Below are 70,121 nucleotides of genomic sequence, written 5' to 3'. Positions count from 1 at the left end.
TCAGACTCCTTTCAGTGGTGCCCAACAATAGGATGAGGGGCAACAGGTGCAGACTGAAGCACAGGAAGTTCCATCTGAATATGAGGAGAAGCTTTTTTACTTTGAGGTGCCAGAGCACTGGAACAGGCTGCCCAGAGAGGCTGTGGAGTCTCCTTTTCTGGAGACATTCAAACTCACCTGGACACATTCCTGTGGGATCTGCTCTGGTGAACCTGCTTTAGCAGGTGGGTTGGACTAGATGATCTCCAGAGGTCCCTTCCAACCCCAGCCATTCTGTGATTCTAATTCTCCAGACTACTCCTAACGCTGCCGTTGCTTTAGTGTCCAGAGGGGCGTTCAGCTTCTCTTTCTCACCGTTAGGAACGTCTCGACAAGCTCTAGCTGGCTCCCTGGCCCCTGCAGTGGCTGCTGCCCTGGGGCAGCTGCTGTTCTGCGCCGACACCTTCCCAATCGCTGGGCTTGTGTCAGCGTGCCCAGGGCTCTGTGGGGAGCGGTGTGGGAGGCAGACAATTTGGAGCATGAAAAAGGCAGGTAGAGCTTTTTATCTATTTATTTCTAGTTCAAGTATGGGCTGCACTGGCTGAGTTTATGTCCCAGATGTAGGAAGATGCTGCAGGACGTCACTGGGCAAGCCCTGAGGTGCCCTGGGTGATGCCAAAGTGACGGGGTATGCAGAGTGTCATCTCCACTCAAGCTAGTGCCCACTGAAAGGCCAAGTGGGGTTTAGCCCCTGTGCAGGTGTTTATAGGGCGGTGGCCAGCTCACCGACCTCAGCGTGTGGATGGACCTGTGGCAGGGCCAGCAAGGAGCTGGCAGCGCTGCTGCTGCCTCTTTGGGCACCTGGTGCCTTCCCAAACCCTTACCCAGTGTGTGTGTGCCTGCGCCATGCCTCCTGCCGCCCCCTCGGCCCCTCTCTGTTCATAGTGAACTTAAAGTGTCTTTTTGAGCAGCTCTTATCTGCAGCAGAGCGTCAGTGGGTGGAAGGTGAACTCCAAAGACGCAGCTTTGAACTCCCCAGCCAGGCAGCCTTACAGGGAGACCCATGCTTCTTCCCTGGGGCGTGACTCAGGGCTCTGACATCGCAAATGTTTAGTGAAGCTTTTAAGATCTTTTTTGTTCTTAATATGGGAAAGCTGATTTCTGCAGCTTGTTCAAGGATCTTTTGTCTATACAAATTAGTTGGGGGGGGTTTGGTGCATCTTGCAGTTGCTTGTTTGCAGAGGGCAATGCTCCATCACCCCATCGATCTATTTGCCTGCACACACAGCTGGTGGGTGGATGTAATTTCTGCTGGCTTAAGCATTATTTATTTTGCCATCTCTCCAGCATGGCCACCCTGCAGGCTGCATGTGCAAATACCAGCTGGTGACCAGTGTCAATGGCATTGAACTTAGAATCACAGAATCATAGAATAGTTTGGGTTGAAAGGCACATTCAAAGGTTATCTAGTCCAAACACCTGCCATAAGCAGGGATGTCTTCAACTAGATCAGGTCGCTCAGAGCCCCGTCCAGCCTGGCCTTGAGTGTCTCCAGGGATGGGGCATCGACCACCTCTCTGGGCAACCTGGGCCAGTGTCTCACCACCCTCATTGTAAAAAATTTCATGTCTAGCCTGAGTCTCCCCTCTTTTAGTTTAAAACCATCACCTCCTGTCCTGTCGTAACAGGCCCTGCTAAGAAGTCTGTCCCCATCTTTCTTGTAGTCCCCTTTTAAGTACTGAAAGGCTGCAACAAGGTCTCCCTGGAACCTTTTCTTCTCCAGGCTGAACAACCCCAACTCTCTCAGCCTGTCCTCACAGCAGAGCTGTTCCAGCCCTCTGACCATCTTGGTGGCCTCCTCTGGCCTCTCTCCAACAGGTCCGTGTCTTTCCTGGGCTGAGGGCTCCAGAGCTGGATGCAGCACTCGCGTGCTCCCCTGCAGCGCTGGTCACCTTGAGCAGCATCCCGAGCCTGGTGCTGGCCTGCAGGCCCACCACCTCCTCCGTGGTTTGATGGGTGGGAAGCTCGCCCTGGGCAGAGGAAAGGTGCTGCCCGAGCCTGGCAGCAGCTCCGACGAGTGGGAACACGGTGGAAAAGTGTTTGTAGCTCTTGGTGGTTTGATTCCTGGAGGTGGGGACAGCTCCTGGCTCAGGGATCGATGGCAGCAAGGATGACGTAACGTGGCGTGTGGGTGGCTGCTGCCACCGGGCTGGAAAAGGTGGTGTAAACTGGAGTGAAATCTGGAGCGGGGGTGAAGCGATGTGGGGAAAAGCAAGCAAATTGAATCCTGTGGTTCCCCAACACCAGGAAAATTGCGTCCTGTGGTTCCACAGTGGCAGGGAAATCAACTCCCAGGGTTCCCTAGTGCCCAGTGGGCGAGGAGAGCTGGATGGAGGCCTGGCCCTGCCAACCTGCCAAAGCTGCACCCGCAGCTCCTGGCTGGTGGTGTGGGGCGAAGGGGCCACAGCGCTGTCCCCACTGCCAGCAGCCCAGCTAGAAACAACTCGGCCGGTCTGCTGCCTGGAGAGACGCGTTGGCCGGAGTGGCTGCCGTTGGTGGGGACCGTGCCGTGGGGTGATGCTCAGCCCGGCTCGGAGGGGTGATGAGAGTCCGGGGACAAGGGCACGGGAGTGCAGAGATCGGCACCAGCTCTGCCGGGCAGCTGTGCCGGCGGCACCAGGGTTGTTGCCGGCGCTTGCTTTGATGCTGCTTTTAATCCTGCTGTGACGAGGTTTGCCTTTTTTTATTTTTTTTTCCTTAAAGTAAATAATTACATGAGCTTTGCAAACATGAATAGGTAAATAAAATAAAAATGATCACTTGCTGGTCAGCTCTGCAGGTCGCGTCTCCCAGGCTCTGCTCTGCGACTCTTCTCACTGGAAACACTCTGCTCTGAGCCCGCCAGCCAGCGCTGGCCAAGGGCTTTCAGGGGGTGGCAGTGCTGGGTCCCCCATCCTGTGGGTGTCGGGGCCCCAAACCAGCCCTTGCTCCCCCGCTTGTTCCTGCTCTGTGTGATTAAAAAAGAGCTCAGGCTGCAGGTGAGAAGCTGTCGAGACTTGCTGAATACAAAGCCCCAGGTCAACGAGCGAGGCAAAAAGAGACACTTGTATTGCTGCTGAAATCACCCCTTGCCGTGCCGTGCGGCCGTTCCCAAATGAGCTGGCACCCCATGGCAGTCCCGACTGGAGCTTTGCCTGTGAGCGATCCCCGGCCTGGCCCGGGCAGAGGCCGAGCTGTGCCCCTGGGCTTCCCGGGGCTCGGCGGGGCGATGGTTTTGGTGGCTGAGGGCCCAGATACACCCGATCTCTGCAGAAGCACAGCTTGTTCGCGCTCGTCCGTACGTGCTGCGGGGCCAGGGACCACCGTGCTGCCCATCTGTGGCCAGCAGCTCCCTTGGGACCCCGTGCTGACTTTTTTTGCTTTTCCAAGGAAAATTTTGAGCCCTCCTGAGGGAGCACAGAGGAAATTTTGAAGATGAGGAGCAGCTGAGGGAACTGGAGTTGTTTGGCCTGGAGAAAAGGAGGCTGAAAGGAGACCTTATCGCTGTCTGCAACTACCTGAAATAGTAGCATGGAGGGTGTTGGTCTCTACTCCTGAGTAGCAAGTGATAGGACAAGAGGAACTGGCCTCAAGTTTTGCCAGGGGAGGTTCAGATTGGATATTAGGAAAAAAATTCTTCATGGAAAGGGTTGCCAGGCACTGGAACAGGCTGCCCAGGGAAGTGGTGGAGTCACCATCCCTGGAGGGGTTTAAAAGATGTTTAGACCAGGTTCTTAGGGACATGGTTTAGTGCTAGAGTTAGGTTAGGTTATGTTTGGATTTGATGATCTTGAGGGTCTCTTCCAACTGAAATGATTCTATGATTCTGTGCCTCAAGAGGAAGCTAAATTGAGATAATTATGACCCTAAATCACTCTCTACTTTTTTTTTTTTTTCATTTTCCTTCAGGTCCACCTTCCAGTTCCTAAATGCTTGGGGTTAATGATGCTGTTTAACACCATCAAATTTTTCAACATGTAATTTCTTGGCAGAATTTTCCCCCATTGCCCTGCTTTGAAAGCCCTGTCTCTCTGATCCTCAAGGTTTTCTTCACGCTGCATTACACATATCCATTACCCCGCTGATATTTTGCTCCAAAGGTACATCTTGAGGCTTTTATGAAGCATACTCGAGCTCCCTGACGACAGCGCTCAGGCGGGTGTAATACAGCGTGGCAGAGCGTGTGAATGCCGTGAAGTGCAGAGATAGCAGGTGGTGGGGACCTGGCTGGCTGCAGCGGCGCTGGGATTTCATGCCCAGGTGAAGGCAGAAGGAGGACCTGGCCTGAGACTGATAGAGCTGGGGGGAGAAATAAGCTCTGAACCAGCCAAGTCTGTTTGTGGCTCTGAAATGGAAGCACGAACCTTCAGGTTCAGGGCAGGGGATTCACAGCTCAGCTTATTTCGGTCAATCACTTGGCTTGGGAGGAAAGGAGAGGTGGTGCTTGTGGAGAAGTTGCTGCAGGCAAGGGCTCGGTTTGACCGTGAGGTTGGGAATTACTGGGTGTGTAGGGAAGATCTGGGGGTGAAAGCAGTGTTTCTACCCAGTTCGTGGCCTTTCCCATCCAGCAGAACTGTGAATATTCACCCTCAGGCTGTTCTTCACAAGGTTGGAAGGGACCTCGGGAGGTCATCTGGTCCATCCCCCCTGCTCAAGCAAGGCCACCCAGAACCAGTTGCCCAGGTCCACGTCCTGATGTTTTTTTAATATCTCTAAGCATGGAAATTCCACAACTTTCTTGGGCAGCCTGTGCCAGTGCTCAGTCACCCTCCCAGTGAAAAAGTGTTTCCTCTTGTTCAGAAACTCCTCCTGTGTTTCAGTTTGTGCCTCTTGTCTTGTGAAGGTAAACAGTGGAAACAGTGCTAAGAGATCAGAGAGATGAAGTGGTGATTTTTTTATAAATATGGAAATAAAATGTTACCTCCTGGTATCGGGGTATCTCGGAGACCCAGAGAATGAGGTGGTGAGAGCAGCTGGGACTGAGGCTTGAGCCTGCGCAGGAGCTCAGATGAGGAAGGGGTGCAACCTAAGCAACTGTTTTGGGCAGAATAAGCCATCAGAAGTTAAATGGCTTGTTTCGTTACTGGGAACTCAATCAAAGCCAGTGCACTCCTTCCTGGGCAGCATTTCAGCAGCATGGGACACTCACTGAGCAGCGAGGAGGTTTCACTGTGCCCAGGAGCTGTAGGTTACTTCTAATGGAAAGCGTAATCAAATATTACAGGAAAGGACACATACTGTGCGAAAGCTGAGGAGACAGGAAATCTGTAGTGGGAAGAAGGTGTTTCAGGAGGTTCCACCTGAATATGAGGGGAAACTTTTTTACTTTGAGGTGCCAGAGCCCTGGAACAGGCTGCCAGAGAGGCTGTGGAGTCTCCTTCTCTGGAGACATTCAAACCCACCTGGACACCTTCCTGTGGGATCTGCTCTGGTGAACCTGCTTTAGCAGGTGGGCTGCACTAGATGATCTCCAGAGGTGCCTTCCAACCCCAGCCATTCTGTGATTCTGTGAAGGTGGCTGAAGCTTTTCCAGCTTGAAAGCCCTGGGAAAATGTTGACTAGCAAAGCCCTGCAGTAGTCCAGCAAGGCAGGAAAGCGTCCAGCATTTCACCTACTCAGCAGGGGAGGAAAGTCAGACCCTTGGGGATATTGGAGATGACAACTGGTGTATGAAATGTGTGGATTTTTGGCATTAGAAAGTCCCCTGCGCCTCTCCCCGTCAGGTGTGTTGTGGGGACCTAAACAGCCTCAATACTGCTGGAGGGTCAGTTGTGGATGCTGGATGTAAGACTTGGGTGAAGCGATGCAGCGCCCAGGCCAGCTCTGCTGGTTTGTAGCCCGGTACCCGCAGCCTGTGCCTGGCCGCTGCACCTCGCTCCCCGTGGCTGCAGCTCACCCCAAGCAGCCCAAAGCGGGGTGTGCAGGTGGGGACATCCCTGGACAACACCCATGCCCTGAAAAAGCTCCACAATGCACAACGTCAGCTCATTTCTCTGCTCTGTTGGCACCACGGAAGGATGCCCAAGGGGAAAGAAATTCAGCGTAAACAGTGTTGTCTGTACTTGGGAAGGGGAAATAGCACAGCTATGACCCAGAAGAGCCACGGCCCAGAATTAGAGCCTGAGTTTATTTTGCATTACTTGTCTCATTGCATCTTCTTGACATCCTGAAGCGCTGCAGTAGTGGAGAGGAAGTGCACACCCAAGGCTGACGTAAGGATTTACCCATGCTCTGAAAAAAAATGGAGACTCCTTGCCCTTTGTATGTAAACAGGGTAAAACTAAGTGGGAAAGTGCCTTTGAAGGAAGGCATTAGGATCTCTGCTGTGCAAGGGGAGTGTAACAGCAAGTCCAAGCAAGCACTAGTTATGAGAAAAAGCATCAAGTCATATTCAGCAGCCCAGCCTGGTGGGATACATTGCCCAAGCAGTCTGCGTCTGAGCAAGTGGGTGGAGGAGACTGAGTCATCTGTGACCAGCAATACTGCTGGGGAAGTATTGCAGGAGCAGGAATTTCAGTTTTCCAGCTCCTTAGCTGGGGCAGTACGCTGGTTTGACTGAAAATCAGTTAATTTTCTTCATGCAGTTAGAAACCTTTCTTTTTCATAGCTAGCACAGTTATTACTTGGACTTAGTTTGGGAACAAGCAGATAACAACCCAGCACAGAGTTAATTGCTCTGGTCTGAGAGCCAAGGACATTCTGAGCTCTGCCCACAGGTGTGAGGCATCGAGGAAGGGGGGCATGGATGGGGCAGAGCTCGACTGACATCCAGACTAATAAATAAGAGTATTCCATCCCATTAGCATCATGCTTCATATTTAAGGAGAGTCAGGATCTGTCAGTCTCTCTCGCTTGTTTGTTCTCTTTGTCAGAGCCGCGACTGTTTGGGGGAGTTCTGCTCGAGACGTTTAGTTTGGCGTTTTGCCATCCTGCCATTTTGCAGAGGCCTCCCGGCCTTTCTGCCTTTTTCCTCTTTTTCTCTCTCTGGGATCGGCTGTTGGGACCAGGTGCTGTTTCCTGGGACTGGCTGCTCAGTGTAGACAGAGTCTGTGAGGAATTGCATTGAGTATCTTTTATTTTATATTCTATTTCTATGTTATAGATATATTTATTAGTACTGTATTAGTATTTTGTTATTTTATTAAAATGTGTTTATCTCAATCCAAGTTTCTCGCTTCCCTTTCAATTCTCTCCCTTATTTGGGGGATACCGCAGCCAGAAACCACACTGGTGATGAGTTTATTTATATGTATAATGAGTTAACAATCATATCTCCTTTGGGATGTCAGTGTAGCGTGACAGCTAGCTGTCATGGGGAGAATTTTATACAGTGAGATTCATGGTGGCACTCATTCAGACCTTACTTCAGGCATTTATATTATGTCATACAAAGCAGCAAGCAAAGGTGAGTGTGCAGAGCATGGGCAGCAAAGCTTTTGCCTCTTGCCCATCTGCTCCTGCAGACCCTGTGCACCCACGAGTGGTGAGGTGGGGAGGACCATGCTCCTGCTGTGCTGGTGGCCCCACAGCCAGGTTCTCCAGCCCTGGCCAGGAACACATCAGCGGGAAGCAGGGCTGAGCCTTGGTGTCTGCGAGGATGTCCATGTGTAGGAGGACAGCAGTTGAGTGTGTTTAGTGCCAAGGTTCAGGTGTCGATCTCATCTGTCCCTTTCTCCTCCACAGAAGTTCTTGTGCCTACTTCAGTCCAAGGATGCCCTGGCTGGTCTCCCACCGCTCCTCAGCCCCCTTCTCGGTGACTTTCAGTGGTGGTCATTAACTGCAACCCAAAGTACTTATTTTTTTATGTGGATCTTTCTTATTTTTATCATTTTGACAGGGGAGGGCCAAGAAGGTAGAGGGAGAGGCTTTTGCTGCAGAGCTGGGGAAGGGAAAGGTGGGAGATGCCACTCCAGAGGAGGCTGCAGGACGGAGGATGGGCACCAGGATGCGCGAATTATTAATTCCTCGGGATGCGCAGAGTCAGGAGTCACTGTGCGGTGGAGGGAAAAAACACAGATAAGGCACTAGCCCAGAAGAAAAACGGACAATTATTTTAAGATCTGCTTAGAGACATGATCCAAGAGGCAGTAACTTTTCATCAGGTAACCAGGTCTGGGATGTCATGGCCCTTCCCAGGCACGTAAGAAGAGCCCAGTCCCAGAAAGAGGTGTTGGGAGAAGCCTTTGACTGAGAGCTAGTGAAGAAATAACTAAAGACATTTGATGAGACAGCTGGACGCTGATCAGGGCGTCGGGGAGATCAGCAGATCCCTCCACCCACAGAACCCCCCGGGCTTGGCACCCTGCTGTGCTCGGTGCTGTACAAGTGCTCAGGAGCGTATGGACAAGGTCCTGGAGGAGATGGCAGTGTTGGTACCAGAGGACCTTCTCTCTGCCCGCGTGGACACCATCGCTGACCCCTCGTACAAGGCCACTCCTGCCCGGTGGCAGTCTGTGGTACCAGTCACCCACAGCTGTGAGCCTGAACCATGTCCCACGGTCCAGAAGTCGGTCTCTGGTCACACACCACATCTTCCCAGTGTCTGAGTGCTGCATGAAAACACTTCAGATTTAATAAAATGTGAAAAATGGTTCAGGATGAGGCATGTGTTTGCACATAGGCTTGATACCTGCCCAAGCAAGCAGTGAGATGACCAAAGGAGGGGAATGTATGTCAGCATTGCTAATACTTTAATGTTCTGTGTGTCAGAAAATACACGTGGGTTTAGCTAACAGTAATATCGAGCGCCAGAGAATGGTGAAAAGGATGAAGACATCCACTTAAGCAGAACAATAAATAAATAACTTGTCATTTTTATTTTTGCTGGTATTTGAATCCATCTTCTGGTGCCACTAAAATAAGATCAGGGCACAAATAGCACCACTAGAAAAAACAGATGGTGCATTCAAGCAAGCAGATGGTGCACTAGTGTGTCATACTTATTAATGTCACTTACTTTATTATTTCTATTACGGTGAATCTCTGGACAGTCCTCACCTGTAATCAATATTTGTGGATTGGGTTATTTTAATTCAGTAAACCTTGTGTTTCACATACTTGGAAAAAATCTGGTGGAGCAGTGATTTCTCTCTGTAGTGCTGCCAAGCCTCGGGGAACGTTTCATGCAGTCAGTATTTTTTCAGGTAGAAACGTGTTTTTGAGAGCAGAGAGGAAAAAAATGACAGTGTGTGTTTATTCTGTAAGCACCCAGGGTCCAAAATAAAGTGGGGAACAGTCTGTGTGGCTCTTCTCTTAAGCCCTTTCCTTTCACTGTAACCTGGCTATGCTTTCTTGTGTTCCACTGGCTGCTTACCCACTCCTCAGATGCTTATCCATGTCCTGAAAGCTCAATCTGTTTCTGAAAGTGAGTACAAAAGATGCAGGCGAGGAAGAGGTCGACTTTTGACTCACACCAGCTGGGGATGGCACACAATGACCGTGTTTTCGTCCTCCCTTTGGGCAAGGGCTGCTGTCTCGCAGCCCGTCCCTGCTCGCAGACACGTACGCGGTTTGCCGGGGAGGGCTGGGGCTCCTGCCCAGCAGTCGGGGGATTTGCTGGGTGATTCGGTAGCTGTCAGCAATAAATGAGATCTGCCCTTCAGCTGCTGGCCCACACGCAGCATCACAGTGCGGACAGACCGTATGTCTGCGCTCTCAGGAGATGCCCAGCACCACGCTGGCCTCTCGGCACACCGGGAGCATGTCCTGGCAGCTCCGCGATGCTGCCGGGCACGGCGACAGACGTGACAGCAGCCAAAGGCTGAGCCGTCTGTACGGCTGCTAGGAAAGAGGCAATCCGTCAAAACATCGCTCACGCAGACCCTCACTGTCAGCCAGGGCCAAAGTCTGCATAAAAGCCCCTGGATTTATCATCACTTTTGTATTCAGAAATTATTCTAGTGAAAAATATTCCTTCTTGGCCTGTCTGCTTTTTTTCTATTATCTTTTTCTTCCTTTCCACCCATCTATTCTTAATGGTTGTCCCTTATATCCCTTTCCCTCCTCTATTCTTCACAGATATCCCATATATAACCCTCTGACTATAAATCCCCTCTATAACTCAGCTATTCCCACTGAGGTCAGTACATTCATCCCCTGAGTGAATCTCTCTTGTCCTTCTGCCCAGGGGCTGCTGTGGCCATTTCCATCAGCTGGTGATGGGCACCACCTGGCTCCGTTTGCTCCACGCTGGGGTGTTGCTCCTCTGGCTGCTGCTGTCAGCCCAGCACGTGTGTTTTGGGGCAATCTGGGGCTGCAGCCGCTCTGACTGCCCTGTCTTTCAAGTGCACAACAGAGGAGGGAGAGGGGATGGAAAGACGCATCCTGCATGTGCATTGCAGTCTTTTATTTCTTCCAATATGTACTATCTTCTTAGGTCTCCTGCGTGGGAACTCTGATTGCACAGGGTGTTTCAAAAACATGGACCAAATTTCAAAGGAGTAGTGATTTCAAATGGGGTCCATATTTTTGAAACACCCTGTCATTATCTATATTTATTTAATCCTGCCCCATTTGCTAGGCTATATGCGTTTGCTACAGTAGGCTGCTGCTGTATTCAGCCAGACCAGATGTCGCTGCCAAATTGCACTAACTGTAAAGCTGCACCCCAAACAACTGCTTTGGTCTATTTTTAACTGCTGGTAGACATTAGGAAAACTGAGACAGTAATATTCTTCCTCTAGTCTCTTTTGAACTGTTTATCTTATAATTATCTGCAAAAAGGGAATGGGGGAGAGCTGTCTGTGTGCCCTTTGGTTGCTTTCAGCCTACAGTATTAAATATTTTCCCTCCTACTCGCATGCAGTGCTGATTCTTTTCTTGTCTTCCCAGCCAAAAGGATAAGATAATCAGAGCCGAGCCTTCTCGACCCTCCGCTGAAGCAATTCACATTGGCTCGTTCCTACATCGGAACAAAGACATTGTCTATCTTTGACAAAGAAAGCTTTTCTCTGAAGTGTTTGCCAGCAGTCTGAGTTAAACAGGCCTTTATAAAACCACATGGCACCCGGAGAGCCAGATCCGGAGGACACGGGAGCAGCAGCACTGCAGGGCACGCTGGTGGAGGACGGGGCTGGGGGCTGCGCTGCCACGGCCAGCCAGGGCAGGGCCACCTACACCCACGGCCACCGATGGGGGCAGCTCCTCTGAGCTATTCCAAAAGGAGTACTGGGGTATTTGGGTGCTTGTTCCACATTATGAGCTTCAGGAGAGAGAGCACAGCCAGCGAGGGTCATCCCGATGGGCGCGCTGGTACCTTGCTCGGGAAGCCGTGCCGCTGGGTGAAGCCCAGAAAGTCAGTGGGTGCAAGCGCAAGTACAAAGAAGCAAGATAATATTAACTGAATTAAGGGTCACCTCAGTGCAGCCTCGTGAAAGGAAAGAGACACGGGAGAAGTGAGAGGGGGGAGAGGAGGAGAAGCTCTGGGCTGTTAGGGCTGGGGGCTCGGGCCCTTGGGGGCTCAGAGCCGTGCTCTGCCTCTGACACCTGATGCGAAGACGAAGAAGGTGTCCTTCCTGGCAGCAGCAGAACAAGGCAGACCAGGTGATTTTGGTAAGAGCTCTGAGGATTTATATTAAAAACCTTTGTTGTCAGTTTTAGCTCAGCAGAGGGAACACAATCAAACACGTTTTCCCTCTGGCACAGGTGGGCGTACAGATGTGTAACATCACTTCTTTTAACTGGTCTTGCACCCGTGAGCTGTAGTGAGGACCTGCGGTCCAGCAGTTGCCACCGGGGGACTCAGAACCCGTAGGCAGAGTCTGTGGGACGTGACATGGGAAAACATCCCGCTGGGAGTCGGGAGAAGGGATCCGCTCTGCTGCCGGCCACGGCTTCTTCACCAGCGAGCTGCTGTGCTGCCTTCAGATGCCATTGCTCAATTTAAAAATCTGAGCTGTAAATGACTAAGGCTGTGTGTGCAAGTGCTTTAAGCAGAAACTGCATGTGTTCCAACAAGCAGCAAAGAGACGAATGCAATCATTTCTCAACTACGGCAGAACTGGAGAAAATGCAAAATAGAACAGCATAGTATTTTCCTAGTTTTACAATTCTCTAAGGGTTTGCCTCGAAATGGGACCATGCGAGTGGCTTTGGTCTTACAAGGAACAGCTAGTGATATACAGAAGAGGGACATAGCCTGTGCACACTGAGGGGGAGGCCTGGCAATGGGAGAAAAAAAGGTTAAATACAGGAGGCACTGGGGGAAGATGCAAAGAGGCAAAGGAATGCCTGGATTGGTGGGCCAGGAAGATAATTTTAATTTGGTGTTCGATGGGCTGGGGGAGCTGAAGTACGTGAGATGTGCGGTAATGGACACGGGAGATGAGCACAATACGGTGAAGCTTTAGAAAATATGTGGACGGCAGGGAAGGACCAAGATTCAGAAGAGCTGTAACGAAAAAATTGAGTGCCAGTGGTCAAGTGAAGCTATTATAGCAGCAAAAGGAGATGAAAGATTCAAGATGATCCTTCCCATGTCCTCCGTATCGACACAGAGGATGTCCCGTCTTCAGAAACCGAGGAAGGAACAAGCAGCGATAATCCAGTAGGAAAAAATGCTTATTGCTGTCTGCGTTTTGTCGGAGCCGGCAGGCAGGCAGCCGGCGGGGCCCGGCTGGGAAAGCGCTGGCGTGGCCGAGGCTGGCGGGACGCGGGCCGGCCCTTGCCAGCCCCTGGCGCCGCTGGCGTCCCGTGTCGCCCGGTGAAACCACCCACCCCACTGGGAACTCGATGGACGGCGAGTTTTGGCTTCCATGGAAGAAAGCAAGCAAGAGGCCGAGGGCTGGGAGGTGAAAAAAACCCAAAGAACACACTTTTTAAAAATGAATATGTTGTGATTTGGAGATATTTTATAGTACAAGACGCCTGCCGAGCTGGCACAGCGGGGCCCCGCGGGCTCACAGCTGAGCAAGGGCCGGGGCACCAACCAAACCGCACTGTCTGCCCCTAATATTCTTGTCGGGGGGGGCGCAGCGTTATTTTTAACCGCGGATCCTCCGGCCGATGCCGCTGCCAGCGCCCGGGCCCTTCCCCGCCGCGAGCGGGACCCGGCACGACCCCGCGGGAAAGCTGCAGCCGTGCGGTGGGAACCTGCGGGAAAAGGGGTGTTTTCCCCCAAAATCCCGCCCCGGCGCCCGAGGGTGACAGGGACCCGCGGGGGGGGGGTGGGGGGGGTGGGGGAGGGGTGCCTGCGTGCCGCGCCGCACGCACCGCGGGGGGAGGGGAGCCGCGTCCCCGCGCCGCGCCCCGCCCCGCCACACCCCCGCGCGCGGGCATTCCCGGCCACCGCCCCGCCCCCGCCCGACCTTTCCCCCAGTTTCCAGCGCGCGCTCCCGCCCCCCCGCCCCGCCCCGCGGCCCCGCCCACCCCCCCCGCCTTCCCGCCCGCCGCCGGCGGAGCCGCCACCGAGCGTGCCCACGCGCCGCCCTTCCTGCCGGCAGCCCCGCGGCACGCCGCGATCACGCCGGCCGCCGCCGCTCATTGGCCGGCCGCGGGCCGCGGCGGGCGGTGATTGGCCAAGAGCCGCCTCCCCCCCGCGCTGCCTGGCACAGGGAGCGGCCCGGAGCGCTTCCCGCGCCGCTCGCATCCCGGCGGGCGGGGGAAGGGGAGGAGGCGGGGGCGGCGCCCGGCGCCGCTGCGTGTGTGCGTGCCGCTCCCGCTGCGTGTGCTGCGCCTGCCGCTCCCGCTGCTCGCCGGTCACACCGCCGCCGCCCGCCGGAGCCGCGCCATGCACGGCTCGCCGTGCTCGGAGATGGGAGATGCGTCCGCGGTAAGCGCGGGACGGGCGGAGGAAGGGCGGCGGGGCAGCGGGTGCCCCCGAGCCGGGGACAGCCGGCGCCGCCCGGCACGTGCGCTGCGGCGGGCGGGGGGCGGCGGCCGTTGCTGCCTCAGGGGGACCGTTACTCACCCCGCGCGGGGATGGTCGGTTGAGACCGTTACCCGCCGCAGGGGGTGGCCGGTCGGTGCCGTTGCGGCTGGGGCGCCAGTCGTTCCAGGGCACAGCCTTCAGGGGCGGGTGTTGCCCCGGTCACCTGCGGGGGTGTGGGGGCCCTGCCTCAGCAGCCGTGCGGGGGCGGTGGCAGGGCGGGACCAGCCCTTCTCCTCCTCCTCCTCCTCCTCCTCTTCCCGCCATCCGCCCCTCCGCGGCGCCGCCCGGCCGGGGGCACCCTTCGTGAGGCGAGGGGCGGGCGGGGGAGGCGCGGCCCGGCGTTGGGGGCACAGCCCGGCGCTGGGGGGCCCGCAGCCCCCGCCGTCCCCGCCCGCCCGCCGGCTGCCCGCGCACGTAGGGCCCCGGCAGCCGGCGGGGTGATGTGAGGACAGGCGGCGGGCGCGGCTAGAGCCGTGTCCCCGGCAGCGGGGGAGCCCGGGCTGCGGCACTCGCCTCGAGAAAAGGGACTTTTTAGTTTTTCGAGTTTTGGGGGGTTTTTTTTGTTTGTGGTTTTTTTTTTCTTTTTTTTTTTTTAAGCGGGGAATATTTTTCGTGTTTCTTTAGGGAAAACTGCTGCCCTAAAACGTAGAGTTGTAAAAAAACCAAAAAAAACCCCCAAAAAATCTGCTGGCTTGGTTGCCCGCAGTCACACTTGCAGGAGCACTTGCAGGCTTTCTGGCTGCTTAGTGCTGTGCCTCGCCTGCTGTGGCTTCTGTCTGACAGGCGTTCTAAGTCCAGGCTGGGAGGCAACATCGGTTTTTTTGCCCTTGTTCCAGTTCTGTTTTCAGTGGAAATTCCTAGAAGTCTCTCTCAGGGCAGTTAAGTGCTTGGATCTCTATTCTAGAGTGCTTTCACCCCTTCCTGCTCCCAGCCTTACCTCTCCATGAATGTTACCCCTTGGTTTAGGTGCAAGTCCTCTGAGAGTCCAGTACTGGCGCTTTGGATCCATTCTTTTTAAGGTGTTTGCCATACATGTCCCCATAATGGAGACCATGTCGTACAGCTTTGCATCTTTGCAACACTGCTGGTTAATGAAACTCAGTAACAAAACTCATTGACCTAGGTGTGTAAGTGATGTCACCCCACAAGTATTGTTCCCTCTAGGGCTTTGGGCCATGCTAACGCTGTGGTGGTGCTCTCTGTGATATATAAGCACTTTTGCTTATATACCTTTTGCTTATATATATATATATATATACACACCTTATATACCTTTTGCTGTGGTATATAAGCACTCTGTATAACAGCAGTAGGCTCCAGAATCTTGGTCCACGTGTCTAAAACCCAGCCTTCACAGTTAGCTGGTGTGCCTGAAGACTGGAAGAGTTTGGACAGCTCGTTGAGACCGAGCTGGCACCTGAGCCATAAATCAGCAGTGCAACGTAGCTTTTGGAGTCACTGCCAAGCACTGAGAGAGCTTTGTGAAGTCTGAATATCCTTTCACAGAGGAGTATGTGTATGCATGCAAAACACTTGACAAAAATTTTCTGTGATGCTTGCATTTGGAAACAGTATGATTATGTCTGTATTTTTGGTATTCATAGTGCATTTTGGGATACCTTACACCTATGTAGTATCATATCTTGCCAAAGCACAATACAGACAATTCCCATTGTGCTTTGAAGACTATTTTTCTTCCTTCCCCCTACCCTCGTTTCCCTGTTGGTAAAAATAAGATTAAAATACTTTTGCAAGGTGTGGTACTCTGAATCAGTGAACATACCTTCAAGCATCTTACTGTCAGCTGAAATTTAACTTCCAAATGTTACCAGAATGAAATTAGTGCAGAATAGCGGTTGTGTTTTGGGTCCAGGAAATTGCCTTGCCTCAACAAGGTTGGAAATTGTTTGGTTTTTTTTTCCTCTTTTCGCTTCTATGCAGGCATGGGCTGTGTTTATTCAGAGCAGTGTAATGCAGGAAAGTAACTCTGGAAATGTGACCTACGCACAAATCTGTTGCTTTCCTGTAAATCATATTTTGGTTGGTTGGATTTTTTTTAAGGGTAACGGGGTGGGGAGGTGAGCTGGTGGGGGAGGGTGAGAGTTGAGCTGGTTGGTAGAAGCCTTGCTGTGGGCACGGGATCTGTTTCAGATGACCTTGATCATGAGCAGACAGTGTGTGGGTGGTGTCAGCTTTGTATTCTGGCTTGTCCTAATAGCCAGTAATCCAATTACATTTAGGTTGACATCGTGGACATCTACGAGTCTATCCGTGAAAGGCAGCGTCATGATAGCGAAAGGTCTACCTGCAGCACCTTGGAGCAGAACGACATTGAAGCCGTTGAAGCGCTTGTTTGTATGAGCTCCTGGGGGCAAAGATCACAGAAAGGTGACATATTAAAGATAAGACCACTCACACCCTTCTCGGATTCTGGTGATTTCACAATGCACACTGAGGCTACGTCTGAATTACCAAAGGACTATTTATCTACACTGGTAAGAGAAACATGAAGGCAAAATAAATATACCTGTCTGGTTGTTACATCTCTGCAGTGTTTTGACTTGGCTGGAAAAGAGAGCTTGCTCAGGTGTCCCTGCATAGAATATCTATGGTATCGCCAGCGCTCTGTGTCTACCTAGAGTAGTGAGGTGGGCATGTTGAGTGTGGGTTTTTCTTCTGTCTCTGGAATGGCAAATATAGGGGTTTGAGCCCTGGTTAAATCTAGATGCAAAAGCCCTTGCTGACAGGTTATTTAATTTGACAGGTATGTTGAGGATGTTGTCTGGATGGTTATTATAGTTTTCCTGGAGCACTTTGAGTGAGAATGGCAGAGTGTGAGCATCAGTGATTGACACCAACTTCTCTGCAAGCACTATATGAAAAAGGCTCTTGGTGACATTTGGCTTAACTCTGATACTTATAAGAGAAAGTACAGGCTCCCATTATGAAACAGACAATGCAATTAGTTTCTGTGTTGTGTACTTGTACATGTAGTCTGTTATTTCTCCAGAGCATTGGTCTACTCTGGCTAATGTCAGTTGAATCACAATTTTTTTTGGTTGCAATTTATGTTGTAACAGAAGTAGGTATTAAACAAGGGCTTGGTGCCATTCAGATTTCAGGTGGTTGATGCCCATTTCAGCCAGTAGGCTCCTAGTGTACAGTTATGTCAGGAAAAAGGGGAATAAGAGAGGAAAGAGGCTGAGGTGGTATGGCAGCTGATTGACAGATTTCTCTCATACTTCTGCCTCTCAATGTTGGCATTGTCTCCTGTGCTGTTCAAGAGACAGGCATGAGTTTTCAGTGGTAAAGGAGGAAGGAGGAGTGGTGGCAGCAAGAGGGCACAGAGAGAAGTAGATGAATAAGAAGGGAGAGCGCCACTCCATTTGTGTTTATCTCAGAAGCAGCCACCAGCTGATGGGGTAATCATTGATAAAAGATCTAGGGTGTGCTGGAAGTTTGAAATAGAAAGGGTACAGTGTTGCTATCTGTTGCCAGTCTATTTTCTGTGAACAGCAAAGCGCTCATAACCTCTTACAGCTGCACCCATTGCTGAGAAGAAAGGAATGAGAGTGTTTTGTAGTGCAGTGAGTAGACACGCAATGTTTTATGCAGGATTACATCCGCCTCATTGCCTTCCTTTTATTCATATGCTTTTGAGCATACTCAGAATGGCCATCAGATGAGGCAATGTATGCTTTAATCAGTTTGTCCCAAGAGGCAGGTTCTGAGATTCTGGGAGGGAGTGTGATTTTATTTTTCACAGTAAAGATAGTGAAAAATTGTGCTTTGAAATTACACTGCTGTATAATGGTGGTTTCTTTTTTGTAGTGCATGACCCCTCCGCACAGCCCTGACTTTGCTGAGATATCAGCTGCTATGCTCCTCTCCTCACAAGTCACTTACTCCAAACCAAGGACTGTTATGGCGAATACAGCTTCCTGCTCAGTCACATCAACGACGGGTGCCTCTCCTACAGCCAAGCCATCTGTTATCAACGTGGAGCAACAGTGCACTCAGAAGCCAGTGATATCTGAAGCCTTTGCGCCTCAGCCTTGCAGGGCCATGGCAACAAGTGTGATACGACACACGGGTGATAGTTCTGCTTACCACCACATTCCTGCTGTGCAAGAGAAAACAAAGGTAACTTCAGGCTACAGGACTTCCAGAGACTTGTGTGGAGCAGATGACCGAAGACATTCCAGACTGCCACAGGACACGTGTGCTGCAGATGATTTAATTAACAAAACCTCTCCGGTACATCAACCTTACGCACGTGACTCCAGTGATAGTGTGACCAATAAAGGACAACTACCAGTCCAACCAGTTTCGCCGCAGACCCACTTACCAAAGAATTGTGAGAATGACTTGCAAAAAGTTGCTACCCCGGTGACACCTGTCCCCGTTTCAAGTCCCCAAGTTCTCTGTCAAATGATCCCTTTAAATGGACAAAGCAGTATGATCAATGCCTATGTCAAGCCTTCCACTCCAACAGTCTCAACTTCCATGAAACCTATTTTGCCACAGACAGCCCCGCTCTCTCAGCCCGTACTCATGGGACCTTCTGTGCCTCAGGGGACCGTCATGTTGGTTCTTCCACAGACTGCTGTCACGCAGACACCACAGTGCCCACAAACAGTAATGACTGTTGGGAACACCAAGTTACTGCCCCTTGCTCCTGCTCCTGTGTTCATCACTTCTGGTCAAAGCTGTGCTCCCCAGATGGACTTTTCTAGACGGAGGAATTATGTTTGCAACTTCCCTGGCTGCAAGAAAACCTATTTCAAAAGTTCCCACCTCAAAGCCCACCTCCGCACCCACACTGGTGTGTATGACAGGGCAGGTCCTTTGTTGCTTCCACACCAGCTTGTGTTAGGTTGCTGAAATGCACATTTTTGGGAAGGTGGGGTGAGAAAGGGGAGAGGCAGGTTGTGGGGAAACTTCTCCTTATCTCAGAGAAGGGAGGAATGTTCATTCTCCATGGGCAAGCAAAACAAGACAGACTTTGTTCTAAGACCTCAGCTGACCCTATAGTGTTAGTTGAATTTCACGTGCTTCAGTTGGAGCAAAGCTTTGGCGTCTCTGTGTGTGTGTTTAGATTTGAGTGGAATCCTGCCATCTGGACTAGATCAAAATGAGTTGTGCAAGTCCCCTTTTTTGGGGCATGGAGAGGGCTGGGGTAAGCAAACCATAGTACAGGTAGTTGGTCTTAATTGTTACACAAGTAAATAAAAAGAGAGGAAGTCAGAAACTGCGTATTTTTCCAGAGTTTTGTTTAGGCTAAATGGGAATGCATTGAGATTTTGGGCTACTGTGTTAGGAAGCAGAGCTGCTACAGGAATGTAGCAGTTTGTTCAGTTACAGAAAGGGAATTTTAAAGGTAAGTGAAAATTAATTTTAATTAATATGAGCTGATTTGCTCCATAAAATCTGGTCAGTCTGGAGACAGTATACATGTGTTTTACTTATCCTTTTTCTGGAGCCAAAATCCTGTTATGACTAACTTTGAATTCTCAGGGGCTATTTTTGATGTTGGGGGATAGGCATGGCAGGAGATTGGTACAGAATAGCTCATTCAAAAGTTTGTCTAATTTTGTTTCTCCTTGGCTTTTTTCCGCTCACCCTCTCTTTCCCCACAGACACTGTGGTTTATTGGATGTCAGCTTCCATGGCAGGATTTGCATAACTTTGCCAGCTTGTCTTTGCAGTTCCTTTGGGGAAAGAGCTTAAACTCTGTATGGAGCTGATAATCCTTGTAAACCAGAGCTCAGAGGTAGATGATACTTCTACTTCTGGCTTGAGAGGAAGTGCTGCAGGCTGCTGAATTAGTCTGGCGCTACAGGATAAACATAGACTAGCAACGGGCATCTTGCTTGGAGCATGTGCTTCTGCTGATCTGTAGGGAAGCTGTGTGTGTCCCTGTAGTTTGATTATGACTAGGACATCCATGGGAGGTGAAGCACGCTGAACCCTCACAAGCCAGTCCATGTTACAGGATCAGAGGGCAGAGTAGTTTGGCTTTCTTTTCCCACCTTCTCCCTGCACACCAAGTAGCTAGGTGATATCACCCACACCAAACATAGAACTTTACTCTCAATATCTGAAATAGGAAGCCCCACAGAAGCCTTGTTCTTTTCTGCTGGACACTTCTGCTCCAAAGTGTTACCATAAATCTGGGTCACGTGGTAGATGTTTCTCTTGAGCTTTATGGCGTTTGCAGGCAGTGGACCGTGTTATTTAGGATAGGCCTGATGTTAAGCAGTTGGCCAGGATAAGCAGAAGCTGACAAGGCCAGCCTTCCTGACTACTGTCATTTCTGGGTGTGCAGAGCTCTTGTAGCTGCCTGTTGTGGCTCCAGCTGTGTGGGAGTGGCAGCACAGGCTGCTCCTCAGCGGTGCTCGCTGGGGCGGTGCATTTGTGTGCAGGACTGGATCCCTGGAGCAGCAGGACCCTGAGCATCGATTCCAGGCTTCCTGTTTGCTCGCAGTAGTTGTTGATGACATGCAGCAGCCGTAGAGCTGTGGTTGCACAGGGTTGGGGGCAGGGGGTTGCTTCTAGTTCAGTCAGCGGATAAAATAGCTTTATGAAGAACCTCTTTCTTTAAAGTGGGGTTTTGGACAACTGAAAAAATAGACTTGATTAAAGAACATTTAAAGAGATATGAGTGAATAAGCAGAAATGATACCTGTGATTTTTTTCTGTAGAACACAACTTGAGCTAACCAGTTCTGTGGAATTCATCAGTTTTTGTAAGGCAGGATTTAAGTCAGTTCTTTGATAAAACTGTAACACAGCTTCTCAAAAGTAAGTGATGCTTCTTTTATGTGCTGCAGGAGAAAAGCCTTTCAGCTGCAGCTGGGATGGCTGTGACAAGAAGTTTGCCCGCTCAGATGAACTGTCACGCCACCGTAGAACTCACACAGGAGAGAAGAAGTTTGCTTGTCCTGTGTGTGAGCGTCGCTTCATGCGCAGCGATCATTTGACAAAGCACACTCGCCGCCATATGACCACAAAGAAGATCCCCAGCTGGCAGACAGAGGTTGGGAAACTCAACAGAATCGCCACAGCAGAGAAACCGAAAAACGGCAGTGCTCTCAGTATGCTCATCCCCATGCCATCGTCTGTCTGTCAGGGCTAGTGAGAGAAAGCTCCTTCTCTAAAAACCTGAAAACCAGAAAGAGCTCTGGCTACAACAGAACTGACATTGGCTTTTTCCCCATGTTTGTGCATACTTTAGTTTCCTTTAGGTCCTCTGTTAATAATGCGATGTGAGAAACCTATCATATCTTGCCTTGTTCCTTCCCTATTTGTTTTTTCAATACTTGGGCAAATGCAATCACCAGCACTTCAGGAAAGCAGAGCTCTTTGGAAATTATTTTGGCAATAGGTTAAAAAGTCACTTTTAATGCTTGCTGTTAATATTTTGATGGACAGTAAAACAGGGTGATTTTTAAATTTTATACTAGTATTTTCTATACCAAATATATTTTGTATTTATTAATTTTGGTCTTGTTATGCAGCCAAATTACTTGACCTGCATTAGTAGGGGTGTGCAGGATGAGACCCAGAATTTTGGAAACTCCTTTTTAGTAAACCTAAAGAATTGCATTCAGTGCATTTTGTAAACATATAATATTTGATAACTCTTAGTGGTTGGGATTTTCACACTTGCAGATCCTGACCTTGCAACGGGCTGGTGCTGTTACACCCTCCTTATGCAGGTGACATTGGGGGTTTGAGATCAAAGTGTGCCATCATTTTTAAAACAACCCAAACCAGAATGACGTTCTTTCAGAAAAGAAGTGTTGAAATCCTCAACATTTTTATAAGTTCATACCCTTTGCAAGCGGAAGCTGTTGTGACTTTTGGTAGAAGTTTGGCATACTGGGCATTCCTGAGTCCACACTCCACTGGAGCAAAATTTGGAGGATCCAGATTGCTCTGATGGAGGTAGAAGCACAAACACTGTTTAGAAGCTTCGACACTAAAAATTATGCTTTACTTTCAGTCTTACTAAATCAGCATATCAAAATCTACAGAAAAATGCAAAAAGGGCAAGGGTCTCTATTTTTTTTTTTTTGAGTACAGGAGAAATAGAAAATTAAGGGGTTATTTTATGTATCGTGGATGCTTGTGCACCTTATAGGAAATTGTTCAAGGCTTTCATTTACCTGTATCAAAGCACCAGAGGAAGTACTAATCATGTCTAGACTTAAGAAATAGCCACCATGTCAACTCGACAATGCTCTTCATGTGGCCTTATACTTCTCCACAGTACTTTGTATAAAATCACCCTTTTCTATTAAATGAGATACTCTCCCTGTTGAATGGATTTTCTTTTACACGAAGTGTAAATATGGCTAAGAAGTGAACTCAGTGGCTGCAGTAGTGCTGTGTTGTAATGGCATGGTATGAGTAATAAAACGAGATGCCTGGGGCACAATTGGACTGCTCTGTTTCCGTGGTGCGGAAGGACGTGCGTACGTATTGTAGCAGAGCTGACAGTAGAGCTGTTGTGCTGTGGAGCACCAGGTGGTGTTGGTGCTGGAAGACAGCTCGCCTGCCAAATGAAACGGTTCTGTGGTGTTTATTCCCTTTGGACTCTTCTCTCTTCAGCCACTCCTACACCAAAGCTTAGCTGAGCACTGAGGAGGACTATTTTCTCTGGATGTGTAAAATGTGAGTAACTAGAAATGCGCTATCTCTTGCACTGCTGTGTTATTCTAAAAAACTGGTCTTGCTTCTTGGTGTGGGCAAAGCACGGTTCTCATCTGTGTGAAGACAGGCTTGCTGCCCCTGAAATTGGCAGAGACCTGTTTCAGTTGAAAGCAGACTATGTCACTTTTTTTCACACTTAAGCCTATAACGGTAACAAGTTTTCAAACTGCACTGAATTGGAGTATTGTGCTAAGTGTACTGAAGTTTTCGTGCCTGACCTTTGAAATGTCCATACCCCGTTTGCTCAACACCCGCTGTGCCCGCCCTGTCCTCAGCGTATGTGCTGCTGAGCGTGCCCGCGTACGCAGACCTCACTTTGTGCTCTGTGGAGGGCTCGGCTAAATTCCCCTTCCTGGTAAAGGGGGTGCTTGTGGTGTTGCTGTTCTCTGTTGATACCCAGTTTTCCAAATTTGTGTGGTGAAGAAAGAGACATAGCTGCTGCTGCTTTTTTTTTTTTTCCTCAGAAATTGCTTGTAACAAGCAGTTTGACTTTTGGATGCCATTTTAGCGTGCTCTTAACCAGGGGAAGACTGTCCTGTCTCAGTCCAGTAGCCAGTTTAGTATTTATTTTCTTTTTTTTTTTTCAGACTAATCATTTATGGTGTTCACCTGAGCAAGACAGTTTGGAAACTTGTGTCACAATTTAGTAAATTGTCATGTTAGTTTGTTGTGTAACAGGAGGGAAATGATGGACTGGAGAAACCTGAAATTAAAAAAAGTGTGTCCTGCATGTGTGTCACGATGTGGGAAAGTGACGGCTCCCTCTTTGTTGGGTTTACCTGGCCTGCGGTTCCTGCGAGGTGTGCGCTGAGGTGTGCGCTACCTCTCACTGCCCGCGTCCGGGACGTGCGGCTCTCGCTCCTGCGGATGTGCGTGACCCGCCGAGCCGCGGCCTGCCTGCCTCTGCTCTTTCTGTTCCTTCCTGCTGCCTGAGGGTTACTCAGGGATGAAGCATGACTGGGTAGCTGCTCTCTTTGCACTTTACTGCCTGAATGCTATTATTCAGTCTTTCATTTTAAATAAATGGAATCACATTTTTGTACCTGTTTTTAACTTTTATGAAATAAAAAGTATGTAATGTGACTGGTTTTAAATCATAAAAACCGTGAATTTTCAGTTTTCGCATTTTCCATTCCAGAACTATGTAAATCCATCTGGATTAACTTCTGTATCTAGGCCAGTGGAAGACTTTGGGGCTTGCTAGTTCACTTAACCTGTAAAGGCAGGACTTTTTGGATCCCGTTGTAAATTGACCAGTGCTTGTACATTTATAATTTTACACAATGCTTCTTGTGTGCATTTGCTGGAACGCATACACCGCTGCCAGGGACTGAGGTTTTTGCATACTGTCTGAAAGCAAGAGTCTCTCCTAAGCATGGCCTCCAGGAGCTGTCACAAGAGCCGATGGCCTGAGTGCTACTCCATCAGGGCTGCAAGCTGTGCATGGCACAAATGCTGGAAATAAAGAAGAAATGAGCATTTGACTCAAAAGTTGACTGCATTAGCCCTGGTTCTTCCCGTCCCCGCACACCTGCACTCTGGTGGGCAACTGGCCCTGTCAGGATGGTTGTCACCTCCAGGTCTCAGCTGGGAAAGAGGTGACCAGCCACAGTGGCAACAGCAGCAACTACTTTGAATTTTAAAGCATCTCTGGTGTTTCTTTCCCTCGGATCGGATCCCAACTTGCAGCAATGTTTATTTCTAGCAGGGTCACATTTTAATGTAAGAGGAGGGGTGGAGAGGGTGTAATGACAGCAGCTTTCTGTCACGGCCATTCACTGCAGAGTGACTCAGTCTCTGCAGTCAGAGCCCTTGGAGAGTAAACTAGGAGCAGTGACTCAAGGCTTTGTCTGCAGAAGAGCACATGGTTCCTCCACAGATGAAAAGAGAAAATCCTGTGGATGGTCCTGCTTCCTCCCTCAGGAGAACAACTGAAGGGGAAGGCTTTACTGTGGGATCTGTGTTCTGGCAGAGGACCACAAACCCTTCAGCCCCTGGGCTCTGCAGGGCTCCATAACACTTCTGTCTCCCAGGGGAAGATGTCCTACCTGTCCCTACTGCTGTTTTTCAGGGAAGATTTTTCTGAGCATCAAGTCATATCCTAAACAATACCTGCAATTTTTTTGCTGATTTTTAGCTTGTCTCCCTCACTTTGCTTATGCAAAACACAACAATGGATTTCAGAGTTCTGTGCTCATCTTTCTGCTTTTTCGTAGAACTAAGCTGCGGTCTGAGCTGTTATGTGGAGCCAGGAGGTGCAGTTGGTGCACGTCCTCATGGGGCCAGAGTCTCGAACAGCTTCATCTTGTGAGAAAAAACAGCTCGTATGTGAGGAAGCTTTCCCAGCTAACACAGGTGTCGTATGGGCAAAAGTCTGTCTATCTTATAGCCATTCTAAATCCATGAAAACAAATAATTTACTAAAGAAAAATGCATGCGCACTCAAATGTGCCCATGGGTTTACTGCTACATTTTGCAGTTAGACCAGCACTGCTTTCCTGCCTGTGTTTATACAGCCAAACCTCCAGCTCCAGCCCTGTTTGGCTCACAAACCACTGAGCACCGATCTGCTTGCGCTGAGGATACCGAGGCGTGAATCTGTTCTGCAGCTGCAGTGCTGGGTGGGAGAGGTGGCCCGTGCTGCTGGGAGGTTGCATGCTCGATATGCTCCTCTGGCTTAGGCTACGGCTCTGGCTAACTCTCCAATTACAGCTGTGCTCAGCATCCTGTGAAGGACGAAGGTGACATGTCATCTGCTGTCTCTTGTGAGCCAGCTCCTGTCTCTGGGTTGCACCTGGCTTGAGTTTATCTGCTGGGATAGATCTTCTAACTAGTTTTGAAGTATAATCTGTGAGCTCATGTGCCTGTTTACCTTGCATTTGTGTCTGGCAAGGCAGCTTGAGGCAGGTAGGCGATGGCTACGGAAAGGCAAACTTCTTCCATGTGTGCAGAAAGAGTAAGTAATGACTCAAACCCCAACAACCTACAGGCTAGGGAAATTGGTGAGACTGTTCTGGAGGGAGCTGCAGAGCCTCAGCCATGTCTGCTGGCAGTCCATGCAGTCCATGGGATTGCCTTCCCTGCAGCGAGTGTGTTAGCACTGAGGCATTTTCTTTCCAGATTGCTTTCATCTGCTGTCTAATGCAGCCTTCCTCATTTTCTGTGTCAGTCCTTGAGCGTAGGAGGAGCGAATTGGGTGACATTTACTCCCTGATGTGTGCAGAAGGCCATGGGCACACCTTACACATGCAGAAAACTTGAGGAAGCTGGAGCATGCCCTTTCCTGGGGGAGTTTTTCCTAGATGGGATGAATACTTTAGGTTTAATTTTCTCCCTTGTAGTGTCCCTCGAGTTCAGAGTGATTTCTCTTCTCTTGGTTATTATTGTCCAGATAAACCTACTTCACCCTGTGCAAATAATTGTCACGTCCTATGTTCAGAGCAGGGGGAAAAAAACCCACCCTGTGGATGAAGTCCGTGCCAGGCAGCTGGTGCTCCAGCTCCTCTGCCTGCTGTGGTGGGCAGTTCCACCACGCTCGTGTGGTGCAACTCCAGGGCTGCACCTCATTCAGGGCGGTGACTCCGTTTCAGCTCCGGGGAAGTGCGTGCGTGAATATTTTGGCTGAAGGCTTAATGGGGTTTGATCCTCAGAGGAAGGAGGGTGGAGAAAAACATTACTGGAGTGATGAAGGTGCTACCCTCCTTTCTCCTCTACCATTGCGAAGGTGAGTAGATGACAGCAGGGCAGTGGACATGATGCAACAGAGACTGTTCGTTGCCTTACTCCCAGAGGTCTTGGCAAGGGAATGCTGGCAGATACATATGTACAGGGGCCAACCCCACATATGCTGGGTAAAATGACCAGCATTCAGGGTCCCAGAGGTGGACTATGAAGACCTCCTGTCCAGAGGAGCAATGCTTATGGTGACTGGCTGCTCTTCATCATTCTTTCCAGCTGTCTCACCCAAGCACGGATCAAGTCACAGCTTTGTTTTCCCCACTCAAGTCTACCCACAGCTCCTGACTGAATTCTTGAAGCTTGTAGATCTCACTGGATGGCTACACGCCAGGTAAAAGAGAACTCACTTCCTAAAACTGCTCTGTCGCTGGTCTGGTTTTTAGTTGCTCTTTGGGAAAGAGTTCTGCCCATTTTCTGGGCTGAGAAGGCAGAGCTGTGCAAAAAGAAGCATCCATTGCAGTGCTGTCAGAAAGAAAAGCATCTGCAAAGAAAGGGGAACAAAAAGGATTCAAAGCATTTGTTTGCAGATGAAAAACTCAGATTTGAGTGAAATTGAGAGTCTCTATAAGTGTGCAAACTGTTTCTGTAATTCCAAGTTCATTGGTTTTGTTTTTCAATATCTTGGGTTGAGTAGTTTAAAAAAATACGGCTTTAATGGTTTCACCACCAGAATGTGTCAGCTGGCATCTTGTTGTATGGCCAGGTAGGAAGCCTCCTGAACTCGTGGAAGTCACTAATCTCAGAAGTTATGATATCTCTTCATGCACTCAAGAGTAATTTTTCATGATTACCTGAAAAAACGAGCCCCTTCAATCCTCTCAGAAACTGTGGTTTTGCTTGACTTAAAAAAAATAGTAATAAGACAGATGGTTGTGAGTGATTCTGTGGTGGCTACGGTCAGAGTATGCACCATCTCACAGCACAGAGAAAGCCTATGAGACCACGGCACAGTTTGAGGCCTCTCATTGCATCCCAAAACTTCTTTTTCCCACCTTTTCCATGGTGCAGCGACTGTCCCAGCTGTGTCAGACCCTTCTGGACTTCCCTGTGTTCCTGCAGCTCCTCCTTTTCTCTCAGTGGTACTGAAAAGCTTACCAGTGAAACCCACTGCACCTTAATTCTGGGTGCAGAAATGTCCTCCTCCCTTGGGTGATGAGCTGATTTTGTGAAGAAGCTTAGTGGTTGGCTGTGTTAGGTCAAGAGAGATTTGTTGCAACCTAACAAAAATATGCTCATTTTGGATTTTTTTTTTCCTAATAGTCACTTTCTGCCAAATTTTTAAAACTTAGGCTTTCCTTTCAGACAGCCTGAAATTGTAGAGCTGTAACCTGTGCCAGTCACCAAATGCAGCCTCAGAGGGAGAAACTCTGGGAGGGAAGGCAGGGCAGGGGCAGAGGGAGGTTGGGGGGAAGCAGAGCCACATCCCTGCCTGCACTGCCTGCTCCCTGCCTGCCCCCTGCCTGCACTGCCTGCTCCCTGCCTGCACTGCCTGCTCCCTACCCGTGCTGCCTGCTCCCTGCCTGCACTGCCTGCCCCCTGCCTGCGCTGCCTGCTCACTGCCTGCTCCCTGCCTGCACTGCCTGCTCCCTACCCGTGCTGCCTGCTCCCTGCCTGCGCTGCCTGCTCCCTGCCTGCACTGTCTGCTCCCTGCCTGCTCCCTGCCTGCACTGCCTGCTCCCTACCCGTGCTGCCTGCTCCCTGCCTGCACTGCCTGCTCCCTGCCTGCTCCCTGCCTGCTCCCTGCCTGCTCCCTACCTGTGCTGCCTGCTCCCTGCCTGCACTGCCTGCTCCCTGCCTGCTCCCTGCCTGCACTGCCTGCTCCCTGCCTGCTCCCTGCCTGCTCCCTGCCTGCACTGCCTGCTCCCTACCCGTGCTGCCTGCTCCCTGCCTGCTCCCTGCCTGCTCCCTGCCTGCTCCCTGCCTGCACTGCCTGCTCCCTGCCTGCTCCCTGCCCACGCTGCCTGCTCCCTGCCTGCTGCCCGCTCTGCCTGGTGCGGAGGAGCAGCTGCTGCTCTGTCCTGCCTGCGGATGTCACAGCGTGGTCCGACAGCAGTGTGGCTGTCCTGGCTTGCTGTGTCACTGGAGGCCACCAAGGGCAACCAAGCTCCTGGAAGCATCTCCCCACATGTGCCGAAGACTCTGGGGGCCTCGGCACAAGCCAGGTCCTGGCCAAAAGAATGGACTCCAAATTAGAGGGAAATCTAAAACAGTGATTATAGCAAGACAGGGTACGGAGTGCCATGGTCACCTACGGTGCTGGTGTCAGCAGGTCTCCTGTGTTTTTCCTGCTCTCCACAGGCACATTCTGCTCACCCCAGGAGGTTTTTGAAAGCTGCTGAAAACTAATACAAGCTCTGCAAGCTCTGTCCACTGACACTCGACATGCTGCAGAGAAACTGTACTCCTGACACAGCTCAGCAGCATTAGTAGGTCTAGAAACAACTGTTCCTGCGAAAAAAATAAAGTGCTGTCGTTCAAAACTGGAATTTTTTCGGACGGATTGGAGACCCCTTGCTCCAGAGGGCCCACCCAATTTCCCCAGGCTCTGCAGGGACTTCTGCTCTCTACTCCAGCTACTTCTGGGCCGCTGAGGTATCCAAGTACCCCAGCCAGTGTGCTGGGAGCTCTTGCCTCCAAGCCCACGTAGCTTTGCTGGAGGTCAGCTCCCCTCCTGCCGCCCGGCGCTGCGGCTGCCGGGCAGCGCCTGAGCCCTCGGGCAGGGCAGTGGTCTCACTGGGGCTGCTGCAGGGAAGACAGCCGGAGCATGAGCACGTTTGCTAGGGGTGTAATCTAGCGTCTGCCTCATGGCATCCCTCTCGCCATCCTCCAAGGATGCATTTTGCTAAGTCTCGGCAGGTACCGTACGACGATTCACCATGTAAGCCAGACAGCCTTTTCCAAAACAGCATTCGATGCCTTTACTGGGGGCTACATAGAGTACAGATGTGTTTATTTCTGTTTCACAGATACCAGGAATTACAAAGTTAAAATACATCATCTTGAAGTGTGTCCTGCTGTTTCCTCTTGCAATTACACAGCCTATGTGAAGATTTCATCTGATGTCTTTTATGCTTCAGCTGAAGACAGAAATAAGGTATTTTTCTACTTCTGATAATAAGCAGCTACTCATAATACATTAAGATGCAGCTAAAATAAAGACAGAAACCCTAAAATACCAGACTTCCCTGCCAGGGAGCACTGAAAATACAGGGTTTTCTTTGGAGACTCAACTTTCTATTTTACTTTGGAATCTGCTAATAGTAAGGTAGTGATTTTTCTTCTAGGTTACCTACAAGAAATAAACGAGAAGGCCAGGACTGACAACTCTGAAAGCTGATCACAAAGAGCTGCTTTGCAGTAGTGTGCAAGGCCCTCTCAAGATGGATGACCACTGGCCGCACCGGGGACGTGCCTCCTGCTTTCTCCGGAGGATCCACACCAAGGAGCCCCAGGTACCACATCGGTGCTGGGATCCCACCCCAAAGGGATTGTGCAAATCCTGTGCTCCCTGATGGCTCCCAGGAGCCTTGTTTGCTTAAACGGTGAGAGTTCAGCTCTGGGGTGATGTTGCTTGTGTACTGGATGGTGGGCTCATTCCCCTCTTCATCTTACATCCCATGGGGGGAGAGGACCATGTTCGAAGAGACAGTGACAAACTCAGACCTGGATCAGAGGCTTGCACAGTGCAAGGAGTGAATTTGGCCTGTTCTGAGTGGTAGGAACATGAATTTCATGTAACACCCCTTTAAGTGAGATCTGAATCAAATGATTCTACTGTATTTTTTTCCCTGCTAAGAAAAAACAAGATCTTCCTTCAAAGCACCATATCTCAACTCTTCTATTCTAGCATGACACTTCAATTCTAGCACATCTTCATTTTTAAATTCCATTTAGAAATGAGCTTCTAAATATTGATTTGCAAGATGAATTGGTCCCTCTTCCAGTGGCACCGATCAGAAGTCAGCAGCTGGTGGGGATCTTCATGCTGTCACTCAGAGCTGGCCAGGAGGGCTTTCTCCTCCGTGCTGCACAAACACCCACACTGCTTCTCACACTTCACCTCCCTTCACCACCCAGCTCTCCCATCCCATCTCACTGTGCAAAGGGTTATTTTGTCAGCAGCAGTTTTGCTCCAGCTGGGCTTCCAGGAACGTGCTTGAAGGTCTTGTGGCGTGGGGCTGGGTTCAGCGGCCGTACTCCCGCTCGATGCTTGCCATGAGCTCCTCCTCCGAGTAATCGTATGAGATTGTGGACTGCCCAGCTGGCTTCTTGCTGTCTCTTTGTGGGCACCTGCCGGGGAAGGGAACGGGTTATTGGTGTCATGAGAGAGAAACAAGCTCTGAAGGCAGAGGATGACCCTTACTCCATTTTTTTGTGAATGGAAAGATCGAGCTGCATGTGGCTTGCTGAGACACAGATACTCTGTCACGTCTAGTTCCCATACCCCACATGCACATCGCTTGCTGACATTTGCTATCACTTGGAATCTATTTTAGTCTGTGAGTTCATTGCAGTACAGTCTTTACAATGCTCCAGATCAAATTCCCAGAATCTTTTGGTGAGTTAGGTTCAAGGCCCAGCTAAAACACTGCGTAACCTTTACGCTAGTTACTAGTTTTAAGGTTTTATGCAGAAAGGGATTTTTTGTTTGTACCTGTAAGTGATATGCTTTTCAACCAAAACATGAACTCTGCTCCCTCAAACTGCTCCTGTGGCTTTTATTTAATTTTACATCAGCACAACTCTCGTACAAGTGAGAATTCATGTACAATTCAAAGTGGACTGATGTGGGTTTTACTGGTATTATCGGATGTGGTATATTTTGGGTACAATGGAAACCTGCCCCTACCTCCATGATGGAGAACAATGAAAAGTCTTCCACAATCTTTGACCCTGTGTCTCGTGCTACCAAACAGGTCTACTTGATCTTGCCCTTCAGGACTCAAGAGAGGACACAGCAACTGACAAGTGAGTGCTCCCCCTTGACCTTGTAGAGAACAGGGAGGTAAGGAACCTGGGCATCAGGCTTGTCACCTCTGGAAGCTGGAGCACATGGCTCCATGAAATGTGGCAATGGTGAGGTGCAGAGCTAAGGGCAGTCTTGAGCTGGTAAATCCAAACAGCGAAGTGCTCTGCCATGCCCTGTCACCTGAGACTGGTGGGCTTCCTTCGTCACCATCCACTGGTAAAGAACAAATAAGCAAGAAAGCAATGGTTTTGTATGGCAGTTAGCTGCTTGCCGAATAAGAGAGAATTTAATACCCAGTAGCACGGCTCTAACTCTGTCCCTGACTCATTAGGTAGCCATTTCCCTAAGGATGAGATCTCTCTCATCCTTGCTCTTGCAGCTCGGATGAATTTGATCATTAGCACCCTGCAGTGAAAAAGCTGACGACCTGTTTATTAGACAAAATCACACAAGCTGCCCCAATGCAGGTAAGCAAATGTAGAATCAGAATTGAAGAAAAGAGCCTTTCTAGGGAAACTTTTTCATACGGGGGGGGGAGTGTTTCATAAACCCTCAGCTGTCTTTGACAGCTAGGAACTGCTCTCCTTGGGTGAGGGAGCATTCACAGTGTTCCTCAAACAGGCATCAGCCAGTGTCCTACCGCGGTCGCTGCGAAGCAAACAGCATCAAAGCAGCCGCACCTCTGCTGGTATCTGTCCAGGTCAGAGGGGCTCCTGCCCCGTCCAGCAGCTCTGACCTGGCTGCGTTAGCGCTGTGGCCCCTGCGGGTCACAAATAGTTTGGTGTTTTTCCTGGAGCCACCTGATGACCCGCTGGCTTGGCACCTGGGTCATGTCGGTGTCCTACTCTTATTTACACTGCACCATGCCCTTGATGGCAAATTCTACTGGCAGCAAGTAGGATTTAGCAAGACTCTTCTGTTTATTCCTTTTATTCACTTTCCTCCCTCTGATGAGCTGTGAGCAACCCAGTTTCCACCACAGTAAATGAGAGCTGGGAAGAAAGCTAAAAGTCCGAGGGCTCAAACCGTACACCAGCAGCTACAGAGCAAATTCCTTGTAAGAATCAGGAAAAGGACGTGTAGAAATCTGACTTAAACACACGACTTATTAATTTAAACTCTGTACTGTGACAATCCTTAAACTAATTTTAAATTACGTGATGAATTAGAGTCAGAGCTCTTGGCAGCTTGCTTGGGAGCCCACAGAAGAGTCATTGTTTCTCTTAGTGGTTACATAATTTCCCACTGTTAATTATTCTTGATGCTTTGGCCTGCATGGTGACCTCCAAGCAAGGGAGAAAATTGACAGGTAAAATTTGAACTTATTGAAACATAGATGTGCTTTTAAAAAAGACAAACCCCCCGTTTACCATGCACATTCTAGAGTTAACAGGGACAGGGCTGTTTGCATTCCATGAGCAAAAGAAAATCGACTTGCTACTCATGTTATCTCTCTATTGCTGTGGCACAGTTCTATACCATTTAATATGGAAAACCAGAAATAAATTTAAAAATGAGAGGTTCCATCTGGATAAAATTAGGAACTTCTCCACCCTGAGGACAGCGAGCAGAGGAACAGGGCAGGCTGTTGTTGTGTAGGCTTCATCCTTGGAGTTTTCCAAGACCTGATGGGACAAAGGCTTGAGAAGTCTGGCATGAGCCATCTTGGGGCAGAGAATGGGACTAGAGATCTCCTGAGGCCCTCCCAACCTGAACCTTGATCTCAGAGGGGCAGCTCCATCGCCAGCCATTTCTGCTGGTCCTGGAATTACGGGAGAGGCCGTGGCAGGGAAACCCTGAGTGCAGGATGTGGGCAGGACAGGAGCTGGTGCACCACAAGCCTGCTCCTGTGCTCCTCCAGCAGGAGAGGAGGCCCCTTGCTGCTCTTCTCCACACGCAGCTGGGGCTGCAGAACAGAGCTTGCGATCACGTTAAATCCAGCTGAGGGCTGTTAGATTTTCCGATTCGGAAAATAACAGGTTAGTACATTGAGGGGAAATTTTTTCAAACTCCAGCTGTTCTGCAGGAAGAGAGAAACCTGGAAAGGAGCAACAGTGAGAGAGAAAGAGCTAGCTGAAAAGCATTCGAGAGGAGAATTTGCAGCATGGTAGGACAGCAAAGAAAAAAAGCCAATGCAGCTCCACCAAGATTACTGTGCAGACTTCTGGGTATCTCATTACTAAAGTTATTAACAGCTTGGAAGAAGTTTAGAAAGCAGCAACAAAAGTCACTTAAGAGGCTACAGCAAAGTAATTTAGGAAAGGAGAAAGCAAGAAATGTGCTCAATTTCAGCTAAAACCTCTCTGTCTTTAAAGATTATTAAGGGAATGAGGAATGTATTTTTTCTAGTAGAGAGAAAATGAGCTATACAATGAGGAGAAGGAAATGCAAAGGGCATAATAGTCCAAAAGTGAGCAAAAGCACCTCGAGCAAGATGTTGAGCATGGTGTGCCAAGCTCCTCAGTGGTGGGGATGGCTGACAGTGCCGTGAACCGGGTGTCATCTCTGGAAGCTGGAGCACATGGCTCCATGAAATGTGGCAATGGTGAGGTGCAGAGCTAAGGGGAATCTTGAGCTGGTAAATCCAAACAACGAAGTGCTCTGCCATGCCCTGTCACCTGAGACTGGTGGGCTTCCTTCGTCACCATCCACTGGTAAAGAACAAATAAGCAAGAAAGCAACGGGTGTCAAGCAGCTGCCTGTGGTGGGAGAGACCTGCCTGCAGGCTCTGGTGACAATATCCCTGATGGGTGGCCAGAGTGATAACCTCCGAGGTAGAAACCTGAGTTAAGTGGCTGAAAATTCGGTTGGGGTGAATCTAGGCCATTGTTTGTTATTGTTTTGCTGAGGATGGGAAAGTCCAGGGTTAATCATTAAAATGCCTTCTGCAAGACCTTGCAGCTGAAAGATGGGTCAAAACAACAACCCGGTAACTCTGCCAGGGACGTGAGCCTTGGCAGCAATTATAAGATCATTACAACGTTCCTGGGCTGTGTCCGTTGTGCTGTCTGTGTACTGCCAGAGAGTGGTTCACAAAAGAATTGCAGGGGGAATGAGAGGCAACACAGCACGATCAGGAACACATCCAGCTGTGTTCCCATCCACATTTACTAGGGCCTGTTATAGATGCTTACATGGTGTCACACAGGAATATCTGTAGTACAGGAGATGCTCACCTACAGCATCTATCTTGCATGACTGCTCTCTTGGCAGATAGTATTGTGTCTCCACGTCTAGTTTTATTTTTCTCTCCCGCTTGACATTTATTTCTTCTTTAATTGGCTTTATGGGATTTTCTTCAGTCAGCAACTCTGTCAAGACAAGGCTAATTTTTGCTCCTTGTAACGTGAGTGCTTATTTAGAATAATTCTAGCCACGGAAACATAAATGATGAGACACCTATGCATATTAAACACTGTTTCTGGGGCTTGATTTGATCTGATTTCTTCAAACTGCAGTTTCGCTGAGTGCTGGACCATTTCCAAAAAACTGTTTGCATGCAGTTCTTGCCAGCAGAAATTGCAGCCCTGCTTATCACGGGCTGTACAGGCACTTCACACGTGAGCTACACTATGGGGCTCTGCAGTGGGTATAGAGTAAATAATATCTAAATGAAGATAAACTCCTGATCCATCATCCCAGGTCAGGAACCAGTTTCTGCCATCTGAAATCTCTGCTTTGCCTGTCAAAGATGGAGGGAGAAGGAAAGCCCTGGCAGGGGGTGAGGGGCTGGGGAGCTCAGTGCGGGGCGGCTGCGCACCCCCAGAGGAGCTGCTCAGTGCCCACCCCAGCCCAAAGCCCAGTGAGGAGGCTGGAGAGCCCAGGAGAACCCACAGTCCCCACGACAGTGCTCCTATGAGCCTCGCTGTTGAGAAAGCCAGGGACAGGCATGTTTTCTGAGCGCTCCCCCGAAACCAGCAGCCTCACCAGGAGAGCTCGCTGCCAGCTGGGAGGGAAGGGAGGGCGGTGGCTGGTGCTTGGGCTCTCCTGTCACATCCCCCAGCGCAGCTCGGGGTGAGCAGGTCACACAACGGTCAGGGCCTGCAGATCAGTCTGCTCTCGACTGCTGCAGGAGCAGAGGAGCTGGATGACAGTCAGAGCCTGACACTGAAGGGAGTTGCTCTTTAGCATAAGGAAATGATGGTATAAAATGATGGTATAAATTATTTTCTCAAGCCTTTTTGTTTCACCTGGGTTTCTTTAACACATGTGTCAAACTGTTCCCATTTTTCTGGGGTCCCCAGCTTAAGAAGGACAACGAATTACTGGAGAGAGTCCAGCAGAGAGGTACAAAATGAGTAGGGGTCTGGAGCATCTTTCTTATGAGGAACGACTAGGAGAGCTGGGTCTGTTCAGCCTGGAGAAGAGAAGGCTGAGAGAGGATCTTATCAATGCTTATAAATATCTCAAGGGTGGATGTCAAGAGGATGGGACCAGGCTCTTTTCAGCGGTGCCCAACAATAGGATGAGGGGCAATGGGCATAGGCTGAAGCACAGGAGGTTCCATCTAAAGATGAGGAGAAACTTCTTTGAGGGTGCCAGAGCACTGGAACAGGCTGCCCAGAGAGGCTGTGGAGTCTCCTTCTCTGGAGACATTGAAAACCCACCTGGACACATTCCTGTGCGATCTGCTCTGGTGAACCTACCTTAGCAGGTGGGTTGGACTAGATGATCTCCAGAGGTCCCTTCCAGCCCCAACCATTCTGTGGTTCTGTGCTCTTGGTGCAGGCAGACTTGGAAGCACAGTCTGCTCGGTAGATTTTGTTTGTGGAAGATTTCAGATTTCTTTTGTTTGGTGCCCAGTGCAGTAGGTCCCAAACATTTCCCTGTCCCTGAAGGACACTCATGTCTCAAACTGGTGTATCATTGGAGTGTCTCATGGGTTTTCTCTTATGATTCCTGCAGAGCAAAGAGATGTTATTCTCCTTCTCTACATGGTGCAGAGCCCACAGATAACCAGTGGGTGAACCACTGTCTGAGCTACTCATTGGAGTAATCCTCACCAGCTTTTTACAAGCTCCTTCAGGGTGCTTCTCTGACATGTAGACATCATGAATTCTGCATTGCTTATGATCAGGAACAAATCTCTATACTGTACTTGAGCTAGATCCTGGATCTTTTCAGGCAGCACAGCTCCTAGATTTTTTTAAGTTGGCAAATAGGTAGAGGATAGGCTATTTGGGGCTATAAACCATTTGACATCATTCCCACCTGTTTCCTGCACATTGTGAGGCATGCAGGAATAGCTTTCTTTATGGTCCCTTCTTTCCAGCTGCCTTCTCCCCTTGAAGATACAACAAAAGCAGGGAGTACTCACTGATGGTTGTTGGTGGTGTTCTCTGGGCCTGGTGAGCTTCTGGTTAACAAAGCCTGGGAAAAAAAAAAAAGTAATATATTTCAGTTACAACACTTTAAAGTTGAGGGAGGTGATTCTGCCCCTCTACTCTGCTCTGGTGAGACCCCACCTGGAGTCCTGCATCCAGCTCTGGAGCCCTCAGCACAGGAAAGACAGGGACCTGTTGGAGAGGGGCCAGAAGAGAGACATGACGATGATGAGAGGGCTGGAACGGCTCTGCTGTGAGGACAGGCTGAGAGAGTTGGGGTTGTTCAGCCTGGAGGAGACAAGGCTCTGGGGAGACCTTATTGTGGCTTTCAGTACTTAAAAGGGGCCTGTAAGAAAGATGGGGACAGACTATTTATCAGGGCCTGTAGTGACAGGACAAGGGGCAATGATTTTTGACTGAAATAGGGTAGGTTTAGATTGGACAAAAGGAAGAATTTCTTTACCATGAGAGCGGTGAGGCACTGGAACAGGCTGCCCAGAGAAGCTGTGGGTGCCCCATCCCTGGAGGTGTTTAAGGTCGGGTTGGACGGGGCTTTGAGCAACCTGGTCTAGTGGAAGGTGTCCCTACCCATGGCCCAGGGAGGTTGGACTGGATGAACTTCAAAGGTCCCTGTCAACCCAAACCATTATTTATTTCTGTGAAACCCATCTCTGTCTATACTGGGTTATGCCTGCTCTGGTTTAAGCCCCCAAACAACCTCTGTGGAGACAATACGGGTACAAGGGAGTCCCCTTTACGAACCACCATTCTGCTAGCTCTGTTTCAGCATTCAGGGCAGCTGGGTAGCTGCAGACTGCAGAATCAAGATTGCTGAATGTTAATTAATTAAACCTCCCAGATTTCCCATGAATACAAACTGCTCCACCGGCTGACAAGCAGCGGTACGAAAATACCCACTAAGGAAGGAAGTTATGGCAACATGGACCAAATTCTTTTCACAAAGCTTTTTCCCTGAAATGATCCATCTGGAGTGAAACATCCACCTTCCCTGCGCTGGCAGCCCACAGGTTTCCAATGGGGCACCAGCGGGGCAACCAAATCCAAACCCAATGGCATTTAAAATGGGAAGATGATGGGACCTTGTGTCTGTCTGAGCCTCCAGCTGGACCAATGATAAAATGACCCCCCTGCAGGCAGATGCTACTGAGAAGAATATAACTTCCATCTTTTTCTACTTCTTCACTGTATTCTCACAGGGAAAGGAAGGGGGACAGGGACAAGGGTCGTAACTTTGCACAAACCTAGAGCCATTTTGGCTTGCCATTGTTTTTTCTGAGCTGCCTTCCTAAAGCTGGTGGCCCTCCTTCATACGAGTAACCCTGAATCTCATTATGACACTAACAGATGTTAAACAGGTAGCACACAGAACCAAAGTGAGAACTTGGCTTACAGAAAACAGAAATGAAAAGTTGTTCCATCAATGTGGAAAAGAGGAAAAGATTTTTCTGTACAAGGTGAAAGAGAAGCAAAGGAACCAGGGAGCGGTGTGGAAAAGCTTGCAGTTCAGAGCCATTGCCTGTATGTCTGCTGTGCAGTATTTCTGCAGTGCTGGATGGGATCAAGCGATTCCTCAGTAAGATCATGTATCTGCTCTTGAAATAGCTCAAACCTGTGCTGCCTTAAGGTCCAGCAGTGCACAGGACTGGTGTGGGTAAGCGTGGGGTCTATGGAGGGAAGATACCATTCTATAGGCAGTGCTGGTACAGCAATGATGGCTTTAGGCACAGTTTTGCTCTGATTTAAATCAGTTGATATTGGTGAGGCTTATATATGTTGTCTGCTGGCTGGAAATGTCTGCCTGTGTGTCTGTCATTATTGCACAGCACCTGGTTTTAATCCGAGAGGAGATGTTTTCACTACACTCCTTCCTTAGCTGCTTCTCATGTTGATGGACAGGAACTGAGGTTTAAACACAGAGGTCTCAGACACTGCTTGGCAGATAGCTGCTTGTCAGCAAACTGTTCGGCTCTTCCCTGCTTCTTGGGTGGGCTTTGTGCTGCCATGGTCACCTTTGGCCCCCACGCTTGAGCAGGTGAGGGGGCTGCAGCAAAGACACCTCTCTCATGGCACTGGGTCAACACCTCCTCCAGGCCAGCCCTAAGTGGCTTCCAGTTCTGGAGCTGGGAAAGGTGTCTGCCATCCACCATCTTTCATGTCCTAGATGTTTGCTTAAAGCTACCAACTTGGTCTCTATGAAAGACTTGTAGCATATACTGACACCCATCAGAAGGCACTCTACTTCCTTTCAGAAGAGCCCCTGCTCTTTGGTAACACTTTATTATCTCTGGAAGAGCCTGAACTGCTTTTGGAAACAGCTCCTGAGTCCAAGTGGAGACAAGGTGTATTGGGTTTGCATGGCAAAGTTTTGGCAGCGGGTGATGTGCAGGTGTGGCTCCTGCGAGAAGCTGCCAGAAGCTTCCCCCGTGTCTGACAGAGCCAATGCCACCTGGCTCCAAGATGGGCCTGCCGCTGGCCAAGGTCGAGCCCGTCAGCAATGGTGGTAGCACCTCCGGGATGACATAGACAAGACGGGGAAAAAAACCCGTGCAACTGCATCTGGACAGAGGAGTGAGAATACGTGAGACACAAAACTCTGCAGACACCCAGGTCAGTGCAGAAGGAGGGCGGGAGCTGCTCCAGGCACCAGAGCAGAGATTCCCCTGCAGCCTGTGGTGCAGACCCCGGTGAGGCCGCTGTCCCACTGCAGCCCATGGAGGTCCATGGTGGAGCAGAGATCCACCTGCAGCCCAGGGAGGACCCCACACCGGAGCAGGTAGATGCCCAAGGAGGCTGTGACCCCATGGGAAACCCATGCTGGAGCAGGCTCTTTGCAGACCTGTGGTCCATGGAGAGAGAAGCCCAGGCCGGAGCAGGTTTGCTGGCAGGAGTTGTAGCTGTGTGTGGGCCCCAGGCTGGAGCAGTCTGTTCCTGAAGGGCTGCACCCCGTGGAAGGGACCCACACCGGAGCAGTTTGTGAAGAACTGTAGCCCATGGGAAGGACCCAAATTGGAGAACTTCATGGACAACTGTCTCCCGCAGGAGGGACCCCACGCTGGAGCAGGGGAAGAGTGTGAGGAGCCCTCCCCTGAGGAGGAAGGAGCAGCAGACACAACGTGATGAACTGACCACAACCCCCATTCCCCATCCCCCTGCACTGTTGTGGGGAGGAGATAGAGAATTCAGGAGTGAAGTTGAGCCTGGGAAGAAGGGAGGGGTGGGGGGAAGGTGTTTTAAGATTTAGTTTTTATTTCTCATTATTCTACTGTGATTTGATTTGGTAATAAATTAAACTAATTTCCCCAAGTTGAGCCTTTTTTGCTCATGATGGTGAGTGATCTCTCTGTCCTTATCTCAACCCATGAGCCTTTCATTATGTTTTCTCTCCCCTCTCCGGCTCAGGAGGGGAGTGACAGAGCAGCTTTGGTGGGCACCTGGCGTCCAGCCAGGGTCAACCCACCCCATGAGGCTGTGAGAAAGCTGACGGTGAGGGAAGAGAGCTCCCACCCGGTTATTTAGCATCGTTTCTTGGCAATCTCCCACAAGTAACAAGAGCAAGCTGCAGTGCCAAGAGGAGGCCGTGCTGAGCTCTGAGGGCTGACTTCTCCTGGGAATGCACCCCACAACGCAGCCCCTCGTCCTTGTCATCGCCATCACCCACTGGGCCCTGGTTTCCTTCCACCAGGTGAAGAACATCATTCATCCTCAGCACCAAGGGGAATACAGTTCTTCAGGAGTGCTTTGATGCTGCTCTTCCCACAGCGAGAATCCGGCCTCCAAGACTTCTGGGCAAAGGATGGGTTTGGATCATTTTAGGGAGGGGTTTGAATTGTACAGTAAGTTGTCTTTTTTTCTTCCCTTGTGGCTGACTCCTCCACATTATGAGCCGTATGTGTTGTGTGGGTGGAAGACAGAATTAATTAGTCATCAGGACAGAGCAGCTCTGGTTAGCAAAATCTGCTTCTCTCTGCAAAATCAGCTCCCACCTTCTCCAAGAGATCTGTCAGCAGCAACGCTTATTTCCCAAGAGGGTTCAGCATTGGCGTAGGTAGATCTCTACCAACATTTAGTCCGGTGCATGAGGAAAAAGTGGTGATGAGTGAAAACAAAGGGCACCTCCAGCATCTGCCTTTCCACCACCATCAGAGCCTCCATGCTTCAGGAGCTGCTCCCACTTCATGAAGGGTGAAGGGCGCTTGGCTCTACGACACCCGAGTGACACTGTGCGCTGGTAGGACACAGAGCAGGGGCTGTCCTAGGCAGTGAGAATCGTAAAAACTGACCCACCCAGCCTGCTCTGGATTGCTGTAATGTATATGTTGCAAATTCAGCAGACAATTAGTATGAGCCCTTTATGTGGGTTAAGATGATGTGCACATCATGACACTTCAATATTATGGGTTCCTATCCTGCAGCTAAATGGGTAGTCTCTGGCCTGGCTGGCCCATGCCCTGTTAAAAGATAAATGAAGTCAGCTGCTCCTTTCTGCAGCTTGCAGTCATCTTTTTATTACTCATCCAGACTGCAGTGTGTCTCCTTGTTTTCCACCCTGTTCCTAGCGTGGACATATTATGCTGGGGTCTATTGTGCTATAAACCCCCACATTGTCCCACACTGCCACTACCTCCAAGTTTAAAGGCTTGGATATTAAACTCACCCTGCATGTACTTGGGATTAATTTAACCTAACAAGATGTGAGGTGGAGTGATTTGACAGCCGTCGCACACACAGTTCAGCTGTCCTTTACATTGGGGCAGCGGCTCCTGGGAGCAAGATGGAGCAGAAAGCTGGAGGAAGGAATTATTTCTCTCTACTTCATGCATGAACCAGCACTCCCAAAGTGCAGCTTCATACTCCCTAAACCTGGTGGGAGCCGCGGATGGCGTTCCTCACGGGTCCTGCCAGCCCTCACCCCCTGTCTGTCTCCTTCTGTCAGCTCTGGCAGCCGTGGGTGAGCTGGGTGAGAACACTGTCTCCTGGGACCCATGGGGCGATCTGGGGCTGTGCACCTTCACTGTTTCTGAGCTGTGTTGAAATTGCTCAACTACAGTCTCAACTGTTAAAATCACATCGTCTCCAAAACTGGGTGACCAAATTCAAGCTGCCTCTTGAGGATGGTCCCTCTGTTGGCCCCTGAGCTATGCCCAAGTGTTATTTGGGAGACTGCAAGTTCACCCTGGCCAAAACCATACCAGGGAGCATCCTAGCATCTCAGTGGGGCAGACCATCACGGTCTGATGCAAGGCAGCTGCTATGGTATGGTGTACCTGTGGAGACATAGCCTTGAGATGGAGTAGAGATGTAGACCCTGAGTGGTCCCATCATACAGGAGAACTAGAGAGTGGCTGAGCCACCTAAAACATCTACACAGGAGCAGTGTTGTCCCCTGCCAGTGCTGGGTTGTAGTTTTGCAGAGCGGCTTTTCTGCAGGATGTAAGCTAGTGCCTCCTTCCCTGCCCCTGCTGCTCCCAAATGCCTCTTCACAAACACCTCGCAAACTGCACCAGGGGGCCTGTCTGAGCTGAAATGAAAATCGCCTCCCCTGGAGGGTGGCAGGCGATGTCAGCCAGAGCGCATCGCAGATGCAGTTTGCAGCAGAGCTGCAGATGGCTGAGCAGAAGGGCAGCACCCTCCAGCGACGCCAGCAAATGATGTGGGTGGTGAAGCCAGTCATCACTGCCGAAAACAGCCCCTCAGGAACATGCAGCTGGAGTTATCACTGGGAAAAAAACCCAAACAAACAAAACCCCAAATAAACAAAAAACAAAAACAAAAAACCAAACCAATAAACCCCTATTTTACCTGACGTGCCAGAAGGTACCAAGCGGGACATAAAGCCCCGGCTGCATCCTAGGCAAAGCACTCCCAGCCTTGCTCTGGTCTGCAGCAACATCCTCTGGCCAGCCAAGGAATTAGGAACAGGCGGTGGACGGGAAATGGGCAGGGATGTGGGGAGTTCCCACGCTTCTCTTCTCCTGCCAACACAAACACCAGCTGCCAGCTGTTCCGCGCATGCCCTGTGCTTAGTTTTTACAATAGATCAGGAATGGTTTCAGGGCAAAAGCAACCCGTGCTCTGCTGAGTGATGTTGGGGAAAAAATACCTAGTCAGCTGTTTTCTGAGTCCAGCTGCAATACAGCTGTGCTGGGAGGGTGACAGTGGCTGAGAGGACAGCACAGTCACTACTTGCTGGGTTCTGGTGAAATTTCAGGTGCTTTAAGAAAGACATGGAAGATAAAGTGAAAGAGGGGAAGACCTTTAGCTCCTCAACTGCTAGACCCACACCTGCACATTAACTGTAGGATCTGAAATAATCTGACTTTGGACTTTTCTGTTAGCTGCTTCCCTTAGCTGTTTGGAGTTCAGGGAGTGCCAGTTGTTCAGCTGGATAAAAGACCTTTTCTGAAGCACCCTGGCCCATAGAGCATGGCTTCCTGCATTACTATAGGAGAAGGTCTTGACTCCAGGGCATTTTTGACCATTAAGGCGAACAGGAAGAAAATGCTAAAATAAATTGCAAACAGCACTGAATTATAAAGATTAAATTGCTGTTGGGGGAAGCATATTTTAACAAGAGTAGAAAAATAAACCTATCTGAGTTCCTAGAAGAAACTAATGGAGTGTCACATTAAATGTCCCCACAGGACCCCTACACGTCTGCAGCTGGGACCAGCCAGCCATGAGATGGTGCTGCACCACACCAATCTGCAGAAACAACATTTATCTGGCTGAAAAAAAAAAAACAAACCAGGCAGAGCTTTGAAGACCTGGATATTTTGAAGGTACACGATTGTGCCTCTGGCAGACGGTTAGTACACCCTCTACCCGTGTTGCTGCCGCACTGCAGCTGGGGAGGTCGGTTTACTGTAATCACATCCTGTCTCCAGTCAGAAGGAGGGATGGTGCCATGGAAAAAGCTGTTAAAAGCAAGACATGTCAGCTTGATTTTTCCATTTCAGGAAGTCAATGGGGAAATACCTGAGGCTGCAGCCTCTCCCCTGGTTTCCACAGAGACCTGTCACTCTGCTCCGTGCTCTGGCAGCAAAACAACTAAAACATTTTCTGCACTTAGCAAAGAAGTGGGGAAAAAGCATGTACAACCATCTGGAATCGAGGCAAAACCTGAAAATGGATGTTTGATGATGATAAGGAGGTGCTGGGGTCTGTTTCAAGCTGGGATTGGGTTCCCCATCAGGATTTGGTTCCCAGCCTGTTTTGCTGTGCTTTCACCCTTCTCACTCCCGAGCACTATTTGAATGCCACAGAGGTGGATCGAGCCCTTAAATGCAGCCACGTCCCTCTCCACCAGCCCTTGCCACCTGGCCTGACTGCCCACTGGCGCTGCCAGCTTGCTGCTGGGTGACGAAGTGCATGGGAGTTCATGTAGGAAAGCCCAGCGCTGATGCACATCATGGCCAAGAGAAACCCAAATGTGACAGCAGAGACCTGAGTCCTACCTGCAGGTAACCTCTCTCTTCTGGCCAGCAGCAAACCTCTCCTCCCACCAGCCAGAATCTGCTCCTCCACAGGCTGTTTCTCATCACACTTTTCTACTGTAATGTCCCCTCGTTGCCTTTCCTCCTCCTCCCTCATCTTTTCCCCATTAGCTCTGCTCAATCAGCCCCGCCATTCTTCTCTGAAATTTCTTTGCCTGTCCCCCAGATTGCACAGCTGAACAGGGCAAAGCAAGGAATTTCCCTCCACAAGACAGAAATTACAAAGCCTGGCTGAGAAGTTGGCAAGACCAAAATTTCTAGCAAGCAACTAGTGACGCAAGGAAGCTGGTATCCCTTTCCAGAAACCTCCTCCACCGGCCTCGTGGGAAGGGTGGGCCTGCAGTTTGCACAACAACCTAAAAGACTAAATTGCATCCAGTAAACAAGCAAAACTTCGTGCTGCAAACGGTTTCCTCCCTCCTTCTCTTAGGCTAGTGACTTTTTGCACCTCGAGGAGTCAGAATGGTAAAGCCATCGCTGCTGTCTCAGCAGGACCATGGCCACCTCAGCTTCAGGTAAAGGAAGCGCTTCCAAGAAGAGCTTCAAGTTTGCCCTGAAAATGCCTAAGACTTCTCTTGTATGTCTTTTATATCTTTGAAAAACACTAGTAATTCTTTGCTTTCAAACAACCTGTTGGGGTTCAACCAGAGGTGTGAACCGTCCTTCCCTTGTCATGATGAGGAGGGACGTGAGATGCTTGGCATTGCCGTCACCTCACAGGTGGCACAGCTAAATGCTGCACCCATTTGGCCACACTGGGTGACCGAAGCCTCCATGCCACTTCAGGCTGAATTTTGAGGGCCCTCACAGACCTCTCTATGCTGCAAAGCCTGATGGTGTCCCTGCCCGGGGACACAACCTGAGGTGGCTGAGGAGATGCTATAGGTTCCTCACCATTATTTCTGCCAGAGGAGGAGGTTTGCAGCAGGAAGCTGGGCATAGTGACCCCCCCATGCCACCTCAGGGGCCACATCTTCATCCTTTCTGGTTTGCCCTCTGTCATTATTTCACTAGTATCTACTGCCACAGCATACTGTCTCTCTACTGATTTTTGTAGATGGGGGCATCTCTGTTGTCTGTCTGATACGTAATTAACCAGAATATACATCACTTCAGAACAGAGCTAATATACCACTTTATGCCCAGGAAAATTCACAACCAATATAATTATTATTTTTAAAGATACAGCCATGATATTCACACGTGGAGACAGAGGAAACACAGACACCAGCAAGCTTTCTTCCCATAAGAAAAGATAGATGGAGGAAGCCAGGACTGCTCATAAAAGGGAGTCTCTCAGAGGAGAAAGCAGTGCTGGACTGAGGTCCCATTCACACCGCAGGAGGTTTGGAAGTTGAAAGGGCAGAGAAAAAATATGACAATATAAGATCTTTATTTTCTTCCCATTTCCAAATCTTATTTTCTTTGATGCTGTTCTTTAAAACTTGTCTAAAAAAGAGGTTCTCATACTGAACCCTGCCGAGTTTTCTAGTGGCAAAATTATTTTATATTAAAGTCATCCTTACCCCATGGACATGCAGCCTGGCAATGGAAACAACACACTTTTGAAAGAGCAAAACTGAGGCATGCAAGGCAGAGAGTCCTGGGCCCTAAATAGTAATATCTATTCTTAAATTTATTAGTCTGACGACTTTTGTGCATCTGTGTGGAGCAGTGTTTATCTAACAAACAGCACACAACCTCCAAAGCCAAGCTAAGATGAAAGAAGGCAGTGATTTTTTGCCTTATTGCCAGATGATAGAGATGCTGCTATTTTTGGATAGGAAAAAAAAAAAAAAAAATTCTCTGCTCCCTCAGAGGCAAACCCACTATTTGTTAAACAGAAAGAGCCTGAAATGCTTCATTAGGAAGAGCCAGACTGCAATTGCAGTGGATTGGCAGACATTAAACAGCAGCTTTATGTTCAGATTTTTAAACCTCTGTTTCCAAGCCTGACCAAGGGAAAAGCGAGAGCCGTACTTTATAAAGTCGAACTATTTCCACAAGACAGGAAAAGAAACTTTCAATAGCACAGGGAAAGTGGAGAAGGGGATGGACCTTTTCGGGACGATATTTCCCTTGCACCAGAGAGAAAATGCAAAAAGCAGCAGCAAATGGGACCGAGCCTCGTTTGCCAGCAAAGATGAGAAGAATTTAATGCCATTTACAGTGCGAGGAAGCCACGGCTGCAGCAGTTCACCCCGCTATGCCAGGGCTGCCCGCTCCGGCGGGGACCCCCCAGGGGAGGGGGGTCCCGGGGGCGCCTCCAGGAGCGTCCGCCCGGTCGCGGGGTCCCCGCGGGGGCCGGGCCGGGCACTTACCGCCTGCTCGGGGGGGGACCCGCCGCCGCCTCCCGCCGCCGCCTCCCCGCAGCTCCCGGCGTCCCGGGGCGGGGGGACTCCGCTGCCGGCGGGGGCTCGGCGGGCGGGGGCGGGCAGCGCCGCCGCCTCCTCGCACTCGGCCAGCACCGTCTCCAGCAGCTCCCGGTTCTCCGCCGCCGCTCCGCCCGCGGGCACCGCGTGGCCCCCGGCCGCCCCCGCCGCCGCGCCCCGCCGCCGGCTGCTGCCGCTGCCCATGGCCGCCGGTCCCGGAGCCAAGGGGCTGTGCCGGGGGCGCGGCGGGACGCGCTCCCAGGCCCCGCCGCCGCTCCTGGCCGGGGCGGGCGCGGCTCTTGGCCGCTCCGCAGAGCCCGGGTCTCACAAACCCTTTTTTTTGTGGGGGGGGAGGAGGAGGGCAGAATCCCACCCAGCAGTGCCCCAAAGGCCAAGGGAAAGAAGCGGCGGTGCGGAGGAAGGATGCACGGACGTTTCTAGCCGCATTTTGGGAGCCCAGATCGCAGGCAGGCTGCTTCACTCTGCTTATGCTTCTAAAACCTTCAAATCCAGCCCGTTATCTCCAACAGTTTCAAAACCAGCCTGTTATCTCAGGCCTCCTGAGCCTCCTGTTCCTTATATACATCTCCCGGAGCTGGGGAAGGGGCGGGGGGGGCGCTGGGGGAACTGTCATCTTCAGGGACCGTGCAGCAGGAACAGCAATCCTGGGCTAAATTCAAGCACACCTCACTCAGACGAGTCTTGCAGACATTTGGAAAAAAATGCAGCTTGGAGGATGTCATCTAGGGCAGGTTTTGGGCTTCGAGTGACAGATCCGGCAGTGTTCCTGGGCTGAGGAGATTTTCCACCCTTGGACTAACTGGTGAAAGGAGTGGAGTTTTGGGACAGCCCCCGTGTAAAGGAGGGGATATCTGGGCACCTCTGCAGCCCATCTGCATGGCTGGAGTCACTCTCTCCTTCCAAGCAGCCTGCTGAGCCCATGGAGTAGATTCTCTAACCATCCTCAGTGGGTCCTTTCTGTCTTTGCTTCCAAGAATGACATATTTACACAATCATTGGATGCTCTGGGAGGTATTGCTCAAATTAAGAAATACCTGTTAAAGACAAGACTGTCATTTCACCCCTGAGGATGAGAGTGTGGGGGTAAATTGGCTGCTTGGTTTCCATCCCATACTTGCAGCATGCAGGTGCGTGGGAAGGAAAGCAGGTCCTGCAGGGCTGCTGCTCCCCTCCTTCCAAACTAGATAAAAGCAAGAGGGCCAGAGGTGAAACTCCTCTCACTGCTCCTCATCACTGATTGCCATGATTGCAATGATTGCATCTACCAGTCATTCATTCTGCTGTTTCTTCCTAAACCACCAAGCTAAAGCCCAGGACTTTGCAACTGAGGGGCTAGAGGAGGGAAGGCAATGGGTGGTCAGATCATTGCCAGATGGATGTTCTGCAGGAAGAGATCAGCTGGGAATCTGGGGGTGCAGTGTCACATGCAGGGCCTGGCTACAGGGAAGGGGAGGTAACAGAGAAGATGCTCTGGATCTGAGGTGGGTCTTAGAGAAAGGAGAAGTGATGGGGACTGAATGCTGAGGAGGAGATGGGGGAGCTGAACAAGGAATGAAATAGCCCCAAACAAAATGTGCAGCATATCGAATGGCTGAAGGATGCAAGGTGAGGAGCAGCCATCATTTCACTCTGACCTGGTAGCACATGCTTTAAGAAGACCTTTTTCTTGGCAAGGAGACCAAGACACTCTCAGTGACCATGTGGTTATATTTACTGAATGGTTAAAGGCAGCCCCGTCTCTCCCCACGCACTGTGTGGCTCCAGGCGCCGGCACATCTCATGCGCATTAGTGTGACGGGCTGTTCCAGCTGGATGAGAAGGGAGGGAAAGGAGAGGACTTCTGAACTTGGCTGTGCTAACCACACAGAGGGAGCTCAGTCCCAAGCTCCAACTCAAGCTGCTTCCTTGAATTAACTCAACCTACATAATTTCTTCCTAGGAAAGAACATTCCTGTACTCTTATTATTTTTTGGATAAGATGTGAGTATCTCTGAAAGCAGAAAAGGCAGCTGGGTCTTCAGGCTGGGTGGGAGCAGAGGTTTTTATCGGCCCCCGAGGGCTGCAGCAGAGCTGTTCCTTGGGGCTTGCTGGGACTCTGGGCTTTGCTGCCTCCTCCTGGACTGTTTTCTCGATCTGTAAGAGGCAACATTTCTGAGCTTCCCCCAGTGTGAGTGGTGCTTGGGCTCTTGGGGGGCTGCAGGTTGAGGTTCATCACATGTGGCATGTCCCTCCCCAAGGGAAAAGTCTCTGCAGGCATCAGGGACAAGAGAGTTCCCAACAAGAAGTGAGTAGATTCCTCCTCCTCCATCCGTGCAGACTGTCTCTGGAGGAGTGGAGCCTCCTGGAAAGTTTCCTGACTGCCCCCATGGAAACAGTTCATTCTAGGGCAGTCCCTCAGACTCACTTGGAAGCGATGCCAGCTCCATAAACCAGCTGCCAAAACGAGCCGAACACTGTGTGTTTTGAAGCAATTCACTGCTGGAGCTAGGAAAATGTTTGAGCAGCTGTGACCCCAAATGCTGCTGTGGCTTAGCAGTGACACTGAAGGACTCTCAGGCCGTTCAGAGATACTTCTCTGCTGCAAAGACTTTAGGACTGCTGAGAATTAAAGAAAAGATTTTCCAAAAGCTAAAGACCCAGTAAGCACTTCTTGTCAGGAAAATCAATGAAAATCAGCTATCAAATTCCTCTTTATGATGGACTGGTGGCTTTGAACACCATTTCCCAGCAGGGCTAGTGGATAATATCTTGGCTGATCTTCAAGGGCAAGCATTGGAAGTGTGCAGTGCAAGTGCCAAATCTGGCACGTGGATCAATTTTGGGTGGCACCCAGCCAGGCCGGCAAGGAGCCAGGAGCCTTCGCATCCAAAGCACGGTGTCGAGAGAGCCAACGGTGCCGGCTCCCGCCTTCTGGGTCCTGTGGGAGCCCAGGAGCTCTTCCGGAGGGTGATGCTGGAGTTAATGGTAGGTGGCTCCCTGCTCCCTGACTCCCACCATGCTAGCACCTTCAGCCTCTACTCTGGGAAAGAAAAGGATTCACATTGTATGTGAAAGGTTGTCTACTTCTGTCAGACAGCACTCTTCAAACCTGGCAATCATTTCTTCTAATAAAATAATTAATTATGGAGAGATATATACGCATGCATACACATTTATCTATACTTATACATATTAACACCCAAGTCTTCCCCAAACCATCATGTTTATTTGAGGAACATGGGATTATTTCAAAATTCCTGTTAGCCATTGAACCCACTAGCACTGATTTGTCCTGCTGTGGTATTTGACTGGACTTCCAAGAGCAAAGGCCAACGTGGAGTTGAGGCATGCAACTGCCTGGACAAAATGTGACTTTCAGATCTTATTTTCAAATTGCTCCTTTCCCAAGTTTGAGAATAAACCAGATCGACTCTGTCTTATCTCATGTCTCATCCTGTCCCCAGACTACAGATAGGACTGTCACTCTCCTCTCTCCTGACAGTCTTTCATCTCTGAAGGGACAGGGCACGTGAAAAATCACAGCCAGCTCCAGCCCAGTTGTTTGTCCCCTGTCTTGTCTCCTATCTTGTCCCCAGCCCCTGGTGACTGTGGGATGGTCTCACGAACCTTATCGCACGCCTCATTTCAGTCTCAAATTGAGACCCTGTAGTTCCAGACTTTCTCTCTACTGAAGCCAAGGGCTTGTTGCTTCCCTGTGATCCAGAGCTTGAGTTTTTTGCTTACTTGCATCTTTGCACTCTGGTTCCCACTCCTGAAGCAACTCCCTGGCCAGAGGACAGATCTTCGTGGCTTTAGCCAGTGCAAGGACCAGCATGGCCCTTTCCTCCCACTCAGCAGATTCAGTGCAAGGAGAGCACAGGGAGGATGGAGAACAGGTACCAACACACCCTCTGCCCTTCAGACAAGGTTCCTCTGACAGGAGAAACACCTTGAGAGGGTCCCAGCACCATCATTTGGGAGGGGGTGTTGTGGTCAGGTTGTATTCCTGTTCACCCTGGCGAGGCATGATGGGCAGCTGCAGCACTACCAGTAGTTATTATGGGAGCACCAGAGAGCAAACATACAAGTGATTTGCTTGCTGGGTAAAATAACAGGCTGCCTCTGATATAATAACCAAAACAGAACCTGGGGAACTCTGTTTTTTCAGGTTTTTGTTCCCGCCAGATTTTTTTCCAGGCTATTTGCAATTAGTTCATTGAAGAAGCTGATCTTGTACGTGGTTAGGTTCTGTTTTCTCTCCTGATACTTGCTCTATTTTCAGCAAGTCTTCAATAGCAATAGATATGGTCCCTTGGCATAAGAGCTCTGGAAAGCTATGGGGTTTTTTTGGTGGACATCTATATCACCAACAAAAAGGATTAAAATTCAGAGTTAAAATACATCATGTCAGAACGAATCTCTCCTTCTTGCTCAGTGACTAAAAGGGTGGTGTCTCCTGTGCTGTCCTGGCATCCCAAGATCTCCCCGCGGGGTACCTGCTTCCCTGAGATGTGACAAGCAGAGATGCAACATCTTCCTTGCTGTCCCCACCACAGCACCGACACTGTCCCACCACTGCCGGGACCTGGACACTCCTGCCTTGCACCATGAGGGCATGCTGGCAAGTTTGAAGTGAGCCTGGAGATTTTTGAAAAGATTTTTACTGTGGATTTGTTTGAGGCAGCTCAGTAAATGTCAATTAGAAGTTTGTTTAGAATTCAGAACAGCTTATGTGGCTTTTGCCATGCTTAAGAGGAAAATAATAAGATTTGGTATCCATGGAGCAAATGGGCAAACCTTAATCTTTCCCACTACAAATAGCTGGACTACTGTTACACTTCAGTGAACAGGTTTATTTATTAATTTGCCTTTCTGGCATTAACTTGTATGTAGCAAAGGCAATGTGTACATTGTTCAGATCAGAGCCAGACTGTATCACTTGGCTTTCCAAACCTTTTCCCAGATGTTGTCTTCGCTTGAGTTTTCTACAGTTCTGACACAAATATCCTGCAAAATTTATTTCTAATTTTGACAGTTCTTCAGGCCTCTGCTTTGGTGGAGAGAACTCACGTCCTGTGATTCTGAGCCTCATTCTGACCTGATGTGCTGTGAAACACAGTGTGTGGGAAAAGGCTGGGACTGAGAACAGAGCCCAGAGCCAGCATTGTCTGCTCGGGGACCCAAAGTGGGAGCAGGAGGAGGGAATTGGCTTTGCTGCCACAAGCTGTCCTGAGAAAAATAACTGCAAGAGAGAGGCCAGTGAGACACGGAGAGGAAATGTCCAAGAGGCTGAGGTGGAAGGTGGTGGTTAGGAGTTGATGTTCCTAAGCCTGCTCTATCACTGTTGCTGCTCAAGGTGCTGCCATGTGCTGAGTGTCCCTTTCCCCAGCTGAGATGAGCTGCAAAGGTGGGTGCTTTGCAGTGAGGGAGGCCAGTTCCCTGTCTGAAGAACCATCCTACAGCAAGACACAGCAGAGAAACCACAACTAGAGGAGAGGTGGAGGTTGCCCCTGTGTAATTAGTGGAGCTGGGCTTTGGCCCAGGGCTGGAGTTTGACTCATCTAATTTGCAAAAAACCTGCTGAGAACAGATGTTTAAATATAAAAGCACCTTTTTTTAGGAGCGTCCCTTCAACACATCTAGGATTTTACTGCATTCTTAACAATTGTCATAAACACTTTTTTCCTCCCTGCTTCCCACATTTTAAGGGAAGGGCTCTGCTTTGCTCAAAAACACAAGAACAAAGACCCAGCCCAGTGAAGACTTACATTTCGTGTGTCTCACCACTCTGTCCTTCTGTGGCCTTTCCTTTGGGGGAGCGGAGGGCTCACACCGTGGGAGCGCTTCCGCCAGGCAGCAGCTGCAGCTGGCTCCTGCCCGAACATCTCTGCACGTCGGAGAGGCAGCTGTGACACAGCTGGAGTATGATGGTATCTCCCATAAAAGCAGCCTGTGTGCTGACAAGACAAACCCTTTCTGTTGAGTCCCTCTGCAAGGCTCGGCTTACAGACAGATGAGGAAAAAAGACCAAAATCCCCCTGTCACCTGTGGCAGAGAAGGGAAGCTCTTGAGCATCCTGCCAGTGAGGCATAGCACCGTGCCGATGAGTTGGTGTCCACCTGGTAGTCCTGTGTTCCCAGCAGTGACTTACAACTCAAGCTATACCTGCGAGTCAGTGACAACAGTATGGACGTAGTTACCGAGGTGGGGGGATGATTCACGCTGTCCCTGTGGTGTTCAGCCTCATCAGTAGCATAAATGCCCCCATGGCCCTGCTTGGTTCCTTGGAGTTTGGCACGGCTTCCTCATTTCAGGCTTGGCTTTCCCTGGCCCTTCCACCATGACTCCCAACCCTGCTGTCTCTCCAGACAGAGGATGCCCTGTGGAACTCATGCCCCTACCCCGTCCCAGGTGGGCTGCCCTTCTGCAAAGCCACGATGGGCCTCCTGCTGCAGCTCCCCAGCTGTGTCTTTCTCCTCTCTTTGTCCTGGTGCTTGAGGTAGGACTTTGTGGGTGGCCTTTAGAGATGGCTCCTTCCAACTCTGTTGAGTAAACACAAGGATGTAGGGAAGCAAAAGAGCTCTGCAGAGGTCTTGTGGATGTATGAAGTTAATCAGCAAGAGGTGAACTGCCCCTTCCCAGCAGAAACTTTGTTCTTGTTCTAGTTTTGTGGGATTGTTTCTCATACTCAGTGTGGACAAGGTTGAAATATATGAGGGCTGGCTGACCTCAGAAAGCCTGACATCCCTGGTGTCTGGTAAGTTACAGGATTTCAACTAAGCCAGGCACTATGTCCCAGACTTAAGCAGAGTCAAATGTACCGTAGGGTTGCTGGGCTCGGACCTCAGCAGACTTGCACAAGCCTGAACTAACACCAGGCAGGGTGCAGGTGAGTGTGCAGGTGACACCAGGCAGGGTGTAGGTGAGCGTGCAGGTGACACCAGGCAGGGTGTAGGTGAGTGTGCAGGTGACACCAGGCAGGGTGCAGGTGACACCAGGCAGGGTGCAGGTGACATCAGGCCTGGTTCCTGATGGCAGAAGCTGCTTTGCTGCCTGGGTAGCACCTGATCCTCCAGCGACTTCTGCCCAGTCCCAGTGTGGGAGAAGGCAGCGGGCTGCAGGAGTGATCCCCAGCCTCCTGCTCAGTGCAGACCTCCGCAGCCTGGTGATGTTTGTCCAGACAGCAAAAGGCAGCATCACGTCAGGGATTGCTGCTGGTCCCCATCGCCATGCTGAGCTACCCAAATGCCTCTGACCAGGCACGTCCCTCCTCTTCCACCCCCACCTCTGCGTTCTGTTCCAGCCTGACAGCCTGGGGCCCTGCAAATGAGGTGATGGGGGATCAAGGGCAAACGTAAACCGCTCTGACTTGACAGGGTTAGGTTCATTTGCCTCCAGCACTGAACCCTTTATCACCACCAAACTGGGATTCCTCTTATTAAATAAATATTCTGCTATTCATGTCTACGGAGCCAGAGTCAAGCCCTGTTTGTGCAGGAAAGCCTGACAGAGGGAGACCACCCAATATAGATGCAATTGAACTGGTTTAACTTGCACAGGGGGGAAAAATAGCTGAGGTTAATGTCTTAGCAGCAAGCAATAAAACTGATCTGGTATTCAGGCACGTACCTGAGTTATGGGAGCTGGCAGGGTTATCCCCTAGCAGCAGGGCCACATTCACTGTCCCTCTGTGCTCTTAGCACACTTCAGGCTTGAGCCAAGCCTGTGTCTCACAGATGAGCCGGGTTAAAAGCACACACTTGGGTAACGTCAGGTTTTAGAGCTCAGGTCATGGAATAACTTGCCGAGGGGCTGTAATGGGATCCTGCCTCGTCCTTTCACAGTGTGCACCACCTTCTCCTGGTGCTATCAAACTCCTAATGAGCCCCAGAGATGAGGCAGGTTTGTGACAAAAGATCTCTAAAGCTGACCCGTGATTGAGCATATCCAGCTCTGGGGGGTGTGGAGGAGGGATGGAGGGGACACCGCCCCCAGGGAGATGCAGGGCAGGACTTCCCAGGGCTTTATCTGAAAAGGGCGGTGTGAACGGGATTGGATCCTTGTGCTGGCATTAACAATTGTGAAGAGATGTTCCTTTCATTGGCCCTGGCTTTAAAGTGCAAAATCATGTGCTTTTATCTCAAGGGGAAGCCTTTGGATTCTTCTAGTTGAAAGAACTCATACAATTTATGGTATTTCACATTTGAAGAGACTAATGGCAGGGAAGTTTTAAAAGCATTTCCTTTATAAAAAAGTCGACCCATACAGCATGTAGCTAATGTACAATGTACCTTTCAGCGTGCAGTCAATGATGTCAAGCTGTGCTATTCCAGAAGGCAGGCCTGAGGGCTGGGAGCACGGGGATTAGTATTCCATTCAGCTCTGTGCTGCTGGGAAATTACAAAAGGAAAGGACTAGAGCCAGGGTCTCTCTCCTGATCTCCCCAAAAATATGAGTCACAGATCCAAGACTTTGGCTCTTGTCCACTCAGTGACTGCATCTTCTCTGAGAGAACTTTCCAGTACCTTGCCAGGGTGTTGCATCACTTGCATGACACAAAGCTGCTGGGTCTTGGTGGCAAAGACCTTCCTGCTGGGAAGAAGAAGCAACTGCTGTGCAACCCTGGCCCTTGTGGTACTCACCTGTGGCCTGGACCAGCCCTGTGCAGATCCATCAACCCAGCCAAAGGGCTGGGACAAGACTGTGTCCTGAACCTCAGCTCTTGGTTCAGAGGTGCTGAATGGTATGCTGAGGGGCAGGTTCATCTCTAAAACATGGCAAATCCTGAGCTCTGAACTGGTTGGTGAGTGCAGGAATGGTGAGAAAAGTGTGGAAGGGATCCTCCAGCACATCTGCTGCTGTGTTGATTTGCAAGGAAGGCTACAGTCCAGTTTTCCAGGAGGCACTGCTGCCTGGGTCTCAAATAGGTGGCCAGCATCACATGGGCTCCAGTGCGAGCATGAGCTGGAAATGTTCCCTCTCTGCCTATGCTGGCATACATTAACTGAGATGGGAACATGGCAGCTTGGCAGGACAAACCACTACTCAAGTGGCTGACCCTGGACAGGAGATCTGGGCTGGCTGGTCAAGCAAGGGCTGGCATGCAGAACATGGTGGACTTGACTTCAATGCCCATGTTTGAATGAAGTTTTAAGCATCAGTGAGCTAGTGCACTGGAGGGAAAAGTCTACTCTGGAGCTGATGGAAAGCTGGACATAGATATGGATGTGTCTAAACGATGGTCTTGCTGGATTTGTCTCCTATGTGTTGCTGAAGATTGAAACCCTGAGCAGAAGAATCAGGGAGATGGGGTAGCTCGTGGGAGCAGATGTGCTCTGCACAGAAAAGTAATTTCAAACAAAACTATGGGATCTGTGGCATTATTTACTCATTACCTTTAATCTCATATGCAATTTTATTCTACTGCTACTCTGCTTGTCTATAGACCTGAACAGTTTATTACCATAATGCCAGGCATTACTTTGAATGACCCTCTATGCCCTTGATTTAAAAGATCTGTGTACAATACCACCAGCACGTCATCTCTGCAAAAGTCCTTCCTTTTCTTCCTCTAGGTCTTTTGTCCCTGTTCAGCCACCTCCAGGATGGTGTGAAATGTCTCGATCAGTTTTCAGCAACCATTCAGTAGTGCTTGCAGATAAGTCTGTGTTTCCAAACTGCAGAGAGAGGTTCCCAGAAAGAGGTCAAGTGCCTCAGGTATTTCTAGGGATTAGTGCTCAAATAACACCTGACAGTGATCAAAAGGAAGCATGGTTTTGCCTAGGAGATATCAAAAGATGTATCTGCTGAAGGCCTATAGTGATCTTCATTAGCAGACCATATGGAAGCTTGTTGTCACATCTGCTCTTTTGACCAGTTGCCTTGACACCAAGAGAGACCAATGGCTAGACCTGGGTCGGTGAAGTATTGCGATGAAAGAGAATTGCAGTTATGACTCAGGTCTCACAATGAACAGCATGGCTTTGGACATCTCTGTTGACCAGTCCTGAAAAATATATTTGTTGTAGCCTAGAAGGCACCAAATGATTTGCCTTCCTCCCCTCCTGTGTTCAGGTAGCCATCTGAACCAGGCCTGTTTGTAATGAAAGTAGAACACCTTATTTTATTTTTTTTTTTAAATTTTGTTCTTTTAATAGTGGGGTAAATAGAGCTCACTGCATCATAGACAGTTAGTTAAAGCAAGTTGATTTAATATCACTGAGTCATGAACAAGTCAAACCTTTGCCTACTACCTGCTTGTTCTGAGACATGTCAGGGCATCTTTAAGAACAGAGCATACTTATGTGGGAATAATAGGTTGCTTAATAACAAGGATTTTTTTTGCTGAGTTGTGTGAAATGCCCCTTACACAGATTGAGTATTAAAGTCCTGGAGACATTGCTGTAGTATGTGACAGTAATTATTACAAAATGAAACTGTAAACACATGGTTTCCCTGCAAAGGCATTGTGCAACTGTGAGTTAATTAAGCTTCCCTGCCCCTGTTGGGGTGGATGTGGTCACCTCCGCTCTGCAAAGGGCAAAACAGCACAGAGATGGTTCCTGGGCTGCTGTGAAGGCTTCCCACATCCTCAGAAGAACTTAATGCTAAATGTCCCAATAACGTGGGTAGGATTTGTTTTTGAATTAAGCATTGTCTTATTTAATTAAAAGCTTTTTTTTTTTCTTTTCTTTAAAACCTCAGTCACAAAGGCTGTAGAAGAGGCTGCCTACACTTCCCTTAGCTGGCACTGTGCTGCACAACTTAATCACCAGATAGCAAGTTCTCACTTTACGGAGATCTAGAGTGGTGGTTGTTAGTGGATGTCCACGGTGTTTCTGCAGGATCTCTCACTTAGGTGTAGTTAAAGTAACTGTGTCTCCTCTAAATGCGAATGGATTTAACTGTGAAGCTTTCAAAACCTGTGTATAACAGAGCAGTGCCAATGTGTTTTTTGTGTTATCATGATATGGCATCCCATAGAGTAAGGGAAGGATTGATTAACAAACCAAGTGGTCTCAGTCTGCTGGAAGAGTAAAAATGTGAGAAAAGTGGGCAGTCAGGGCAGGGATGCACTATTTCTAGCAACAGTGCTCCAAGCAAGAGATGGAAAGGTGAGGATTTAATTGCAGAGTGCTAATACCGAGGCAGGCTGCAATTTTTTCCAAGTCTGGGTGGTTTGTATGCCATGGAGTAGGGTGCGAAGCTGAAAATGAGTATGTCTATTAGCATACTAACTGTTGCTGTTTCATCTTCAGGATCTCTTTTGACACCTCGGTGTAATAAGGATGGAAATAATAAATTGTGTGCTATAAGATCTGGTGCGTGGACTCACTTTGTGCTGATGGAGGTGCATTTCCCATGAGGCGGTCTAATGTCACGCTGCTTTTAGCTGAGTCAGTCCATGGCGCCAGCAAAAGCCTTTGCTCAACAGTTGGCAGCATTTCAGAAGCTGTTTGGTGGAACACAGCACAACTTCATGCTCCCTTTTGGTCTGAGGGGTCCCCAAAGGATGTTTACCTTAGAGGTGTGAGCCTCAGCCTGTTGTGGCAGTGTGCTTAGTTGGCTTCTGAAGACCTATTGAAATAGGATGAAGGCTCTTGAGGTCTACAGAAATCATGCAGTGAAAACCAGTGGTGGTGGGTCTCCGGCACTAGAGTGAGAAGATCAGATTTTATTCTTCATTATACTGTTGACCTGCCCTGTGACCAAATTTATCTTTCCTTCTGGTATGTGCTCTGTGAACAGTGCCCAGCAGAGCATGTCCTGTGTGCCCACTGAAGATGTGGCTTGAGTCGTGTAGCTCTTGATCATGCTGTGATCTGAGAAGCATCCACGTCCTGATGTTGGTGCCTTGAGGATGCGCATGTGCTGGACCACACTGTTGAAAGTACAGACAGACTATGCTGAGCACTGGATCCCACTGTGTGCTTGTGTCCATCCCTATGTCTCTTGGTGGTGACACCTCCTCCATCCGAGAGTAACTTTCTCATCCCGGGGTTACTATGTGGTGTGACTGGTGCAGAGTGTTCTGTCCCAGCACAGTAGCTGGACGTTTGGGCTAAGAGATGTGCTTATAGCCTTAGCCACTGCCTCTGCCTGCTTTTTGCAGCGTTTCTAGCTCTCCAGTGCAAGAGCAAAGCAAATGAGGCCATAATTTGAGTGACCTACCACCTCCTGAGATGGAAAAGTCCTAGACTGAGACGGTAGGTCCCTGCCAGGGAACACCACCGCATTCCTGCAGTGCTTTGGATGCCTCTGAAGCAGGATTGCTTACAAATCCTGTAATCCATTAACGCCAGCTGCTTTAATATTGTACTCAAGTTACCTTGATTTTTTTAGCTTTAAGAATGGTGCAATGACTTTTAGAGTGTGCTGCTGTTACAAGTGTATCCTTAAATTGTCATTTGCAGGCATCAGGGGAACAAAGGCCCCTTTTAAGTTGGGTTCAGTAACATGTTATAAAGAAGAGGTAAATCTATATAATCTGCAGGGACATGAGAACTTCTCAGCACTTAGTTTTGTTACTTAATAACATTGCTTTCTTTAGCTTTTTTGTAATATTCAGATTTCTATATGAATCTCAGGCATGACTATTTAGTAGTTGTTATTTTAAAGATTTTTAATCATACTGAAACATCATAGGAGTCTACTTTGTACTTCAAACACAGGCTGGTATTGACAGGCATCTTACCTGCTTTAGCAGGTGGGTTGGACTAGATGATCTCCGGAGGTCCCTTCCAACCCCAACCATTCTGTGATTCTGTGATCTTACTGAAGATTTCTATTGTTTTCCCTCTAGCTTTATTTAATAAAATGGGAAAATGAAAGGGAAAGTCTGGTCTTTTAAAAGGTTATATGATGGTTTATTCCTGTTAGTTTTGAATATTGGGTACAGGCACCTGTAAGAATGTTCTTGCTCTCTTCGAGTCCAAATGTACTTAATTTTCGTGTTGTCATAAATTAGCCTTTTAAACCTTACAGACCTGATTTTGCTAATAAATGCATGTAGGCTTGAGATTTGCACATGCTCCGAGCAAGGGGATTACAAAGAAGGACTCTTGACAACATGGAGGGCAACCGTAGCAGAAGAGGTCTGCTTTGGGAACAAGGAGGATATGATTTCTCAGTCTCTCTTTTTGTTTGTTGGTTTTTGTTTTTGTTTTAGGTTTGGTATGTTTTTTTAGGGTTTCTTTTTACATTGGTTCTGGAACTTCCCATAAAGAGGTTATTTAAGTTTGAAATAAGACTTCTCAGCTCACCAGACAAAGCTCTCCCCCAGCTCTTGTTTAATATGCATTAGACTCAAAAGTAGACTTTCAAAGGCATTTTAAGTAGAATAATAATAATATTGAAAGGATTGTGAATGGAAGACCCTCCACCCTCCCCCTGGTGAATAAAACACAGCCATTTAATGCTTAATAGGCCACAGTGAGCTTTTCTGGATTAGAAACTTATTTTTTCCAGCTCACTGCCTAGAGGCTGATTTGCCTTTAAGTCCAAAAAAACTCAACAAAATCCCCCCAACTTCAACATGTTTTTTCTCTATCTAAACCCAAACTGTCAGGAGTATCTTTATTTATTTGTTTACAATGTTAAATGTAAATCAACCATAACTGGTTGTACAATATTATAACAGATTGCACTGGCTTGAACAAAGAGCGAGAAAAAGCTATCTAAAAATGTGGTCATAAAATGTCACCGGTGGAAGCCTGTGAAAAGGAGATAACAACAAACAGGGAACTGTTTGTCCAGTTTGGTGACAGAAGTCACCATTTTCTGTCACCTCAGTATAAGATGATTTTCATGAGCACGTCTCAAACAGTGAATAAAGTGTTACCTTTTGGATTCGGGAGCAGACCTCAGGGGTGCAGCCCCCAGGGCTGTCATCTCTGACACCACACAGTTCTAAAAGCAGATGTCCATGGAAATTGGCTACTGCTTCAGATAACGTCAGGCACCAAGGGAGAGTGAAAACCTGACACTGACAGTGGTGTGGGTCTGGGAAAACCTGTATTTACAACCAGGACGTGTCACTGATGCTCTGGGGTACCCAGGATAGCCGCTGACATGGAGCCTAGATCAGACCCAGGAGCCCCAAAGAAGCGATGGAGAGGGATGCCCAGCTCAATGACATGTCCTTTTGCATGGCTCTGCCCTCCTGCCAGGTCCTGGTTCCCTGGAGTTAACACCACCAGTGGCTGCTTTTATTGGGTGGTTTGGCTGTGGCTATGAGATTTGAAGTCTGTGGCCATGAGATGAAGTCTGTGTCCCCTTCTGTTTCTTGTAACCCCTCAAGGACACTGCGGCTGCTGCCTGGGAAGCAGCAGGAGATGGAGGACCAGGCTGTCAGCTTGCACGTCCCTTGCCAGCCCTGCCAGCTGGAGGGCTGTGCCAGAGCCCCAGGGGGTACAGTCACCACCTCTGCGCTGGGTACAAAATCCCCTGCTCGTGGGACATGCCGTTGCCTGAGACTTCAGAAGTATCTCAGGTTTGCAGCCCGCCAGCGGCTCCCAGGGTGGGTTTTGCTGTGCACACACACGCTGTGTGCCAGCAGAGCGTTGCTGTACGTGGGATGCAGCGGGGATGTGCCTCCTCCTGCCTCAGCAGCACCAGCCAGGGCTGGTTTTTAGTCCCTGCCCTAAATTTCACTGGTTTAGTGTAATTAATAGCCAGGGAGGGTGATGTGCCCACATCTCACAATGGCTGTGAAAGGGTTTCCAGGGGTTGTGAGCAGGCTCTGGCTGAGTCCTGTGGTCCTCGTTCAAACAAAGCCATCTACACGAGACCAAAGGAGAAAGGCCAGTGTCTGGCTGAGTGCTTGCACCAGCACTGCTTGGCTTTCGCAGGGGTGCGATTTTCCTCACATCTCTGCAAGCGCACAGGTGAATCTGCAGGAGATCTAACGAGGCATAAGGGACTGAGGCACCTGCTAGGAGACGTTTCTCCAGACTCCCGCTGGGCTAGACTAGATGACCTTCAAAGGTTCCTTCCAATCCAAACTATTCTATGTCTATAACGATTCTGTGAAAACACCCCCATGCAGCGGTGATGGTGGTGGCTCAGTCCTTCTGGGTTTATGGCACTCCTGTCACTTCAAAGAGGGAAAAGGGGACAGAGACTAAAAACTATCTCAGGAATACCTGGTGAGGGAGGTTTCTTTGCTCTCCTTCCCTTGGATGATACGCTGTACCAAAGTTTTTTTTCCCCCCCTGTTGGTTTGAGGTTCTGCTATTGTGGGAGGCTTTTCAAAGAGCCCTGAAAATGCTTTGCAGCATTTTCTAGAGACAACCACATTCGCCTCATTGCCTCTGGAAGTCAGCCATGCTTTGTTCCCAGCTCTCACCTCAACTGGTCAAGCTGTAGCTTGCAAGGGGACTGCAAGTCACCCACTGAAATCTGGGCTCACCCTGTGAAACTAGGATTAAAAGCCCCAGCTGAGTGTGGAGGCTGAGTAAGAGTTGGCGGAGGGAGGAGCTGATGGCCGCGCTCCTTGAGGCCTGGGCCACGGTCAAGGCAGGCAGCCAGATGCTTTTTTTGGTGTAACGGCAGAATGGTGCTTACTCTTTACATCGTCAGGTACTTGTGTAAATGCCCAGATGCTAAATATGTGTGGGTTTGCTATATTTCTGTTCTACCTCATCAGAGCAGATGATAGCTGTTCGCCTCTCTCTGGGCTGAATGGGAGCAGGGCCAGCTTAGCACCACTGAGAGGGGAAATAAACTTCTCCTGAGCCATGATTGCTCCTCCTGTGCTTGCCAGACAACCTCAATACAGCTTTCTTCCCAATTTAATGAAACTGTGCATGGTTTGTGGCTGCAGTCAGTCAGACTGAGTTGAAAAATGAAGCGGTTGTAGGCCCCGCAAAGTTACGGACCATGTTCCTCACAATCCCTGACTTCCCCTGGAGGTATTTGGGGTGATGCAAATTGAAGATGTCTTTTTTAATGTTGAGCCAATTGACAAACGGAGGCTGAGAAGAGACTTGGTAGCAGACTCCTGCCAGCCGATATGAGCCACCTCCCAAAGCCCACCGGTACAGGCTGTGATACAGATGTGTATGACCAGAGAGATGCCGCCGCTGGCACAGCCCCAAGCTCCGCTTCCAGGAGCAGCGCGCAGACGTCTGAGTAGCCAAATAGTCGGACAAGAAAAGCTGATTCCCCTCCAGCGTTGCAATAAGGACACACTAGACTGACATCTTGTTTTTATTAGTGCTTCCATATGAAAGCAGTGGGAGCATATTAGGAAAAGGCATATTTTCCTCCTGGCAGCGGTGGGAGCAGGAAATGCTCAGCCAGAAGTTAATGTATATTTTCCCTAATTGCTAGCACTACTGTGGAAGACAGCAAGGGCGTGCTCTTCGTTCTCATCTGGCGAGGACCATTCCTCTCTGCATTTAGACGTGTGTGTGAATACACATCTGCTTTGTTGTCAACTAATTCCTTGTGATGGCAGGGACCTGGGAAAGTGGTGGTGGCCTTAATTCCTTCTGCTTTCTTCTCATGGCACATCTTTCTCTGGACTTTAGGGTCATTGCTATAGATTATTCACGGGGTATCGAGAGGTGTTTTGGAGCAGCAGTGTGATGGGACACATGGGGCACAACCAGTGCCTTGTTCTCTGCATGTGCCAAGCGAATGGCTTTGAATACACAAGATATAACAGGCTTGGGGTAGGTGGCGAGTGCTTGTGCTGAGGTGCAGCAGCACGGCAGGCCTAGGGCCGGGGATGGAGGGACCCTCACCCTCAGCTATCCTATGCCTGTCTCCCACCTCCAGGAGCTGTGCAGAGCGTGTGTCCCCACGCTTGCTCAGCCTCGCTGATGCAGGACCCCGCTCCCTGGTGGTTCAACCCCGCACGGAACTGGCTGATCTCTGTCTCCTGGGATATTTTAGCTCTATTACCAGTTTCTTGCTTTCCTTCACAGTCGTATTATCTCTCACACAGCAATAGGTGTGATAACAGGAAATTGCTTGGGAATTAAGCTGCTGATCCCCAGCCCTGCTCCCACATGTCACCCTGTCTCCCATAGCCTCTCCCAGAACCTGCTAGTAGACGCTCTCCTGGGTGCCCTGGTAAGCACCCCTCTGCAGTATTACAGGCCATGATTTGGTTGAGGAAAATAAGAGTTAAGACTGCAGGAAAGGACTTGAAACATGGTCAGAAGAGCAAAACCCTAGCAGCAGTCCTCTGTGAAGACACAGGAGACAGGCTGGTCTTGCATGAGGTAGAAAAGGCAAAGTTGTCGGCAGAAAATTCTGTTTGGTGTCTTATTGTAGTCTGAAATATTTCCTTCTCCCCCAGTAGCTGCAGCTGATGTGACGTGTGAAGGAACCAGCTGAGAAGCTCCAAACCACCATGTTTTGATAAATATTAGTATTTTGATGTTCCAGAAGGGAGGGAAGGGCTGCAACAGGAGCAGCCATGTAGTGCCTGTTCACAGCCGGTGGGGCTGAAGTCACCTCAACTTAGCTAAAAAGGCTGCATGGTGTCAGACATGGGGTGTGTGCTGCTTTTCAAAGCTGCTTCTGAGCTGGGATCTGTGCGGGAGGTGAGAGCTGAGGCATTAGGTTCCAGATTTGGGGCAACTTGGGGAAATGGAAGTGTCTGAGGGAAACTGGTGCTCAGTGGGACCAGCTCAGTCATGAGCCCCAGGGACAGGGTTGGGGGGGAACAGGAGCCTGGGGGAAAGAAGCTGCAAATTGCCTTGTCTTGAGAAATTCATGTGACAGCACTAGAGAAAAAGGAATAGATGCGAACTTAAAACTAATACTGAAAAATACTAGAAAAAACCCTAAAGAATAGACGGGGGCAACCACAGGGAAGGCAACTATTATGGAAAACTGTAAAGGAGATGCAATTCTGTAATGCAGTGTGGGTAATGAATGGCCAAATAATGCCTTGCTGTATCCATGTGTGATTGATCTAGGCTGCTTACATAGTGGATGCTTTCCCAACTCCTGCTAGGGAGGAAACACCAGTAATAATTCAGTTCCAGAAACTTATCTGTTAAAAAACCAGAATAATCCCTCTTGTTGCCTAGGGACTGGTGTGGGAACGGAGGAGAGAGTGGATCAGTTTAAGGGTTTTAGAAGGAAGGGGCAGTGGGAAATGCCGTATCCTTTAAATAAATCATTTCTGTCTTAGCTTCACTGAAAATGCTAGAGGTCACTGAATCCCCAAATGTGAGATGTGGCGGTATGTGGTGGAGCAGGTACAGTGGGTCTCTTTGGCTAAGAGCTGCTTCCTGTTTTATATTTCTTTGTGCTGAGGTTACACGAGGCCAGCTTGTTCTGCGGAAACAAAATGTCAGTGAGTGATTTATGCATGTTTTCAATGTTAAAACTTTATCTTGAAGACTTTTTTCCCCCTTTCTTCAGCTGTGTGTGTTGGCATAGCTGGGGGAGCTCAGCTCCTGATGTGCCCTTGAGCTTGCCGTGCGATGAAAGAGCATCTTGATGGATGCCAGACAAAAGGACTAATCAAATAATCTATCCTAATCCTTTTATCATCAGCGAAACTTGCCAGTAACTGCTGAGCAAATCGTAATGTGACTGAATAAAACTGTCTTGTGAAGTCTTGAAATCATGACTGGGAACTGAGGAATCTGCCATGTCCCAGGAATGCATAATTGCCACCAATGAGAAATATTTCCTTTCTGACACTCACCTTCTGGTTACTGCTCCATGCCATATGATCTTGTGCCTATTTTCCCCCAATGGCTGACTACAGGAGCGCTTGGTCAGGGTGGTTTATCTAGTCGTTCCTCAGCTTTCTCTCAGCAGCACCAAAGAGGACAGCTTTCTCCAGCGTCTTGCTCCAGGGCAGGCTTTTGAAGCCTCCAGTCTGCCCCAGGCCTGTCTTCTGAAGTGCTCCCATGCTGTCAACACCCTTCCATCCCTTTGCTGCTGGGGCTGGGCACAGTGAGCGGGTTCAGTTTTAGATAATGATAATGCATTTAGATATCCTGACAGAGGTCTGTCTCTCATATCAATGACTTGACTCAGCCGCCTAAATACGGACATTGGTGCCGTTTGGAGGCTCCAGGGAGGCTGAGCTGTCAGGGGTGACATGGGAGTTATGAAAGACCTTTAGAGACCGGTGAGGGCAGGCAGGATGCTTTGGGACATCTCACGTACCCTCAGTGCCCACACATTCCACCCACAGTAGACACCTTAGGCCTGCTGAATCATGAACTGAGCCCCCCCAGGGCTGCCCCATGGATAATCCCCCATGTGATGGAGAAGGGGGGCCCTGCCATCTCCAGCTGTGATCCCTCTGCCCATGCAGTGGAGGGCCTGGTTTGCCCCCTGACCTGGGTTAACCTGGGAGGCTGCTGGTGGAGCTGCTATGTATCATCCCCCAGGAGCCCCTCTCTGCAGGGACAGTCCAGCATTTCATAGGCCTGTTCTTCAGTTTTCTTCCCTAGAGCCTGAGCTTGCATTTAGTCTCATTAACACTAAGGACACAGTAACACAGGCTGCTTTTACATTCATTATTCACGACACACCACATCTACCACAGGAAAACTTTGCAGACAACCTCAAGACACTGAGTTGGTAATGATATGTCTCTACAATGACTTTCTACAGTCTATCAGTTTACCAGTTTTCATCCTCTCAGTGTCACAAAGTAATAAATCAAGTGCACCCTTATAAAGCAGGGGGTATTATCTGATCAGTGCGACAATACTGCCGAAAGGATAATGGATGCCAATCTTTTTTTTTGTCTCTTATATTCCCGTACAGGCATTTAGTATATTCCCGTACAATGTCATTTAGTATCAGACCTGCATCAATTTATCCACCTGTGGTTATCCCTTCGAATGCAAGTGAAATATAAAATCACTTTTCTGTGTTTTCATGGTCCCCTGAGTGCTGCAGGCACTTGCCGCTATCTTTCTGATTTCTTTTTTTCCCTGGTTACAATTTCTAGGGTCAATTACTGCCTTCATATGCAGGCATATGCCTATCATCTCATCTTTCACTTAACTGAATGTATTGGGGATCTTTCCTACCGCTGCCTGTCTGTGCACAAGAACTGACGAGTTAACAGTCCCTTGCACCTTGTCCTGTCACCATGGGGTCACCGCTGGACCCCACAATGAAACTTGCCCTGTCAGAGTAACAGAACACAGTATGGAAGGGAGCCCGCTTTCCCCAGTCCCTTTTTTGGCATAATTGCAATCGAACTCTGATAAATATTGAGCCTTCTCAGGCTCTGCAGGAAGCGTCTGGCAAATGACCCTAGGAAAATGTGCAATGATAAGTCTCCCTGTTTTCTCTGCCCTGCTGGAAGAGTGCAGGTGCCATGGTCAGGTGGAGCAGAACGGGGCCAAAATTTCACGCTGTCCCAAAGACAAGAGGCAGGATCCTTTCACACCACTTTTGACCAGGTGGTTTCTTGGGGTATGGATGCCAGCACACACCAGAAAGTCTGGTGGTAGGAGGTGTTCACTTTGTTGAAGAAAATTTGCATCTTCCAGGGAAAAATTTACCTACTGGGGGAGAAAAGATCACTGGGAGCAGACAGAGCAGGGGTGGGGGGTACTGAGGACCCAGGATTTCCATGCAAATGACTGAGGTTTGGGTGATAAGCAATCTACCTGCCACTAAGATGGTTTATAACAATGATTTGCCATCCTGGCTTTGTCTCCTCAGTTATTGCCCTCGTGGTTTCAGGCTGGTTTTCTTTGAAACCATCCAGAAGTACAAGGGGGTTCCTGGCTGCTTTGCCTAGTTGGCAAGCTTGTTTTCTGGAGCAAGAGGGAAAGGGCAGCTCAGACAGCTTGGGATGCATGGTAGCAATGAGTGATATGTATCAGAAATGCTGCGATGCAGGAGCCCTGCTCGACATAAACACCACGAGCCTGCCCAGAAACCAGGGACCTGGGGCTGCCTTCCTCCCATACCAAGTTTCGGATGAGTAAGTGCTGAGGAATGTAACCCCCGGGGAAAGTTCACTGAATTATCCATCCATGGTGACTGACAGGCTGCTAGAGCAGGAATGACCTGTAATTTTCCATGTGTGGCAAGAGATCAGCCACGTTCTCTGTGATCAGAGCACAGGAGGCAAGATCAAAACCTGCTTCAGGGAAATCGACCGTAGGCTGAAGGTCTTCTGCTGGTGCCATTGCTTAATGAGCTGCAGGAGACCAGAAGGTGGTGCTACCAGCAAGAAAGAGTGATGACCTGCTTGAGCACACATATGAATACAGTCCAGCTCCACAATGTGCTCATAGAACCCAAGGAAAGCACCAAACCCAGCTATGCTCTTGCATATTACTGACCGCTGACAACCAGCAAGTGGACCTGGTTGGGAAGCTTGTTTTTTCCAGCTCTTGGAAGTCTCCTAATGCTGATTCCTACAGTGTGAGACTATGTGTGGAGCACTGTGCCCAGCTTCATGAACGGCAAGGAAACATCACATCCAGTTACACCGTCATAATCCTGTACATGGTGATGTAGCTGCAGGTTTTGTCTTGAGAGTTGTAAATGGTGGGTCAAGAACTTGAATAGACGAGGAAGACGGTTTTAAAAAACTTAGAGGGGATGATAAGCATGCGAGGGCTTTCCTTTTCAACAGGCTCATTACCTCCAAAGAGGCTGGTCACCAGGCAAGCAGCCTGCTAATGACAGCGTTCTCAGCCCCGCAAATCAATGGGCTGCATTGCACATGTAACATCCAGCTAGAATCAAGATAGTAAAGATTTTTGTGTTGTTGTGCTCTAGATTTCTCAGTGAGACAGTCTGTTAAAGTGCTTTGGCTCAGCAGGCTGAGCCCCGCAGCTCAGTTTTCAGAGTCCTCCCTTGAGTTATCAACCCTGCAGCGAGCGGAGGGCAGCGACCTCTAAACAGGGAGGCGAACTATTTGGGCAAATTTTTTGTTCAAACTGTTGAAGGTTTGGTCTAGTTCCTTATGGCTTAGATTGATTCTGGGGAGATGTGGAGCACCCTTCTCCTCAGCACAGCTAAATGAGTGTGTGGGGAAATGCTGAGGGCTACCACCAAACCTGTTGGTGAACAGTGGCTATTGAGACCTTGCTTGTCATCTTGGCAGTATCGGCTGATGGCCTCCTCCTGTTAACCTACCTTGGCTCAGCTAATATTTAGAATATTTAGATGTTTTTCTGCATGTGGAATTCAGGCCTAAGCAGGGACCCTCCAGCACAATGCTTTAGGCAAATATCAACCCTGTCAGACTGAGCAACAGGTGGGGATTTGGCACAAATGAATGTGGCGGGATGAGACCATGCAAACGAATCACCTTTGTCAAATCAGGGGAAAACTGGCAGCAAATGCTGGGCCTTCAGCTCGTCATGAGACAGCCCAGGTCTCCCATGGAGTTGTCCTCACCGGCTTTCATCAGTTGGACTGTTACTGCAGTGGGAGGCAGTCAGCCGCCTGGAGTCACTGCCTGTCCTGCAAGCAATCTGCATTAAAATGGAAGAAAACCAATCCTCTGAGGAAGGAAGGCCCTGCTCTGAGCCTTACCCAGTGCCACCAGGTAGGTCAGCTGTGACCAAGGCAGCGCCCACCACGATGAAGCAGATGTGTGATGGGGACGTGAGGTGTGGGGGCTGTAAGCTGTGTCTGGTGGGCAGGGGTTTTGCCATGCCAGCACTGAGGGGACCACAACAGCAGCGGCTGGGGCAGAGGCTGGTGCTGAGCTCCACCTGCTGCTGCTGCTGAGACCTGCCAGGGCTTGGGTGGAGGTGGGTGCTGCAGTCATTCCTCTGGCTGGGACCTCAGGGTGGGCAGTCTGGAGGGGGACCCGTGCCAACAGTGTGGTTACGCACCACCCCACACCCGCCTCACCCAGATGCCCCGGGCTGCTCTTACTTCCACCTTCCTGAGCGTCTAAATTCCTGTAAACAAAGCAGGTGTTAAAGTAATTCGAGTTTTGATTTTTTTTTTTTTTTAAACACATGGCACTCCACTCCATGGCAGAAGTCAGAAGAGCAGAGCACCCTTTCAGACAGCCAAGGAGAGGGCAGGAGCCAGCTGACACCCCCGCTGTGCTGCAAAGCGCTGGCCCCTCACAGCAGAGCAGCAGCCTCCTGCCTGTGCCCCAGCTCTGGCAAAGGAGCTGGCTTGGAAATGCTGGTCCCAAAACGCAGTCGCATCGTGGAGGAGGATGTCTGCGAAGGGGAGAGGGCTCCTCATGCTTGCTTTTCTCCCTGACACCCCTAGTAGGTACTGTGCACAGTGTGTAAACCTTGAGGATGTGGCTAGAGGAACAAATGTAATTGGCTTAAACCACTGTAATAGGAAATTCAGTGTGGACACTCATTCCCAAATACCATTTTGCTGCAGCTACAGCAGCACAGAGGTACAAGGTGCTTTCTCACAGGCCCTCTCTGTGCTTTCTCTGGCATTTTCTCTCCCTGCAGAGCCATTGTCCCTTGGGCAGGGCTTAGGTCCCCAGACATGGGCTTCTGAGAAGAGTGGCTGAGCTGCAGTGATAACAGGGCTGTTGCATTGTGACAGCCCTTGGCAGCAGCCCAGGCCTTGTGGGCTGGGCTTTGGGGTCTTTTGTTGGGAGAGTAGATGAATTTGTCTGGGGTGGGGAGAGTGCTGCTGTCGCTCTCTGCCAACC

At 49.6% G+C, this 70,121-nt stretch overlaps 2 protein-coding genes across 2 annotated transcripts; one reads left to right on the top strand and one right to left on the bottom strand.

The window, feature by feature from the left end:
• Window positions 1-13,621: 13,621 nt before the first annotated feature.
• Window positions 13,622-23,871, top strand: KLF11 (KLF transcription factor 11). Its single transcript, XM_065630435.1, has 4 exons — window positions 13,622-13,786; window positions 16,126-16,380; window positions 17,717-18,710; window positions 20,718-23,871. Exons 1-4 carry the CDS (start codon window positions 13,745-13,747, stop codon window positions 21,020-21,022), a joined length of 1,596 nt encoding a protein of 531 aa, XP_065486507.1. The 5' UTR covers window positions 13,622-13,744; the 3' UTR covers window positions 21,023-23,871.
• A 5,402-nt stretch (window positions 23,872-29,273) lies between these two features.
• Window positions 29,274-46,724, bottom strand: CYS1 (cystin 1). Its single transcript, XM_065630436.1, has 3 exons — window positions 46,469-46,724; window positions 36,627-36,679; window positions 29,274-30,630 (listed from the first exon to the last, which is right to left on the bottom strand). The coding sequence occupies exons 1-3, from the start codon at window positions 46,721-46,723 to the stop codon at window positions 30,525-30,527; spliced, it is 414 nt and encodes a 137-aa protein (XP_065486508.1). The 5' UTR covers window position 46,724; the 3' UTR covers window positions 29,274-30,524.
• Window positions 46,725-70,121: the final 23,397 nt, after the last annotated feature.

This window comes from Caloenas nicobarica, chromosome 3, assembly GCF_036013445.1.
Source record: "Caloenas nicobarica isolate bCalNic1 chromosome 3, bCalNic1.hap1, whole genome shotgun sequence".
Classification (NCBI taxonomy): Eukaryota; Metazoa; Chordata; class Aves; order Columbiformes; family Columbidae; genus Caloenas; species Caloenas nicobarica.
Note: the sequence above shows the minus strand (reverse complement) of the source record. Positions and strands in the feature narration are given on the sequence as shown.

Bases quoted from the DNA above. Each gene is read 5' to 3' on its own strand.
- KLF11 (XM_065630435.1), top strand. From the start codon at position 13,745: ATGCACGGCTCGCCGTGCTCGGAGATGGGAGATGCGTCCGCG. The intron at 13,787-16,125 runs GTAAGCGCGGGA...AATTACATTTAG, and splicing joins AGATGGGAGATGCGTCCGCG to GTTGACATCGTGGACATCTA. The intron at 16,381-17,716 runs GTAAGAGAAACA...TCTTTTTTGTAG, and splicing joins AGGACTATTTATCTACACTG to TGCATGACCCCTCCGCACAG.
- CYS1 (XM_065630436.1), bottom strand. From the start codon at position 46,723: ATGGGCAGCGGCAGCAGCCGGCGGCGGGGCGCGGCGGCGGGGGCGGCC. The intron at 36,680-46,468 runs GTAAGTGCCCGG...TTTTTTTCCCAG, and splicing joins GGTCCCCCCCCGAGCAGGCG to GCTTTGTTAACCAGAAGCTC. The intron at 30,631-36,626 runs GTGAGTACTCCC...CTTCCCCGGCAG, and splicing joins AACACCACCAACAACCATCA to GTGCCCACAAAGAGACAGCA.